At 40.8% G+C, this 62,641-nt stretch overlaps 4 protein-coding genes across 9 annotated transcripts; 2 read left to right on the forward strand and 2 right to left on the reverse strand.

Annotated features, from left to right (window-relative positions):
* Positions 1 to 20,073: 20,073 nt before the first annotated feature.
* On the reverse strand, positions 20,074 to 33,326 carry acp7 (acid phosphatase 7, tartrate resistant (putative)). 3 transcript variants are annotated; one of them, XM_005742757.1, is made up of 15 exons: positions 33,167 to 33,326; positions 32,331 to 32,389; positions 31,986 to 32,123; positions 30,913 to 31,113; positions 30,390 to 30,572; positions 28,611 to 28,636; positions 27,647 to 27,744; positions 23,763 to 23,825; positions 22,922 to 23,036; positions 22,589 to 22,702; positions 21,485 to 21,551; positions 21,069 to 21,136; positions 20,901 to 20,972; positions 20,403 to 20,540; positions 20,074 to 20,309 (listed from the first exon to the last, which is right to left on the reverse strand). In XM_005742757.1, exons 3-15 carry the CDS (start codon positions 32,092 to 32,094, stop codon positions 20,244 to 20,246), a joined length of 1,320 nt encoding a protein of 439 aa, XP_005742814.1. In that variant the 5' UTR covers positions 32,095 to 32,123; positions 32,331 to 32,389; positions 33,167 to 33,326; the 3' UTR covers positions 20,074 to 20,243. The 3 variants fall into 3 exon arrangements, with proteins under 3 accessions (XP_005742814.1, XP_005742815.1, XP_005742816.1); XM_005742758.2 differs by lacking the exon at positions 33,167 to 33,326 and adding an exon at positions 32,574 to 32,667; XM_005742759.1 differs by lacking the exon at positions 31,986 to 32,123.
* Positions 32,445 to 36,149, forward strand: LOC102200412 (KATNB1-like protein 1). 4 transcript variants are annotated; one of them, XM_005742755.2, is made up of 10 exons: positions 32,445 to 32,501; positions 33,807 to 33,919; positions 34,028 to 34,065; positions 34,147 to 34,432; positions 34,519 to 34,634; positions 34,723 to 34,773; positions 34,854 to 34,943; positions 35,036 to 35,140; positions 35,238 to 35,331; positions 35,424 to 36,149. In XM_005742755.2, exons 2-10 carry the CDS (start codon positions 33,812 to 33,814, stop codon positions 35,463 to 35,465), a joined length of 930 nt encoding a protein of 309 aa, XP_005742812.1. In that variant the 5' UTR covers positions 32,445 to 32,501; positions 33,807 to 33,811; the 3' UTR covers positions 35,466 to 36,149. The 4 variants fall into 4 exon arrangements, with proteins under 4 accessions (XP_005742812.1, XP_005742813.1, XP_005742810.1 ...); XM_005742753.2 differs by lacking the exon at positions 32,445 to 32,501 and adding an exon at positions 32,693 to 32,900; XM_005742754.1 differs by lacking the exon at positions 32,445 to 32,501 and adding an exon at positions 32,889 to 32,934.
* Positions 36,150 to 37,075: 926 nt separating this feature from the next.
* On the forward strand, positions 37,076 to 39,657 carry LOC102202225 (fibrinogen-like protein 1-like protein). Its single transcript, XM_005742761.1, has 2 exons — positions 37,076 to 37,238; positions 38,807 to 39,657. Exons 1-2 carry the CDS (start codon positions 37,094 to 37,096, stop codon positions 39,499 to 39,501), a joined length of 840 nt encoding a protein of 279 aa, XP_005742818.1. The 5' UTR covers positions 37,076 to 37,093; the 3' UTR covers positions 39,502 to 39,657.
* On the reverse strand, positions 39,649 to 51,409 carry chrm5a (cholinergic receptor, muscarinic 5a). Its single transcript, XM_005742760.1, has 2 exons — positions 50,854 to 51,409; positions 39,649 to 42,492 (listed from the first exon to the last, which is right to left on the reverse strand). The coding sequence occupies exon 2, from the start codon at positions 42,414 to 42,416 to the stop codon at positions 40,839 to 40,841; it is 1,578 nt and encodes a 525-aa protein (XP_005742817.1). The 5' UTR covers positions 42,417 to 42,492; positions 50,854 to 51,409; the 3' UTR covers positions 39,649 to 40,838.
* Positions 51,410 to 62,641: the final 11,232 nt, after the last annotated feature.

Here is a 62,641-nt window from a genome sequence, read left to right on the forward strand (position 1 = left end):
CGTTTCCTTTTTGGAAAAGTGCACCAGAGTGACTTGTCCAATAAAAATATGAAACGTGTTGTTTCATATTTTTGTAGCTGAAACACACTGGCGAAACAATGCATCTTAACTGGAAACAAAAGCTTTTTAATATCCCAGTGATTCATATCATATTGACCGGCCAGCACTGGACAGAATCCCACACAAAAGGGAACCCAGCAGTGGGAACTTTTAAAGTTCTTTGAGTCAAATAAATGACCAGTTTAAGTGCACTTTGGGGTTCCTGTTGTGGTTTCTGGATTTTGCCTGTGATACCCCAAATCAAATAGCCCATTAAGAGAAACCATTTTCTTTCAATACTGACCCTAATAAAATGCAATAATTCCTAAAAAAAATCCCATAAAAACCCATAGTGTGCCTCGATACAGTTGTAGAACAAGAAGTGCTATGTTTGGTTTCTCCTGCGTAGCAACCGTGTTGTCTGTCAACGCAAACTCCCAAAGGCCACACAATTGCAAGGAATCTGTATTACTCTTTTTGGCTGTGTACTTTTATGGCCAACTTGGAGCAGATGGGTGATAAGAAATGTAGCAGTGTGAAAAAAATAGCACATTCTTGACTCTGGTACTAAATAATAAAACTTGCAATAAAGGATCAGAAATGCAGTTTTGTAATTTGCTTTTTCAGAACAAGCGTCCGCTGGATTTTTTACCATTAATCATCGAATGAGGAATCAGTCAATGCAGACATGTTGTTCCCTATTAGTTTGTATCAGTCGGAGCAAAGAACAGTCAAGCACACGCACACAGAAAAAATTCCCATAATTCGAAGCGTGTGTTTTTTTAAATGACATTATTCCTTTGAAAAACTCTAACTCGTGCCCATTCCGCATCGTAAGATAATCACGTACCAAATAACCCCTTAGTTCGTTACTGGCAGAGGGGAAAAGCTTGATTTGACTCGTTTTGACTCTCAATTATAGACGTTATGTCTTTGCGGGCTGATTATTGGTTTCCTCCTAGTCTGGCGTGTTGATTTGCATGTTAGTTTTGTTTGTCTGCTTTGTTTGGTCACGCAGCCTTTATAAAGCACTGTGGACAATAATAAAAGCCTGGTTTTTATTTGCTGGATTAGCAATAAGCAGATTGCTTGGGTTTGTATATCGATGGTACCAGACAGGCTAGACATTCCAGCAACTGTTGACAAATCCTGCGTGACTCAACGTTTGAGCCTCTCGCATACATGCTTAACACCCCTGCCAACTCTGTTATGTAATTCAAGTTTGCTGTTCCTAAGACTTTTACAGTGGTTGCCCCTCACAGGACACACTTCATGGACAGCAGCAGCCTTATAAGGGCAGGGGTACTGTGTCTCCAAAAAACGTCCCATAGCTTCCCAGGCACAACTGGTATGTACTATGAAAAATAATGACTCCCACTCTCCAGCTGTCTTCTGCCTGTGCCGTCTTGAGTGCTTTTTCTTTCTTTTGCATCTATTTTTTGCTCTCATCTGTGAGGATTAAGTAGTTTCCCTTCGTGAGACAGGAAAGTTGTGAGCCTGAAATTTGTTTATCTAAAGAGCTTCTTTCCAGTGCAGTCACAGATGACATCACAAGACTTTTTTCTTTTTTTGCTTACGAAACGATTGATTGGTAGAGTCATATTAACCGTAGCTACTGGCAATGTGTTACTGGGAATTTCAAAGACATTTTAATGTATTGTCTAAGGATGATTAAGATAGTGCTTCAACAGATCTTGCCCTTGTAGTGGGGAGAGATCTGAAAAATGATGTGTCCGTAACACAGACTCGCTTTATTTATGATGGGAAAACTCTTCATCTTCAAAGACACAAAGACTTCCTAGGGTTTCTGCGGCAAGGATTTGTGCCATTTCAGGTCTGGGAAATAAAACATCTGGGACAAACACCATCAAACTAGAACACACAATCGGATCTTATATCCGTTTGATACTTTAATGATATCAGCACTTGCAGGAGGAGACACTCTTTTCCCGGATTCAAAGGGGGAAAGGCTCTGTATCAAATTTGTGGCGGGCCAGAGTTCATCCTTTTGATTGGGTTCAGCTGCTGTCAGCGGTGTTTACCCACCAGCAGACTTGATTCAAACTTTCCAAACAGAAACAGAGTTACACATGAGAAACCAGGGGAAAGATTGGCGTCAAATTTTTAAAAAATATATCATCGTATCTTTGGCATCAATTCAATAGTGACAGGAAACAGGGGGCGAGACTAGAGCAATGACACACGACTCAGCTAATTTTAGCTATTCTTGTTCATGTGATTGTGCGTAAATGTGCAAACATTCATAGTGATCCAAAAACTGAACTTGTGCAATTTTAATGAGCTTGAAAGTTAATATTTGGTATTTGCACCTTTATTCTTCTCACATCCTGAACTCTCTTAGGAAGGCTTTCTTGTCATTTCTTAAAATTAGTCTTCAGGCTTCTTGAACATGTTTTTCTATCCAGGCATGCTTTTACTGCCTTGTCAGTCTGCTTCTGATCATTGCCATGCTAAAAAAACAAAAAATGAAACTACTATCAATCAGGCACCTTACAGATGGTGTTGGATGCATGGTGGATCAAAGTCTGATGTCTGTGTCATCTGTGTTCATAATTCCATCAATTTTGACAAGATCCCCAACACCACTGGCTCTCTGCACTGATAATATGAGCCAACATTGTCAAATTTGGATTCATCGCTCTATTAGACTTGTTGCCACTGATTGTCAGTCCATTTCTTGTGCAAGTTCGGATAGAGTGGCTTGCAAAAGTATTGGGCCCCCTTGAACTTTTCCACATGATGGCTGAATGATGGCTTGAACAGTGCTCCGAGGGATGTTCAAGGCTTGGGAAATCTTTGCGTAGCCTAAACCTGCTTTGAATTTCTCAGTAACTTTATCCCTGACCTGTCTGCTGTGTTCTTTGGACTTCATGGTGTTGTTGCTCCCAATATTCTCTTAGACAACCTCTGAGGCCGTCACAGAGCAGCTGTATTTGTACTGACATTACACACAGTAATCACTCTATTTAGTCATTAGCTCATCAGGCAACGTCTATGGGCAACTGACTGCACTCAGACCAAAGGGGGCTGAATAATTACGCACACCCACTTTGCAGTTATTTATTTGTAAAAAATTTTTAGAATCATGTCTGATTTTCGTTCCACTTTTCACATGTGCACCACTTTGTGTTGGTCTTGTGGCTGTAATGTGACAAAATGTGGAAAAGTTCAAGGGGGCCCAATACTTTTGCAAGCCACTGTACTAATGCCAACTTATACCTTTCCCTTCCTTGAGTTACGTGCCCTTTTCATGCTTGAATGATTCATAGGTCAGTGTTAAATGGCTTAGCAAACAAAAATAATATTCCCCTGAAAAAGGTCAGCTACAAGGCCTGGGCTGAAAATGAGTGAAAAAGCAGCCAGTGCCCAAAGAAAAACTTTGAGTAGCTGAAGACAACTTTTAGAAATGACAAGAAACTTGGAAGGAAAATATAAAGAAACGAGGAGTGGCTCAAAAACTTTTGCACAGGATAGTAAGTTTCTTAGTTGGTTAATAATAATAGTAATAGTCCTGAAAACTATGAGAGCTTTTGTTTGAGCTGTTTGTATCATCATCATCATCATCATCTGTCAGAACACAGAATTCTTGCTATTGCCAGTCGTCAGACGCAACACAGGCTTGTCCTCATAATCTGTAGAGCGAAACGAGGACAGAGTGAGGGAGGAAAAAGAAACAGGCATTTGGGTCGCCAACATTTAGCCGCAAAGATAAACACATATACACAACAATCGTTTCTCTGTAGTTTCTGCTTTCACTGATCTCATACTAATTGCTGAAATAACCAAGAGATGAACGCTTTTATTTGGACTTTTCATCATATTTTGTTTTCAAACCAGATGATTACATTCCAACATGATTCAAGGGCAACGGTACAGGAACCTCGAATGACACAAACTGATATGGCGGACTTTAAATTGTTCAGTGAAGTGTTGCTTAGGCTGCCGCCCTGCTGAAGCTGGGTTTGTCTGTTCTTTGTCTGGGCGGGAGCTGCTGCTCTCTTCCATTTCCTTCTCTCTCCCTCGCTGAGGTAAAAATGAGTCACTGAGTCAGCAGCTGGTTTCTGTCATCCCTAATATCACTAGCATTTCACAGGAGACCAGCTGCCATCGTTACACTCTGACGACACCACTTCCCTTTGTCCTTTTATGGAAAAACTTGACTGTTGACAAAAGACCTACCAGGTTGATGATCAGATTTTTGTTCCTCGGTAAATCTGCGATTTATACGCTTGTTTAGGCAGAGCCTGTGTGTCTGATTGTAAAGAGTTTCTTTCCCTGCTAGAAGTCAGGTGAAAGTGTAGACCTCAAAGATCGTGCTAATTTTCTATGTGCGACCCCTAACATTTACAGGAGCCAATCAGGTGCAGGTGGATGATATAAGACTCGTGTTAAACAGCCTTAATAACTCTTTAAGGGCCTTCCATAAATTATGGCATCTATGCAGCGGCTCCACCTTCTGTTACAAGTCTCATATTATCCTTCAACTCTTGAGTATATGTGATCTATGACAGAAAAATGCCTGTAAGTATAGGAAACCAGTATTAATCTCATCTGAGGAACCATAGAAACGTGACATGACAATGCTAACATGCTAATTTTAACCGACATCCAGTGCTCACCATCGAAGTTAACATTTGTAAAATAGCATTAAGCACCCAGCAAACTTCACAGCAGTGATTTGAGTCTTGACTAAATGTCAGCAGCTGTGCAAATAGGTGCATGCTACATGTGCTGTACAAGAGTAGTTTTAATCCACTACTATGATAGTGAAGTGAGGGACTGATGCATGACTAAAGCGCTTTTCATTCGCAAAGCAGCTGTGCTGTGTCTTCAAGTGGAGGACGTGAACAACAAGAACCGCTTGTCAGCTTTGTTTTGGCGTATCATTCTAAGAGCTGGAACACTTGTACTTTTTATTATTCTACCACCCTGGACAAAGGTGAATCATAAAAACAAAAAGGAGGTGCCTGTTTTTGCCAGGGCTGTCAACTACGGATGAGTGGATTCCATTATCGAATGTTTAAACCAAGATGTTTAGTTTTCCCATTCCAGTGGCTGAAGGGACAGGCAGGTCTGTGTCTCGCTCCATCTCATCTTCCTTCCCATTTTCCTGTGAAGGGAGGTGCCGTGCTGAGTGCTGCTTATTTGAGGAGTCACTGTGGAATCTGCTGTCCCTTTTATTTTAACCGTGCAGGCATGGCAGCAAAGATGAGACAGACCACTCTGCTTGATGTTTATCCACAAGGCTTTGAGAAAAATATGGCCTGAATTCTTGGAGACAGGCACATATCCCCTTCATCCTCTCACCTGTTTTGTTTTCCAGGTGTGAGACTCACCCAAAGGCCTTTTCTGTACTTGTTGAGCAGTTCATCGCTCCACCCCGTCTGTTCCCAGTTTTTAAGTAAAGGCAGCCCCAGTGCGAAAAAGCAAATGTGTTTTGTCATGTGGCGAAAACAAGATTAAAATCTCTACATTGCTATGAATTGCTGCTTAAAAAAACTAGCTTTACTGATTTTGGCAAGAGGTTGTAGCTTTAGTGCACAATCCATCAACACTGTCCAGCTTAATATTCAGTTGTGTTGTCTGAAGGGAAGAAACTCACTGAACCCAAACACTAAATTTCAGGATGACTGGACACTGCTTAGCTCAACAAATCATTCCTGTCCTCACTAAAAGTAGTGCCCAACAACAGTGTTTCTGGGTGAACCCATACTGAGTCTAATATTGTGAAACCAATAAAATTCCTTTTCTTATCACTCATGACCAGCTGTGGCAGATAGCCGCCCCTCCCTGAGCCTGGTTCTGCTGTCAGGGTCTTCCTGTTAAAAGGGAGATTTTCCTTCCCACTGTCACCAGGTGCTCACAGGAGGGTCATCTAGTTGTTGGGGTCTCTGCTTTATCATTGTAGAGTCTTTACCTTACAACATAAAGCGCCTTGAGACAACTGTTTTTGTGATTTGGCACTATATTAAAAAAACTGAATTCAAGTGAACTCTCTTTCACAAGCAGCCACAGGTAGGTTTTTGATGGCATCCGTGGACTGTGTTTTGCAATAAATGGCTATTTTATCGACATCCTGTCTTGACTTCTGCAGTATTAGTTGCAGAATTTCCATACCAAGCTGTTGCTCATTGAACGCTCTCCTGCTGCTAATGCGTCACGTTAAAACCATTCAATTGTGTGAAACACGCAGTGGCTTGTATTGTTAATCAGAAGGAATCAGGAAACTGTGTATTTGTCATTGAGACCTACCACAATTGTTCTTCTGAAATCTATCTGCAAAACAAAGACAGTTATCATTTTCTGCATTTTTTTAGCTGACAGCTAACATCTGTATGAGTGGGTCTTTGACTCTGCAGGAATAAACACGTTACATAAACAGCCCAGCAGTTACTATTTTCTGTGTTTTTTGCCTGAACAGACAGTGAAGCAAATGATTATTGAGTGTCTTGTTCGGTAAAATATGGCGTGTTTGTTCTGCTTCACTGTAAACAGATACTTCAGTTGCTCTTTGCGCTGCACTTTACACAAAGTAGCTGTTGCTGCGGTAACAACAAGCATCATCAAATCAACAAGAATTGAAATCTAAACAAAGTGTGACTACCATTTTACGAACTATGTTCATGCACTTTCTCAATAAAGTCATCTCCATCCATTAAGAACTTAGTAACAACCAGGAGCTCTCACCCATCTTTGTGCCAAAAGATAAGTGAGAGCAACAAGCCTGATTTATCCACTGTTAAACAAAACCAATTAGGACCTCTAAAGTTAGCACATTTGAGTTCAACTTTCCCTCTAGCCCCTTAAAAGCCATCGCCTCGTACCCCTCTGAAACAAGATTACTTTAGTTGACTAAAACTAAACTAAGAAATAAAACTGGATGTGAATAAATAAATTATTTAACTAAAATAAAAATAAAAACTTGGTCTTGGTAGCTGGGGATTGGTCCGCCAGGACCTACGCTCCTGGCTGCCGCCCGGCTCACAATTCACCGGTCAGGGTGGGCTCAGAGTAGAGCCGCTGCTCCTCCACATCGAAAGGAGCCAGTTGAGGTGGATCGGGTATCTGTCAAGGATGCCTCCTGGGCGAGGTGTTTCGGGCGTGTCCCACCGGGAGGAGACCCAGGACACGCTGGAGAGATTATATCTCTCGGCCTGGCCTGGGAACACCTTGGCGTTCCCCCGGACAAGCTGGAGGAGGTGGCCGTGGAGAGGGAGGTCTGGGCTTCTCTGCTTGGGCTGCTGCCCCCGCGACCCGGCCTCGGATAAAGCGGAAGAAAATGGATGGATGGAAAAATAAAAACTTGGTTTAGTAGACTGGACTGGTGAAAATTTTAGTAGAACTACCCCGATGAGGCATTGATGGACATACTGATAAGACTGTGAGTCAACTGCTTCCTGTTTTTATTGTAACATCTACGCTGATTTTCCTAAATCCTGACTCTGAAATATGCAATCCACACAAAAAGAATTAAAAACAAATTACAAACAAAAAGTCAAAATGAACTAAAAATAAAAAAAACAATTAGAAAATACAAAACTTTATTAACTCCTTTCTGAAGAAATTTTTTTCCATGTGAGCATTTGTGATTTTAACATGAACTTGAAACTTGCACAGAGAGCTGATTCACGTCTGACGAGTCCGATTTTTCTTTCCTTTTAGAGGCACAAGATTCACAAAAAGACAGAGACTCTTATCTTTGTTTAATCCATTCAAAAAGTACACTTTCAGTTACCTGGCAACTGGTACTCAAAGTATAAATAATCACTTTCCCAAAATGTTTGATTTCCCTTAATTACACACAAAAAGAAATGTTGATTAGTTTCCATATGAAAACACAGGGAACACGTCATTCCTTGATTAGAACGTTTTCCGACTAATGCCAGAAATCCTTCACTGCTGTAAACTGATTTACGGTTTGGATCAGATAACGTCTCTGAAGAAACTATGATGAGGGTTACCAACAATTGCCATTTACTCCAGCCTGGGGTTAATGACGGTGTGTAGGCTGAGCCTTGCCATTCTCCGAGTGAATCCCGATTGTTCAGATGTAATTTTTCAGCCATGAACACAAGACCATTGCTTGACTGTGATTTTTGACTGGTCGATTGGGGTTGAGATCCTCATTAAGAACAGGTACTGATAAAGCAACACAGCAAAGCTTACGTGGTCCTTTGCAAATGTTTAAGGGGACTTTTCTGGTTCTTGTGGGCAATGCAGAGAGCGGACGCCCCTCCCTGTGTGTGAGCTGCTCTGTGGTGTTTGGCTCCCGAGCTTACATGACACCATGCGTCTGTGCACTGGCCAGCCTAACTTTCCTTCCCGTTTGACTTTAGTGACTGCTTTTATTACAGTCTTACATTCTACTTTGCAAAGAAAGTGAGAAAGTGGAGAAATGGTTTCAAAGCTCACGCGGAGAGGAACAGGAAAGCTGTTTTACAGACCCTCGGGGCAGAATGTGTCTCATTGGAAAACTCTCAGGGCAAACTCCTTTAGTTCTTAGAATCTGAGGTCATTTTGTTGCAACCTCATTTCCCTCTCGGTCTGGGCCGTCCAGGGGATCGCTTCGCACCCCATTATAAATATGATGCAGTGGCAGGTCCGGAGAGATCGGTAAATACAGGAACCGACAAAGGCTCGACAATCTTGTCTGATCGCAATCAGCCAGTGCTCAATGTGAATTGAGACAAGCAGAAATATGACTTCATGTCAGCTCAAGAAGCATCAACATCTGCAGCTCTGCTTCTCTTTTCCCATCTTCCCACAAAATATCAGAAAGCCCTCGGCCGAAAGCGTATCACCCCGTCATCTGGTCCTCTTTAACGCCTGGCAGAAGAACCACCCACTTGGGCTCAGTCATTGTGTGATACTTTAGCTGGACATGGCAATTTCTGTTTTTCTTTTTCATTTCTGGACCAATTTGAAGGAATTTCACAGTCTTTTTTTTTTCAAAGCTACTTCATGAAAGAGTCGACTCTTTACCTTCCAAAAACAACAACCTGCACGTGTTAATTCTCGCTAGAGCTGACAGTTTTGTGCCTGTATCAAAGTGATTTAAAACTTAAACTATCGATTAAGAATATGTAGAATAACTGTGAGGAAAAAGTGCAACGTGTCATTTTAATGGAAAATTACAAATCGGTCCACGTCCATTGCCACCTGTTTGTCATTTCTGCATTCCTCAGAGTGTAAGTCAACAGACTGTTGCTATGTAGAAATGCTGTATACAATCCCACAGCTGACCCTTGGGGGAGAAGATCCAAATTGGCAGCAGGTCAAATGGCAAGCTCAAGACCGCTCAGGACAGTGGGAGGAAGAGGGGGACGTGAGGGGGCAGGGAAGAGAGGGCTTTGAGTCACGCAGCCCAAAGGAGTGAATCACACCTCTCTGCAGGACTGGCTGACAGACTGATTGACTGATCCGTGTTTGGATCCATCACAGGCGTGGAAATGGCTGCAATCTACGCCGCGACTGGGAAGACGCTCCACATGTGTATACTTGACAGGAGTGTGTGCATGATGGGCCACATGCACTTGCATCAAAAGTCACTTTTGAACATAGACGTGAAATTTAAAAGGGGCATTATGCAAATGAAATATTTCCTATTCATAGAATCCTAATTGTAGTGTTCATCAACGTTTTTCACTCTCAAGATAATTATAAGATCTGTAGCTCTGGGTAGGACGGGACTTTTTGTAATCGCTACATTGGGATCTGAAGAGTGTGTGTTTGTGGAGAGAAAACTTCCAAAAAACAAGCTCTGTCTAAGATGGTTTACATACCACAGATGAGACAGATTATGTGGACACACAGAGCAGAGACAGGAACTACGACATCCAAACACAAGAGGAATATTTCACCCTAATGCTAAAGCTGTACTTGACCTAATGCCAGTTTCAGACTGGGACTGACGAAGCTAAAATTAGACACGGAGGGGATATAAGACGACTGTGTTAGATGAAAAAAGATGAGCTTCTGCCCCTTATTTTCCCATCACTTCCTGTGGGCTTGGGAAAGTCAGACGTACTGTTTGCTGTCTGATGTTGCTCTCAGATTACTGCTTGTCTGAACCATCATGTGCATCCCACGTGAGATTTCTGTTGCTTAAAGGCCAACTGAAGAGACAGCCTGTTTCTTTCTCCACAATAATCAGATGCCCAAAAGTGAATAGAGGCATAATATTAAATGTGTCATATGAAGTCATTCTTGTAAAAGCAGGGTTGTGCTTTTTGACCCTTGAGATAAAACAAAACAGATTTCCACAAGTTTCATCACAGTAACCTTTGTGACCTTCTTCAGAAAGCAAATGCTCTATAACCACAGTAGGAAGGACGGCCAGTATTCCCTCCAAAATATTTTATCTTATTCTCTCATGTGCTGAAATGTGGAGGATAGCCATAGTTATCCTGACTGGGAAGTCTTAAATCAATGGCAGAGGTTTGCTTTTTCATTCTGCACAATCATCCTTCTCTTTCTTCCCTTTATGCAATCATATCGTGGCCTTATAAGCCTCTTAGATGTCATTTCAAAAGTGTTGGTCTTAGTGAACAACAAAAAAAGACTCAAACTGAAAGGAGATTTATTATTTGAGTATAAGGCACAAGCTGTAAAGCTTTTTAGTGACTATAAGAACATTGTTTATGCAGTGTTTGGTTTGGTGTTTGGTTCAGCAAGTTTCACACAAGAATTCCAGTCAGTGTTGGAAAAAACCAGGTCAGGACATTGTTCAAAGCTCAGACTTTCTCACATAAAATTCTCAGTTTGATTCAGGAAAAGGTGCTACTGGAGAGCATACAGGTGAAGCAGAATATGTGATGTTCATTTGTTACCATAAATTCACCTGGACAATTACAGTAAAAGAAAATACACCCTCTGTCTGTTCTAATTTTTTTCCTTCAGTCTCACATGCATTAGAGAGTTATCAGGTCCAACTGAGATGGGCATTTGTCTTCTCATGCAAGAAGCAAATGTTGCATCATTTGTAACTTTTTCAGAAAAAAATCCGCAGTAAGATTTTGTGCATTGCATTTGGTAGCCAGGGAATCTCAGAGGTTAGTATCCTGTCTTCTTTCTAATATTTTCTGACTTTGACGCATCATTTTCTAGAAACCTGATCATCATCATTTAAATGTAGAAGAATATTCCATTTCAAACATAGGCAAGGCAAGTTTATTTGTACAGCACAATTCAACAACAAGGTGATTCAAAGTGCTTCACAGAGACATTAGAAACAAAAATAAATAAAAAGCATGATTTAAAATTGATTAAAGCCAGCAAACAAACTAACTAACTAATTAACAAACAAACAAACAAAACAGTATATAAAAGCAAAACAGATAAAATCAGTAGTTAAATGTAAGTTTTGAAATTTAAGCTTAAAAGTGTGGATTTGGTGCTTTATTCAAATGCAGCTGAGAACAGGTGAGTCTTCAACCTGGATTTAAATAAACTGAGTGTTTCAGCTGATCTGAGGCTTTCTGGGAGTTTGTTCCAGATATAAGGAGCATAAAAGCTGAATGCAGCTTCTCCGTGTCTGGTTCTGACTCTGGAACTGATAAAAGACCGGATCCAGATGACCTGAGGGATCTGGAAGGTTCATACTGGGTCAGGAGGTCACTGATGTATTTTGGTCCTAAACCATTCAGAGCTTTATAGACCAGCATCAGAACTTTAAAGTCTATCCTCTGACGGACAGGCAGCCAGTGTAAAGACCTCAGAGCTGGACTGATGTGGTCCACTGTTTTGGTCTTAGTGAGGACTCGAGCAGCAGAGTTCTGAATGAGCTGTACTTCAACATAGAGGATGAAGTATTCTGTAACATGTTGTGCTAGTTTTATACGGAATAGAAAAAGAAAACATCTACGGTGATGGACATGCTTGGTTGCATAACCAACCGAAGTGAACCCTTCCTAAGAACACAGAGTACAGAGACTCTTCAGAGCTTTTGATATCTGGATTGTCGTCTTTGCTTTGGCCTGGTCTAAGTTAGAGGGATCAAAATGTAGCAGCAGACCAAGTCTCTATCAGATAAAGAGGCCCAAAGACTTGAGAACATTTTACACACTATGCGGTCTCAGCACAGTTAAAGCCCAGGGAATGCTGGGTATGAACATAAGAAACACCCAGAGGGCAGGTCAAAGCCTATGAAGTACATTAAGTTTTTTAAGTTTTTCCAGGAATCCTTTCAAAATTATCCAGCAAGAATAGCAAGGAAGTGGCTTCTTACCAAAGATCAATTCAGCTGGAATAGTGCGAATTCCTTTTATTTTAGAATACAGACAGAACTGTAAGTCTTTTCCCTATGCTGCTTTCTTTGCATATCCACATCAAGCGCTGGTCAGCACGTGTTAGGCATGTGCAGAGAGAGCCTGGAGTTTTAGGGAAACATCAAATCAGCAAAAAGTGCTTTAAAAAAGGTGTGATTACATTAAGAATCCAATCTAAACTCACCACTACCTTACAAAACGACTAACTGGCCTTTAAGTGTGAGCTGTTCTGTGTCCGGATGCCGACGTCTAATTGGGATGACGTTAGTGCTAATGGTAGAACACGATTGAGGTGGCAGGAATAACACAGCAGGCTGCCACGGGGACTGCATATCCTATATTCTGTTGGTTTAGGTTTGGTGGGAGAACAAATATTGAATTCAGCTTTAAAAATGAACCCTGCACGCCTCTTTTCTCTGGAACTTGCATAAAGAGACGGCGACCGCAACGTGCCTTCCTTTCTCTCAGCAGCTGCACAATTCTCATCTGCGGCACACCAGCTTCAATAGACATCTCGTTTGACTGCTGTCAGCATGATCATTAAGTCTCTCGATTTGGGTCTGTTTAAACAAGCTCCTCTGACGTTCAGTGGCCGCACGAAATCATTTCCCAGCCACGGGATGGTTTGCTTCTCTCTACCCGTGGTCACGCATTGGTCCATTTAACGGGTGGTCAAACATACTTACTGTAAGGCAGAATAAACACTTCAAGTCATGTTTGTGTTATCTCCCTTGGCTTGAAAGAGTGCAAAAACTGTATCCACCTGTTTCTGTTATCACCCACGAGGAATGTAATGTGTTGTTAGTGTGTGGCTTAAATTTGGTTTTACGCAGTCACTCTGAAACCGACTCCTCACATATTTACTGGTTTAACAAGCCTAGAATAACAGAGTTGTGGTGCCGCACAGAAAACAAAAGAAAGAATGACATTTTTACCTGATCTTAGTGCTCAACTGAAACATTTTGAGGTCATCAAACCTTTTACTATTCATCATAAATAGGACATAAACCCCTTGTGTGATGTGACGACATTTCACTCAAGCACTCCAAGCAAGACTTGAAGAACTACTAACTTCTTTCCAATACTTATAGAGATATTTTGAGGAGTAAGGGGAAACTTTGACCTACTAGAAGGTTAGTTCAGTTTCACCAAAGTCAACAGGATTACGTTTCATCCATCGCAAAAAGTGCAAAGAATGATTCAGATGGCGTACATTGAGTTCCAAGGTATCCTCACAGGTCTAGACGGAGGACATACCTTTCTGTCTGAGTCCAGTTGTAGCATGTCATCAGACCAAGAGCATCAATGTCCTCTCATGGAAAAACCATCTGCTATGCTGGTCAAATTCTCTGAATGCTTTGTGTTCTGTGATTTGAGACATGTGTGTTTTAGTAGCAGTGTAGTAGCGGCTGGTAAGGAGGAGGGGTTTCTTTTTTTTCTCCAAAATACACCAGAGATCTACATTATGGATTTATTTGATTCTCTGATTCCTTAATAAATGCTAAAACCACCTTGCCTTCGGTGGAGAGGTCTAATATGCTTTAAAAAGCAATGCTGGACATTTCCTCATGATGATTACCTTTACAGTCTGAAATGTGGCTTGGAGGATATAGATGCCACATCTTATTCTCTTTTAGCGTTTGCCCAATGGCGGGCATCACACCATGCGTGCATGCACCCTTTTTGGCCAACGCGTCGGCCAAAGCCAGAGGCCACACAGGGCACAACTTTGTGGCCATCTGAATCTTCTCCAAGTCAGGGGAGGTCTGCCTTGTTGACACATGAAGTCAATCTGAGAAAAGAGCCTGTTATGCCAGACTCACCGAAGGTGGGTAAGGAAAAATGCAAGCTTTGGCTGGTTTGTGAGACGCTGCTGTCTCTGCTGAGTGCTGAAAGATCCATCAGTGTTTGCTTCCCTACCAACGTTCTCAGTACCAACAAAGTTTACTGAGTAATAACCTGTACGAACTCCCAATGGGAAATAAGGTGTTGAAATATTGTCTTACGTCTAGAGTCAGGTTATGCCCTTGTCATAACACTCCTACAAAGCTAAATAATTTCCTTTGGGCACTGCTGGGATTGCTTACCACTGGGTGATTGTTGTGTCCAATAGTAGCAGCAGGCATGTGCTTAAAAAGCCCCAGAGGTCTTGCAGTTTCTACTCTTCTATTTGTTTCCTAATGTGAGGAATATGAAGTATGTCCTGTACATGTGCCTGGCAGCCTGTAAACACTCAAAAAGACCTAAGGCACTGTATGTGACATTTTTAGGGGGATAAGAGTTTAAAAGTGCAAACCCCATTACAACCATTAATCATGTCAGACATTCTCGATTCAAGTAATACTTCAGTAAAAACTGAAGTATTCTTTCAACTTCTTTACTCAAGTGAAAGTGAAGAAGTACAGGCTCTAAAATGTACCCCAAGTATAAGTAAAAATTAGATTTTTGGAGGGCATTTTTACCAACTATCTTTGTGAAAAGCTAACTGAACTTCATGACCTATTAATATGATAATAAAATAATACAAGTGAATACAAACTCTGTTTCAACCTGAATTCTAATTCTAGTTAATTCACACAATTTGAACTCTGTTATGTAGAAGAAAACCAGAAAGGAACAAAGGGAATTTAAAAAAATATAGTGTAGGTAAGTGACTTCTTCCACAGCTAAACAGAAAAATAAGTACAGTCAGGGGTTAAAGTTGGTTTTTATGGGTGAGGAAAGGTGTAGATTTCTATAGTGCGCTCCAATAGATTTGTGTACAGTTGACCTGTGCTGCTGCTGCTGCTGCTCTGAGATTTACTGCTCTGTGCAGATTTACATCAAGATATTAATTTCCTCTTATGTTGTTTTTATTGTTTTACATTACTGTTTTATTTACTGTTACATTGTTCTATATTTCCATCTCCTGTGTTGTAAAGCACTTTGTGATTTTTATCTGTGAAAAGCGCTATATAAATAAATTTTACTTACTTACTATATAAGCAGAGCCATGAACTGATTTCCAAGCCTTAGACAGTATAAGGTTGGCTGTACTATACGGTACTATTACTAACTATGTCTATGGTTGAAGTTTATATCTCTGGACTGGATTACTTCATGGTGGCACGCTGGGTCAAAACCATGGTGCAGTTTTGTTTTGATGTAGCTGTTGAGAACATGAGAAGAGTCCATATTTTAAATGTATTTGCTACCCAGCTGGTTTGCTTATTTAGGTATGGGTACATTGCAAAGACAAAGATCCTCTGTAAATTATTGCAGTACACAAATAATTTTAAAAATGTATTAGACTTTTTAGAATGTCTATTAGCATATTTACCCACATTTCTCATATAACTGCCTTAATAATTATCTGTTGGGAACAAAGCTTTTTTTTTTCTTTGTTGGGCGGTTAAATAGTTTGAAGGTGGTTGCTATTGGCCATTCCTGCTCTAGTTTTTGGCACATGCATTCTGGATATATTTTCAGTTGCCACGTTGCTTAGCTAATCACAATAAAGCAAACACAAGCACTTGTTAGCTGGTTGGTATCACTGCTTTAAAATGTTCCTTTAGCTAAAGCTAAAGGGGAAGCTAACTGTAGGCTCCTGAAACTTACACATTTCCTGTATATAAGAACTCTGGTGCCCACCAAGGAAGTTTTAGCTTTCCCACAATATAAGCTGCATAAATAATATGAAAATACACAATCAGGTAATAAAGGTAACACTGACTATTTTTATTAGTGGTTAGCGCTGTTGCCTCATAGCAAGTAGGTTTGAACTTCCTGCTCAGCTGGGGCTTTAGGTTAATAGGTGATTCTATATTAGTCAAAGACATGCATGTGGTTTCTGTTTGTCTGTGCTGGACCTTTGCTTGGTGTTCCCCATCTTTTGCCCTGTGATGGCTCCAGCCTCCCCTGTGGCCCTGAGTTACATAAGCAGTTAAAAAAAAAACTAATGTGTGCCTGACCTTGTTATATTAATGTCATTCAGACATCTTGTGGTGACAGAGTGCACGCAGTTGGGCTCCAAAAGAGGTTTATCAGTTTGGGGCTTTAAACTTTGCTTTCAGTGTTATTTCGACCCAGCCAACCTGCTCCTCGTGGCTTTAGGAATATTACTTTCATCAAACGCCCAGTCTGAGCTATTTTGGTTGACATTTTTCTTTTGGAGAAAATGTGCTTTGTATTTTCCCTCTTTCACTTTGTGCAAGTAGAAAAACAGAACTGTTTAAGCATGGGTGCTATCTTGTTTAGTCCAGATTTACTGTGGCAATAGACATGGTTCACATCTCCTGTTTCGGTTGATGCCGTGTTGCCAAGCCCTGTAGGTTATTGTGGTGTTTATATTGAGAGTGGAATTATGGTAAGAATGTGCCACGATACCACCAAAGCAACAGCAGGCTGTTCTGGCTGTTGCTTTGGTGGTGGTCTGAGGCTGCTTAATACTGGCACTTTGGTTCTGGAAGAGCATTGAGCCTCTGGATTGATGAAATACCGCCAAGATCCAGCATCTGAAGCTTGAATTCATTACACATGTTCCCACTCTCCCTGTGATCATTTGCCGGGCCTTGATCACCCGTGGGGAGAAATACCACACAGAAGCCCTCCTCTGTCTCCTGAGGAAGCTTGTTGTTGAGAGTGAGAGCTACTAGAGACTCTGAAAATAGATAAATATTATTGGTAAGCCACAGAATTTAGCTGAAGAAAATTTAGAGAGTCTTCTCAAGAGGCTTCACAGCTTTTTTGCTTTATAGAAAGAGACATCGGCTTCCCAATCTCACATGTGGTCCAAGGAGAGTTCATTACTTTCTGGGTTTACTCACCAATAAGCTTGGGGTTGGATAAATAGCTGTTGTGTATCATTAGAATTAGCCTGCTGTGATGGAGTTAAGCATGAAGACAGAGTGGCCCTGCCAGTGTCAGGTTAGTTATCTAACGAGACAGAAGATCCGGTTTTACTCCAGTCATCAACTTGCCATGAACTTCAGCTGAGTTAAAGGGCAAATTCCAGTCAAATGTAACACATACTGTAGCCCTTTGACCTCTTGCACTGGTGTTTACAACACACGTATCTATACGATCAGTGAGCAGCAAGGTATTTTAAACGGTTGTTATCAGTCTCCTTAAGTCTTGTTAAACTAAGCAAATGAACCTGATTTCCATCGTTCTGACAATTTCACCTCTAAAAAAATATTTTGCAATGTGTAAGGCAAGAATGATATCTGTTAACAAACGTCTTTGACCACAACACTAGAAACCTGCTGTGCCTCTTGCTGTAATAAGCCATATTTCAAGCAAAAAACGTGCCGTCTGAAGTCACATATTATTTTCTTCTTGGTCTTTTTTTCCTGGATTGTGATCAAAGAAAAGGAAATCACATGAACTAAATGATGAGGAATGTGTTCGCCACAGGACTTGCTCATTATTTAGGGCAAGAATTTTCCATTCGTCCAGTTTTGCATCATATGTTGCACATAAACAACTGTCTGGAAAACAACAAAGTCTTGCTGGATCATATATATTTGGTTATTTCCATGTGATCTCGAGCTCCAAGCTGGTCTAGACAGCCTGTACTCACTCAGCGCCTCCTCCTCTTCCTGGTTTGGGGTGAGTATGGAATGAGAAGGTCAAAGGTTAGGAACTCCGTAGTGGAGGGCCTACTCCACAGATAAACTTTTACAGCCGTGAAGCTGTGTGTTAGTGGCAGTTAGCAGTGGGTAGACATGCCAAAAAGCATGTGAGCGTGAGGTGTGATCGTTGTTCCCCGTGTGTCTTTTTCCTATGCCAGACACACTGCACTGTGCAGTGTCGACATCAGTGACAAATTCTCGGTTGGCTAGACGCCTGACTTTTGTGTTTCCACAACAACTATCAGCTTCTCACTAATTTGCTTTGACAGATCTTGCGGCCCTGCTCACATTTTGTCTTTTCTTTGATAAGTTCTTCATTTGTCTAAAATAAAATCAGTGCATCCACACGTTGCATTGCATGTGCTTTGGATGAAAGCGTCTTACGAATACAATGACGTATCTTACGTCGTTTGTAGCGTTCATGGATCGCTGCGTTTCTGCATGTAGAGCACGTTGTGTCAACAGAATTGTACAGAGAGATAATAATTGCCTTCTGGCGCTAACAGACAGCTAGACGGCTCAACACACAGATCTATGCAGATGTGCAATGGCTGTCTGCCAGTAGTCATCAGAAGCAGCATGGTGTTATTAGGGACTAATACTGCCACACTGGTAAGCGTCACGGCATGAGAAACATTCTGGAGAGTCTTGTCTCACTCTGTATTAGCCAAAGCCACAAGCATCCCTGAGTTGCATAATAGTGCTTTTGTGCAGGCGTGAGGTTCCATGTGTCTTTCTGTCTGACAGCCACACAGATGTGCTATCAAATAAGGTTCCAATAACCTGACAGGATTAGCCAAGGGAGAATCTGTCCTCTTGATAGCCTGATAGAGAAGAGACCTGATATGTCTAAGTGCATTTGCAGGTTTTTGAAATGAAAAATATTCTTTAAGGGGAATGCAGATTTTTGTCTGCCAGATTCATCCTGTCCGATTCAGGCAGAAATAAAGGGACCTACATCTACTTTCTAAAGGAAAGTTCAACTAACAACTGAAGCTTACTGCAGTGGATGAATTACAGTGAGAAAATCCAAATATAATCAAACATAAGACATTTTTTTATTCCAATGTTCATAGAAAATCAGAACACCTTTCAGTAAATTACAGTCACATTATATACAGCAAATTTACAGTAGAGTATCAGACTACCGTATTTTTCAGACCATAAAGCACACCGGATTTTGCGCATTAAGCAAAACAAACCAGTCAGATAAGTCAAACCTTACTGAACTCATTCTTCTTGCTTCCTCCACTTCTGTACCATTGATTCATTAATGTTGAATTCTCTTGCAGCTGCTCTATTCCCGTGTTGTTGCAGTATATGAATGACTAACCTGGTATTGTGGATGGATTATCTCAGTTCTCCTGACTGAAGTTTGGTCCGTTTACAGCATCCTGCCATGCGATTGCATTTGTCTCTAACCATTAGGAACCCTCACATTAACTTTCGAGTGGAAAAAGGTTAGCGTTCATCCTCCAGCTTCACTGTGTTTGTTATGCTAACATAGCTGTGTCGCTAGCGATCACGTAGCACATCATTATATACCAGCTAGCCCAGCTTCAGTAACCCTACAAACGTCACTGCTGTTTAGTTTTCTGTCTTCATTTATGTTGGAAGTGATAACAGAGCTGTACGTTTAAATTTTCTCAGAAATCTCTCAGTCAGAACATGCTATATCATGTTTAGGTGGAAACTAGCGAGCTAACTTCCTGCTAACTTCTAACTGTTAAATTTAATAGATTCTGTTTTCATGGATGCCTGGAAGTTAAACTTAATTGATACACCTGGTAAAGCAGCAACGCTGATCATTTTATTAAAGATGAAAGAATTTAGACAGTTTTCAACTCTCAGTGATGCCGCAGTGTTCATTTGACTTTGGGACCTGAAGAAGACGGAGTTTTGGACCCAGATTACTCCACAAGGCTCCTGACTATGGTAGCCGTAATGCTCCGACAATCCATCAAGCGTTGCGGCTTCGTAGCTTACCAAAATCGTACTAAAACGTTTTTTGACAGATTTTTGAGCACCGTGTACCATATAAAATCGGTTCAAAGTCAGTAAGCACAACCAGAATTCATACATAAGGCGCACCGGATTATGAGGTGCACTGTCAATTTTTGAGAAATATAAAGGATTTTAAGTGTGCCTTATAGTCCAAAAAGTACGGTAGGTGTTTTTAAAATTGCACAAGGCTCAGTGAAATCAAATGAGCAGGAATAAGTTTTATGATCACTGCATAATTGGTTTGGAGGCAAAAAGTACTTGTTTTGGGCTCAAAGTGCATTTGCTTTAAGAAAGACAGTCTTCATACCCAGGCAGAGAAGCCGTGTTTTTCTTTCACCACCCATATGCTGTCAATCACCTTCCCATTCTGGAACACACAGAAAAGTCTTTGTCATCATCCGAGCAATATTCCTTGGTCGTAAAATGAATCGCACTCACACATTCTTCCTCGTGTGCTCACCTGGTCATCAGACACCTGCTCCAAGTACAGGTGGGTTCCATTGACCACCTGCATACGGCTGTAGCCGTAGTCTCTGCTGCGGAAAGCACTCCACTCTTTGGGGTTTGGATTGAACTTGTCAGTCTTCTCTCTGCAGCCCTGCAGAAGATTAACCAGGAATTACACCGAGCCTTTAAGATAGGAGCCACATGCCTTCCTCAGACTCTGACATTTACAACTGCGGCTGTGCCTCGGTGTGAGTCTGTCTGCATTTTAATATCCCAATGACTAATCCCTCTGTGGTTGGATGACAAAGTGTACTCTGCACTGTTCACCACCACATCAGAAAAGAGTTAACCAGACCAACAGATGGTACTAAACTCATGTAGCAGACCAGCTGCTGCACAGACAGAGCTGTTTACCATACATAACGGCATTTCTGTTGATTTCACTGTCACTTTGTGCACTGACCTGCACACAAAAATGTTAACAGTGACACAGTGACGTGAAACTACTCACAGCAGAGCCTGTGATAATGTGGACTGGAGCTTTGGGGTTCACGTAAGGCTGTTCTCTGCTGCCATTGAATACCTTCAAGGAGCAAAGCACAATAAGTTTGGAAGACTAGTTTACAACAGGGGAAAGCAAGGATGAAGGATGGGGTGAAGTAAGAATGCACCAGCTGACCTTATCACCATACACAGGCCACAGCCTCTCATACGTGTGCTCATGTGCCCACAACTCCACATCCACTCCTGTGGGGGGGAAAAAAAAACCTTTCATAGATGAGAAGCATACACAAACAGCTCAGTGGTGCAACTGAAAGTTCCTCAGAACCTGTGCCTATTTAATTTGCAGATTTCTCAACAAACAACCAAACCTTACGATCAGAGAAACAAAACCTGACAGCGATTCATCACAAATTAAATAATTAAAACCGAGCGAAAAGTCTGAGAAACGTAATACAGGAAAAACATTTTGAAAACAGGCTGTTAGCATTTCAGCCAGACAGAAGGCCTGGTGTTTGGTTTGCTCTGCTGTTAGGACATTAGTCTAAGTGTGCAAATTTGCAATATTAAACACCCACAGACTAGGTAGCATACCATAACGGTAAAATAGATCCTCAAGACCTGGAGCCGGTGGTTTTGTGTCATTCCTTCCCAGACGGACCTGAGACATAGGTGAGAGAGGTATAATGACAATATGAATTGGCATTAACATCCAAACCACTACCTGCTGGGTGAAACACTATCTGGCAGGCATCCATTACCTGTGCCTGCCTCACTCTCAACAATGCCAAGTGTTGAGAGAAGCAAGCCCCGGTGGAAACTATTTGCTCCAAATTACAGTGATTATGCCAGCACGCCGTGCTGCTTATGGGTTCTGTGGACTGGCCAGTCTGCAACATGCTTGTCTTGTCTCCTAGCAGGGGCAATTTAAGTGTAAAGCAAGGCTGTGAAAATAAATCCTGCAAATAACAATATGTGATAAAAATAAAATGTTTAACAACACAAACATGCTGCTGTTTACATAACCGGGAACACAGCTCCCAATTAACAGCAGCTTCTTTAAAGCCAAGGCTCACGGTATTTTAAGGTAATGACAACATGACGTTTGCAGTAGTAAAATTACATCACACCTATAGAGTGAATTACCGATATGGTAATACAGAATAATACTAGTAAAGAGTCTGGAATTTAACACCACAACACCACTCTCATACCCCACAAGGCACTGGTATGGGTGGCACTATCACCCTTTACTAAGCTAGACATTCAGCCTGTCTGTACATGTTTTCGATCATTTTTCTATAAAATTTTAGACATAGTCAAAGGTTTAAATAATGAGCCCAGCTTATGTGAACCAAAGCTCAGCCTTCAGATTAATCTGAATGTTTAATATTGTCATATGAGGAACACAAGTCGGGCTTGCCCAACTTCTGTTTTGTTCAATCTTGTATTTGCAAAGGACAGCCAATCAGGAAAATCTTCAAAGGGGGAGCGAAGGAGTTAAAACATCTTCTTTCACACACCGTATTATCTGTGGGGATTGTAAATCATCCAAAGCTACTCTAGTCCAACAATAAAAACATCAGCCTGGGAGTTACATTAATAAGTGCCCTACACAATGAATTGTGAAAAATTATTATATAATATAAACCATTTCTCACTGTAGCAATGTAAACAAATTAACAGACTCTTACATACATAGGACTCAAACTTAGTACAGTCATCCTGGTCATCATCAGAGCAGTACATGGGCCGGTGCCCCATGGTTATGATCCAAGGACGCACTGCTCTGTTCTCGGGCTTGTTGGCCTCCTAGATGAAACAAAAGTGGAGCCACACATGTGTCACATTAAAACAGGGAAACAAATTCAGCAACATGCTCTTACTTTCACTGAAATGAGAATTCTGAATATTATAATGATATAAAATGACCTTGGTCTTAAAATGAGAAAAAAAGAGGTCAAAGCAAGTGTGGGAACAAAAGAAAGGACTTAGCCACAGTGGACAGATGGAATTGTTGTGGTCATTAACCTCCAGGTCTTTCTCCAGCCAGTCGTACTGCTTGAAGAGGAGGTCCTGGCCAAAGTCAAGATAGAAGTAAACCTCGGTGGAAATGGAGATTATGTGCGCTGAGCCCAGGTTCCAGCTGCAGAGACATTGTTAAAATAATACACGGCACTGACCCAGGAGAGGAAGCGTGTTAAAAGTCATCTGATAAGCAAGAGCAGGTCTCACTTTAAACCGCAAAGTGTGAAAAATACTCCAGACGACGTTGCGTCACTCACATATCGTTATAAAATAGACTAAACTGCTCTTTAAAAGGCCGCACTGTACTGTGAGTGCTTACATGTCCGTGCTGTAGGGTTAATGGAAGAGTGCCACTGTACATGTGTGCTTAATGTTATGAACAGTTTCCAGTTGCAGACAGTTGCCTGGATGGAGTTTCTCTTTGCCTCCTAACTGTGCACATGAGTGGAAGGCTCTCAGCCAGCAGCCCTGCCCAGAGAGTGGGCAGCTGGCCTGTGGTGTAGCAATGTACTGTATTATCTTACTGTCTGACAGAAGGAGGCCTGTGGTGGGCGATGAGTCACACCTGTCAGATGTATAGCTCCTTTGTGTAGTCTCAGTGTGTGAGATAGGAGAAGTAAGCTATACTAAGAGAGCTCTATACTCCTCTGCTGACTCATTAATGCTTACTGAAATACAGCAGGACGTTTGACACACTTAACATGACACTTCAAATGGGCCCGCTGTTGGAAAACAATGAATTACTCATCACGAGTGCTGTGTGCAGGGCTTGCAATGACATGCTTTTGTATTCGTTCACCTGCTTCGGTGCATTAATTGATTGCTGTTAAAGCAGCTCCCTTACCTGTACCACAGGCTCTCGGTCTGGCCTGGCATGCTGAAGCGATTCCTGTAGTTGGAGAAGTTGCTGTGAACAAACAATATAGCGAGAAATGCAATGAGATGGACTGATCGTGCACTCTACATTCCTTGAATAAATGAGAAGCAGCACTTAGCACCTCAAACTGCTGCTTTCTCGTAGTTTGAGATGATTATACCAGCGCCTGGAAAAACTGCAATCCATTCAGAATAGATTTAAGATAATTCCAAGCTTTCTCTGAAATACAATAAACCAGCTGTTCGTGGAAAAAAAGCCCCTGCATTTGGTGCAGTTCTTTTGATTTATGTGCTTTTTCATTTGTCATCTAAACCTGGCAGAAGACTTGGAGTTATACCTCATTGGATGAAAACAACCATCAACCTCTAAGACCTCCTGGAAGGTCCTAGATATTTAAAGGAACTATAAACACTGTTACATGCAAGCTATCAGAGGATCCCTCTCTAAATTAAAGGCTGGGCAGAAACGCAAAGTAGCCTCTGTGACATCAACCTATAGCTTAGTGATGGAATAGTCTGAAGCTTAAAATCATGGTCAGCAAGTGGAGCCAGATAATCAAACTCTGGTCAACATGAGGGAGCTTGGGTGGAGCCGGACATGGGATAAGCGAGTAGGAGCCACCATGACCGAGAGTGCCACAGCTGTCAATCAAGAACATGTCTCTAAATATACCTCTCTTAAAACCATGACATCGTTTTAAAAGAAGACTGTCATTTTACATCCAGCAGTCATCAGAGGAATCCAGTTTTGAGGTAGTCCTGCAGTGGTTTCACCACCGAGTCATGGCGGTTTTTATTGATCTAGATATAGCCGGACACTTAAAGTGATCAGTCCATCGCTGCTCATTGCACTACATGAAACAGACACATACTAATTGGAAACTCGAGAGATGCTAAAACACTATCAAACCAGCATCTCCAAATTTTACAACGCAAAAGAGTAAAAATAAAAAAAAATTCATGGGAAGCTCTCCCAGACTCCAATCACTCTTTTCACAGTTTTTAATTTAGAAGGCAGCAGCCAGTCTTCTCAACAGGCCATTAACTAAGCAAGGTGATGGGAACAATTATTTTCTTATCTCACGTAGGGGAGGTGGGAAAAAGAGGCAATTTCCTCGGCAGCAGCCAGAGTAGGGTAGCAGATCCCTGAATTGACAAGTTTAATGTAGGGCTAGGGGTAATGTTGAGTTAGGGGTAACTTGAGAGCAGCAGGGTCAGAGGTTAAAGGCCAGGATTCAGGACCCAAAAGGAGGATCACAGAGCTCTTAACTAATGCTGAATAAGTCTTAAAGTAATGTCACCTGTAGTTTGGGTGGGCACCGAGGTCAGGTTTAAATGGTCAGCATGATAACCCAGCAAAGGTCAGTGTGTGAGCCGCTTGTTTCAACATCATTTCATGTGCACAATGGCAGGCTGATCCTACAGATGGCACCTTTAAAATGTTAAAAATAGCTATAGGTACGAACTTTATTTCAAAGTTATTATATGAAGGACATTTTTTCATCTTTTAGTATAGATAATACAAAAAATCTTTACTTAAGTCATTCACCCTAACGTAAAAGCATAAGGATGAGCTCTTTATCCCAAACAAATCTGCTGTGATTGAAATTTCACAGCCAAATGTGATCACTGTGGTGAATAAGGAAGAGTCCTAATATAAGTTCATACTCCCATCTTGTGGCTAAAAAGGGTATGAGCAGGCATTTTAAGGATCTGGGAACACAGAAAAAGGTTTTTTGTTCTGTTTTGTTTAGTTTTGAATCACTGGATTTTTAGACATACAGGAAATGTATTCACTGGCTGAAACTAAATCAAAAACAAGCTATCAAGTCTGTAGTTCAGCAGTGGAAATGTAATTTAGCACAGACATGACAAGCGTTCATTTGTGTCATTGATCTGTATGGGAGTTCAGCAAATAATGTGAGTCATTCTAAGTCAGATTGTCATCTTTCCAGCTAAATGTGTGGGTTTTTTAAATGGACATTGAGATAGAAATCTGGATGTCAAATTCAGAACAACCCGTCTGCTTCAACTGGCCCAGTAAGATTTTCCCTGCTCGTCAACTCTTTCCTTTCATCATCTGATGGGCTAAATCCAGGCAGTATGACAACTTAAAGGATCCAGTTGTAATATTCATGGAGCATATCATTGTTTCAGATGATGACCGTTAGTCTGCTGAAGCACGTGCTCATCTTGGTGAACAAAGACAGCCTTGACTGGGGCCTTAGCATCTTCCGTGGACCGGCTGTTCTCATGCAGCTGGAATGCTGACTGAAAACCTTTGTGGTCGGCTCCGTTTTAATCGCCTTTAACTCATTAGGTTTTGAGGTTGGAAAGCGAGAGTAACAGAGAAGTACAGTGAGACGGAGCACAACAGAAAGTGAGGAAGAAAAGCAGGGCCCAGCTGCTGGGTATACTTGGATTCTGAACGACACCACAGAACGAAACACATATTTAGGTATAGAAGAAGAGGGGGCGGGGGGGGAGCTGCATTATGTAATGCACCGAGCTGGTTTTTGATATCAGGTTCTTATGTCGGGATGCAGCGCCAAGAAAAAGAGACTACTGTTAGCAGCTCCTTAATAAAGAGGCAGACAGTAGTCCTATTACACATGGCAAAGCCAAGAGAGTGAGAACGGTCCCCGTATAGAAGCGGCAAGTAAATATTATGGTGCAGGATCAGACACCACTGAAAGTTTCTAACTCCAGCAGATGTTGTTGGAATTCAGGGATCAATTCGCTGCTGATCCTCATGATAAAAACCATATGAATGTCTATAGAAGTCTGACTTTAACTATAACTAAGAAATGTGTAATTTAATGTACTGAAACAGTTAAGTGACATATTGTAATAATGTGGTTTTTATTTTATAAGGGAGAATTGTCGAGTTGTAATTATGAAGCTAATGGGGGGCAACCCACTGAATAATATCTATGCATACATGATTGCATGTAGAGTCGCACTGTAAGCTGGGTTTTTTTATCATCAATTAATCTGCAGATTATTTTATTACATATGGCTCTTTTGCTCTAAAACATTCACTGACTATTTACTGCACAGTTTCTTTAACCCAAGCTGACTCCTTCAGACTGCTTGGTATCTCCAAAACAGCACAAAAGCCTTTATTATATGTGATTTACTAAAGTGTTATAGATAAAATCAGGGAAAGCTGTAAAACCTGACATCTAAGAAGCTAGAAGAAGCAATGTTTCAGGGTTTTGTTTGAAAAATTATGAAATAGTTTACTTTAATTTAAGATTTTACCATTTAACTAAGGCTTTGTCTTGTGTTTTCATCCAGATAAGTTCCCACACTCAGATGCAAAGAGCACATTTGGTAACCGTGAGTGAAAATACTGACAGTTCCCACCACCGCAGGCCATCTCTGGAAACTCAAAAACAGATATTAAGCTGATGATTCCCAGTCAGACTAATGTTAGTTTTGGACAGTGTTGACTTGTTTAGAACTTGGTGGCTCCTAATGCTGCTCCAGACTTCGGAGACAAAAATAGCTCCCATCTGTTCAAACGGTACAGTAAAGACTTTTCAGGACTAACCGAGTGTGCTCTCTATTTTGCAGAAGAAAAAGTGCAGCTGATGGGGCTAGCCTTGAGATATAGCATGCACTGCTGTTTTTCTGTCCAAAACCCATTAATTACACTCCTGGCTCTGTGAGCAGAATGTGGTGCAAATATAAAGAAAAAGAAAAACAGAGCTGAAGGCAGACAGCAGACAAACAGACGCTGTGTGAGAAAGAACGTGTTTTTGTAATGAACGTGTGCCTGACTTCCACCTATGGATGCATCGTATGAATGAGAGAGACAGCAGAGAGATTCAGTTGAATTTCACCTACTATGTAGCTTCATGGTTGCCGGGACAGGTCATGTAGGGCACGTAGGCAGCTATGGACTCGATCTGCCTCATGAACTCGTCCCCAATCCTGGCATTATCCTGGAATCACACAGTGTCATTGAGCCATTAAACATGATGTCAAAGAACTTCCTGTTAAGACAGTGTTCATTTTTGCACATTCAGTCCATTTTCCAGAATGCTTCAGGAACGTAGCACAGGCTACCAAATAAACCTCAATGGAACTTGAAGAGTTCGTCTTAAATATCCCAATACTGTCTGCGGTGCTTTCAAAGCACACCGCGGTTCATTTCTCCTCTGATGGCTTTTACCTGCCACAGCCATTAACGACCTTTCAGGCTAAATTCTCTCTCTGTTTTTCTATTTATAATATCAGCGAAGCCGCAGGTGGTGCCTGCACATTCCAGCTGAGAACACAGCTCAGATGAATTATGGTTATTAATTTTTGCAGCAGCCTGATGATTGCATTTTACATTCTCTCCCTATTAAAAAACAGCATTAATAACGCGCAAAGTTATTTAAGGGAAATGATATTAGCATCCGAGACAAGGTTATGTCCTCTAATATGAAAGGTGACAGCTGTGAGGATTTCATATGAGCCAATATGTTATTGGGACTTAAGATCTGTGGTTTTGAGTAGCACCACTTTTATTCATGAAATACTTGGGCGACACAATCCGTACTCTCATCTTTCACTGCGGGCTTAAGGCGTTTCACAGCAATGCTAATGTCCCAACCACAGCTGAAAGCTCTCACATGCCCTGAGGACAAACAGTGGTGTGCAGTAGAGAAAGGTAAAGTGGCTTATCTCTTCTGTCTTATTGGAATCAGGGATATATCAGAGTGATTTTAAGAGTATAAGAACTTTGCTGTCAGTGACCTTAATTGAAACTAGGTGCAGGTTTGATCACATTTCACAAGACTGGAAAGATAGAAGGGTAAATTACCTCATGCATGTCATAGGCAAAGTCTCCTGTAAAACAAGCACATAAAATCTATAGATTAGAATCTTTTACATGATTTTTACTCTTTGCCAGCATAATGTAAAAACAAGATGTGCAGATTAAGTTTCCCCAAGCAGTACCATCTAATCAGCTTCACTAGATTTATATTGTCAGAATTTATTTCAAGAGAGCTGAACTCTTACGTAGTTTTGGCATTTTGCTGTTTCGTTTCTAGTGTTAGATATAAAGAAGCTGAACATAATGAAGCTAAAACCACAACGCAGCTAGAAACTGGGAGACAACTAGTCTGACTGTGCCTATCATCAAAACCCCAAAATGTATAAATGACAGTTTATAGTTTCACGGGGGATTACATCATCTTGCTTTTCCTTGCTTTCTGTTATTATGGGAAACTAAATCAAACAGTTTCTCTCCATCTTCTTATTCCCGGCACAGACACGATCGCTGCACCAGTCTTTACAAGAACTGCTTCGACAGTTTGGTGATTTAGATGTTGAACAACAGCAAACATGTCCAGCGATGACAGAATTATTGTAAAAGTATAAATAAACCATTTTAAGCCATCAGTCATCACACTTGAAAAATGTAAACTGGTATTTGAAGCAGAGATGTACATAAATCTGCTGATCTCTAACTTTGTGTAACTGCTTGTGATAAAGCGCCATTTGTCAACAGCTGCTCTCTTTCACTTTAAACTTCAGATGATCCTTAGATATCCTGACTCTTTTTAACTCAAGAACAAGAAATGTCAACTTAAAGGCCAATATGGTTACACTTTACTGTTTTTTATTGAAGGAACTAGATTTCAAGGATTGGTTGATTATTATTTGATGATTTTCATGCATTTTCCTTTTTTCTTTCGTGATTTTTTTTTCACAAAAATTGATATTTGTGTTTTTGTTTCTGAGCCATTAGCTTGCTCTGAATTAGGAGGATGGTTTTTTGATTGAACCAGTTTAATGTAACATTTTCTCAGGTTGGTGGTGCATGACATGAGCGTTCTTGTTCGTGAATTATTTAACAAAATATTGATATTTGATGTCACTGTACCAAATAGAATATCTAGCGAAATATTGCAAAATGTGAGGTAAAGGTTTTTTTCCCCACTTTTAATATTACCAATATTACACAAACACAAAATCTATGAATGACATTTGACTGGTACAAAATAACTAAATGCAGTGCTTCACCCATTATTCATACATTATGACTTCACAGCATTAAGATCACTCAGATGTCTATATTTAAGAACTAATATATTATTAACCCCCTCAGCAAGTTGTGTTGCAAATTGTGCTGCTGTGCCTTCTTGAACCAGCGGGAGAGGTAGTTCACTTAGTGTTTACATTGAGGAGAAATAAAAATGTAAGAAACATTATTTCCTATTTTTAAAAATGGAGAGATTATAAAAGCTGGCGATCCAGTGAATCAAAACTAGGTTCTTTGGCACAACAAAAACCTACACTCTGCAGTTTAATCAGTGAAGTGATGAATAGCAGGCTAGTGACCAGAATCCATCCCATAATGCTCAAAGCAAATAAGTGCAAATGATGACTATGTGTTATTATGGTAATTACAGTAATTACCACAATGATATATTGCCTCCTCATTAGATATCTCTGTCGGATGTCAGCTGGCTTAATTGATTTGATTTATGTTAATACAAGCTGTGGATGACTAATGCCTTAAGCTGCGGTTTATATAACTTAATGCCTCTTTTACAATGATGAATGATAAAATATCTAGAAGGGTAGAAGTTACCTATGTGTAAGATGACATCGTACGTTCCGAGCTGAGTTTCCTTTTGCAGTCGAGCCAGAGACTGGGGGTTCTCATTGCCGAGGTCACCATACAAAGCAAACCTGGGACTGGACGTAGTGCTGTCATTAAGAGCAGTGAAGAAGAACACGTCGCTCCAGCCTTCTTCACTGCCACAGTGGTAGACTGGAAAAAAATGTAGGAAAAAAGTTTCACAGTTAAGTGATCCATGAGATGGTGTGAGAGCCAAAAGCTAAATGGAGAATAGATTTGTTTGTATAGAGTGCTCTTCTACTCTACATGAGTACTTAAAGTAAAGCTTTATATAACATCCCTCATTCATCCATACGTACAAGCATTTTTTCTACCTAAGTGCTTTCTATCTAACCTTCACACACCAAGGTGGGTTTCAGTATTTTAGGCATACTCACTGGAGCAGCTAGGGATCAAACCACCAACCATCTAATTAATAAAGGACCTACAGATACAGCCACCCTAATGTCAGCTATATAAAAACTCCACCCACCATACGAAGCTGCCGGCTTGAGGCCTCTGAGTGTGACCCTGTGAATGAACATCTTCCTCTTTTCCGTTCCCGAGTCAACAAACAGAGTCGCGTGTCCTATGGCGCTCATCTCAAAGAGCCGAGCCCCCAGAAGGCTATACTCCACCTTGCTCTCTGTGTCATTGAAGGTTGTCCAGGTCACTACCATAGTGCCTGGCATTCCTGAAGAAGAAAAGTCCATTTATTTGAAATGTGATGCAGATTTGTCTGACAGGAACATTGGATACACTTACTGGTGCATTTATTAAAGCCAAAAGATGCTGATGTGAAAAAGCTGACTTTACAAGAGTGGAACTTTTGATCTTGCTGCTGGCAAGATGAAGCATTATAAAGGCAGACTTGAGTTGGCCAGGTACTTGCATAAAGACATCAGTTCAATAATGAGTACCACATGTTTCACCTTCATAAGAAAAGAACAAAAGGGTTTTTATGCTGCATTAGATACAGGTTTGGAAGTTTAGGTAATTAAACGGTGTCCTCAACCTACATGACAAAAAATACAGTCAGGGAATATTTCTGTGAACCTGCCTGAAAAAAAGTCAGATGTAGTCAGTTAACAGAATATTGAGCAATTTGTACAAAACATCTGTAAATCTGCAAGTGACCTGGATACTTGTGTGTATTTCAAAGGGGAAAAATATGTCTGTGAAGGTTCTCAGTCATCCAGGTCATCGTAGTCAAAGGAGCTTGCAAAGAAAAGCGTCTGGACTTCTTTAAGTTGCTTGAAGACGTTTCATCCGAGAAGCTTCTTCTAAGGTCAAATGGTGGAGAGTCCCAGATTTAAACCTAGTAGGAGTTTCCCCCCAAAGAGGGACAAAAGGACCCCTGAGGATCCTCTAATCGCCTGAGCCAAGGTGTGAAACTGGGTGTGGGTCTCCACCATTTGACCTTAGAACTGAAGAAGCTTCTCGGATGAGAGGTGAAACGTCTTCAAGCAACTTAAAGAAGTCCAGACGCTTTTCTTTGCAAGCTCCTTTGACCAAGGGGAAAAACTGTATCCCACATGTGTCAGGTGGAAAAGGTCAAACACTTACCTCCATAGGAGAGGTGCACCTGTTCTGGCTGGGTCCAAATAGGAGGAACACTGAGCACCAGCAGGGGTGCAGCAAATAGCAAAGCACAGGCAGCGTGAACAGGCGACATTTTAATGCTGGACCTCAGGGAACAAACGTCTGATTAAAGAAGCCACACACACACACACACACACTCACTTGAATCACATGATCTCCGACTTCTCATAACAAAAATCACATGACTCTAAAGGCACTAGTATAAAAAAATGTGGAAATATTGACGATATTTAAAGCCTTCCAGTAAATGACATGACCTCAGGGGAGGTTTACACATGCTGAGTAGTTAGGATAAACAAAGTCACATACTGTGTTTTGGTCTCTGTTGAGTATGTCCAAATCAGTTAACCTCCATTCAGCCCATGAAACTGCAGAACCAAAACAGCAGAGTCAGCAACAAGTTTAGAAATAGATGATGTGACAATAAAAGCATGTGATGTTGCTTTTCATTGTGCAGTACTGCAGTGAAAGACAGAAGAGGTAAGCACACATGCTATGGCTTGCCTCAGATCAATTAAATGCAAAGGCAAGCAGCTGCTATGCTGGACTTACCAGAACAAAGACACTATCAGTGTCACAGCCCATGAAGACAAAATCGTGCTTTTTAATTGAGTCAAAATCTACTATACCAGCTGATCTGATCTATCAGTTACATTAACTGTCAGTTAGGCTGATCATTGACGATTCTCTTAGCTGTGTGTTTTGGTTGTGAAACGTGCACCAACACTGTGTCAATAGCCGATAGAGGGTGCACAGTCCAACAGCTGAATGATGAATAGGCTGCTTTATTCTCCAATGATGGGCGGTACCGCCGGCTAGTTGCGTAAAAAGAATCAAAGTGTTTAACTGTCATATCTCTGTTTGGAGAAGCAGCGCAAAGTGAGTACATCATATTTACTGTGAACGCTTACAGGTTTGTTTATTTATTTCACTTTAAATGCTCTGACGCATTTATTTTCACATGTATTTCCTCGACCGCTGGTTGGAACACAATTAAAAAGCTTCTTTCTTTTTGTCTGGTTAGCTGTTAGCTACCTGACTGTTAGCTACCTGGCTTAATTACTTGTTAGCGATAATTCAAAGCTAATACTTTGCATTAAGTGCAATAGGAAACAAAGAAATTCATGCCTCTGTACAACACTTACAGTTAAGCTAAAGGCAGTGAATGATCGTCTCCAAAAGCGCAAACGACTTCTGTTCTGAATAAATTACATATATTCAGAAAAATAAAAACTTCAAAGAGTTACAGCTAAGCTAAACTCAACCAGCTGTTTTGGCTGGAGAGCGCTTCCTGACCACGTCATGTGCAGAACGATAACAATGGCCGAGTGGATTGTGGGAGATGTTGTTTTTCAGCGTGTCGCGTTATAAACAGAATATTAGATGAATAATTAATGATTGATTTACTGGCAAAAATGTATTATTACTATCTTACTTTGTTTACAGTGGTAAACGGTGTATTTGGACATGTGTAGCCCGTATGTTGTGGGGACAAGATAATGTTTACACTGTCCACAATGTGTAGCCATTTATGGCCAGAAACACAAGATTCATACACTGTTAACCTCTAAAATCCTGTGATATGCATTTTTTAATCGCCTTAAAAGTTTTTATCTTGTCTTACAAAAATGGTAAAAGTTAGGAAATGAGCAAAAATTATATAAATAATACATTAAGTTGATCTTAGATGATTTTCAGGCAAAGGCTCTATAGTTCAGTGAAGTATGTATGTATTTTGTCGTGTTTATAAATTTGTTAACTCATTCATATATCCTTTCTTTTTAGATATAATGGACCCCAACACTGAAGATGCAGAGAGCCAAAATGTTGAGGATCGCTTGCATCATGATGCAGCACAGTACAAAGTGAGCTATCCTAAAGGGAGAAACACAAAACAGGTGAGCTGGGTTGGTCATTATGTTGCACAAATCTATTTCTGGTTCCTGGTGCTTTTTATGCCTCTAGCTGTGTTTGTGCATCGCCATGTTTTGTCTTTTTAAATTCAGGCGGATGATGCTGCAAATGAAGAGTGCAACAAAAAGAGGTATTTCCTGCCTGTTTTGCATTTTTTTTACAGCCATTTGTTTTTGATTAAAAGCTATATTTGGAATTTTACCCCATCCAGATACCCGGTTAGCCGCTCTGGGAACAACCCAGGCAGAGTGAAGCGGGTAGTGTCATGTAAAAGGAAGACTCATCATCTGACTGTGGCTCGAAGAAAGCAGCTTGGGTCTGGGAGAACTTGTGATGCTCCAAACAAGGAAAATGAAACAAAAGTCTTGCAGGGCACACAGCAGGATATTTTCAGTATGGACCCCTGGGATTTCCCATTTCATGTCAATAATATCAATAACAACCAAGGAACTGATAGAACTGGTTGTGAAGAGGCTGACTACTGTGTACTGACTGAGGTCAGTAAGACGTTTGCATTGTTTTATGAATTACTTTTCTTGCAAACACGCAGCTGAAACTACTTAAAGCTGACTATGTTTTCCAGCTCACGAGGGATCACAACACGCTGACTGACGTGCTTTTTGGAAGAAATCTAAGACTCAAAGTGGCTTTAACGTTGTGGCAGAGAAATGTTGGAGAGCTGCTGACATACTTTCTGAGGTGTGCGCCGTGCGGCTGCTTTCAAACATGCGCCAATGCTTGTTTGCTAGTATTTCCAAAGTTTGATTACATCATATTTTTTGTACAGTATCCAAGATACTGGTGTGTTTGTTGACTTTCTCCCCCTCATAAGCAAATGGTGAGCACTGAGTTTTGCAAATATCCTAGTAACACTGAGATTATAGTGTTACTACAATAATTTTTATATTTTCCCTGCAGCATTGATGAGGATTCTTCAAAGATAACCATCGGCTGTTGTGTCGACCTCTTTCCTTTAGTTAGCAAAGTCCTCAGCAGTCAATATGAAGAGTGAGTAATCCTGCTGAATAAAACACTTTACACATGTACAATAACATTGTGTTTAGCAGCAGGATAATTATTTTTTGTATTTTCTTTTATAGGCATCTTACTGTTGGCCTAAAGTGGGTAAATTCAGTTTTAAAAAACTGGTGGGAGGATCTAAAAGATAGTGGCTTCAGTGGCTCAACAAACTCTCTGCTGGATGAGTAAGTTTAATATATTTATTTTTAATTTAAAAAAAAAAAAAGCACAATCTTTTGACATTAATTTGCCAGAGTTGTATGATTTATTCCTTTGTTGCAGAAACTTTCAAGTTTTTAATCAGCAGTTATGGGAATTGTGGCAGCAGGAACCCTTTTTGAAGTCTGTTCCAGGACCTGCAGGAGACATGGCAAAGGTAAACATGCAGAATTTAACACTGTTAGTCACATGTGTATATATGTGTGTGTTTATGTTTTTGCATTTTATGTACATCTTTTTGCCCTTTAGGTCATCGATTCCTTCCTGTCTAAACTCACATGTCAGCAGTGAAGATCCTGAACGCATCGTTCTCCGTTAACAGTTCAATTCAATTTTATTCGCCTCAGGGCGCATGAACAGTCTCCTTAGTTTTGAAAGTGTTATTCATAGTAGCTGCTGACGTTTGCACTGACTGGCTCTTAGTGTGGGCTGGATGTATTTGCAGAGCAGCTTAAGCAACTAAAGAATTGAGCAATGTCTACAACAGCAATGGTGTGACAAGGCCGATAATTTCTCTCTTAAGTAGCAAAGTAGTATTTTGTAAATAATTATCCACTTAAACGCAGATATTGTGATGACTGTAAGATTTTTGTCCTTTTAACTGCTTCATTAATGATTAACACTTTTTTGTCATTTGTGATTGATATTATAATGATATGTTACAAAAACACTAAAAAGGGATGCCACTAATATTTCTGTTTTATGGCTGCAAAAACAACAATTGCATCTTCTGTAAAACTGTATATGACTGTCTTTACCTTAAGTTGAACTACTCTTGAACTAAACTGTCAGATTACAAGCAACACTCTTTGAAAAAGGTCAACTAAAGAACCAGATGTTTCTGGCTCTTTAGTGTTTATGCTTCTGAAATGGGTAAAATTTGAAGGCAAAAACAATCAGCAGAATTCACATGGGGAGGAAAGACTGATGGATGTTACATGACATAAAGAAATAAAAGAGATCAGAATTTAAAAAGAGGTCATTTAATCAATTCTATGTGTAAAATGCAATGAACATGCTTCAGTTCTGTGCAGCGTGCTAACTCAAAAATGAAACCGTACTCTGTGTACTACTCTAATACCTCTGGATATATACAAGTCCTATGGGGCAGTTTTTTTTTCTCATACATATCCCAGTGTCCAACAAATAACAAGGGTCTAAACTACTAATGATACAGGAGGTTACAGAATCACCAACGTTAAGTACTGTAGCAGAACACAACGCTTGTTAGATATAAATCAAGATAATCGGCTTGTGTTGAAGCAGAGGGCAAACACCAGTTGAGATCAGGGGCTTTCACACTCCAATTAACCCACAAAAACACTCAATAGGAGGAGGAGTGAAATGAGCAAAGGCTGAACCTTTAGAGTTCAGTCTCAGCTGGACTTTAAACCTCATTCACAGTTGAAGTGATTTAAGTAAGGCAGAGACATGTGTTCAAATGTAGGTTTTATCTCACTTTGCACAGATAAGTCGAGGACTGGTGTCTATCATTTTAAGGTGAACCTGAGGATAAAGTCCAACTCTAGCTAGGCACGGGCACTGCAATTCAGTCTCTCAATCCGAACTCAGCTGTCGGCCATTGTGTTTGTGTTTCTGCTGCTTGTCATTCGATCAGAGGAGACAAATACAGAGTGGGAGACGGTTCTGGTACAGACAACACATTTCTACACTGTGTTTCAGGACACAGGTGGCTCTACTTAATGTAAGCGCTTTGATTTTATATTTCTTCAGCACAGTTTTGTATTAGGAGGTGGCCGGGGAGAGGGAGGTCTGGGGTTGTCTGCTTAGGCTGCTGCCCCTGAGACCCGGCCTGGATACGCGGAGGAAAATAGATGGATGGATAGAGTTTTGTATTTGTTACATCAGCTCATATCACTAAAAAAATGCTGTTGGTTTGATCACAGAAAAAGTAAAGGATGAAGTATTTGAGATGCCTGTCGCCAGCAGTGGTTTTGCTGCTGCTTAGTGTGACTGGACTTGACATGGAGCATCTCCAAGCTGAAAACCTAAATCTCCTTTCACCAGATGAGCATAAATTGGTCCTGAACCGTGGAATGAGAGGTATTTATTTATGCAGGCTTTCACTTCCTGTTTGACTTTTCTTTCCTGTCTGTTTCAGTTGTGGATTTGGACAAAAGCTGAACATGATTTGGGAGAATTTTCAAAACACTAGTCTGGAAAATCATTTGATTTTTTTTAAACGCTGAATACATTCATATCTGTGATTATCTGTGAAGATTACTCTTGTGGATGTGAGTTTAATTCCAACCTCTAGATCCAAATCGCTTATTGACTCACTGATGATAAGCATTAGGTCCTCTGAGGTTATTTGTGCATTGTTAAAAGGCAATCTATTAGAAAACTTTTAGAAAAGCAATGTTTTATTGTGCTTACCTGGGAAACATTGAGAAATTATTTTGTACAGAAACATATTTTTTGAATGTGATCAGACAGACGGTCCTTTCACATTCAGAAATGTTGGACAGAATTGTTACCCTGTCCATGTAAAGCAGATCAGCAGACTTTATTCCAAGAGTGTGATTTGTAAGTAAAGGCCTCTCTCACATTGGTTAATATTAATGTTCTTAAGAAAATTATCAGGAGAACAGTGAACAAGAGCAGTGTGCATTGCAAGTGCTGCAAGCAGAAAGCCACAGCTCTCTCAAAACAACATTTCTGCCTGTCTACAGCTTTCTGTTCACGTAAGGTTGTTGGTAATATTAGAAAGATTATCTTTGAAGAAAAGAAACATGACATCATAAAAATGTTTTCCAAGGCACAATTGAAGGAGTATGATGGTTTGGACATGTTGTAGTCCATCTGGGCCATGTGTAAATTTATTTAAAGCTATTTATTGCTGCACAACAGCTGCACAATAAACCAGATTCCAAAAGTAGAAGATCTGATATTTTGTCCCTCAAATAAATAAAATGATCATTTTCATAAAGTACTGGATTTTTTATAGACTTTTAGCACTTGTGTTTAAATCTAATCATGCCTTGGGTGGAAAGTAATACAAGGTAAGCAAATTTTCAGACATCACTACAATTCCTGACCTGCATTGTTTGTACCAGACCGCAACTATTCACTGAACACCTGAGGGGTCCTTAAATTAGACATAACCAAATTGTGCATGGATTGGGTTTAAAGAAGTTGTTTGGCAATTTGAAAAACAGTTGGGGGGCGGTTCTGTTTCTCTAAGCTAGACGCTAATGTTAGCAAGCTAGTTAGCTTGGTGTAAAAACTGGGAAAAGCAAACAAAGCTTCCGCGTCTCCTTTTGAAGACTTCAAAACGAATGTGCAGCTGAAAAGCTCACCTACTAGCAGCTTGTAATTTGTTGAAGTTATTTAAATTTCACATTTCAATCACGATAATATTACAGAATTTAGAAAGCTACTCCACTGAGTCGAGGATCAGTACATAAACTTTGTGAAATAACTGTCATTTTCACACGTTAAACCTTTTTGTACTAAATGAAGACAAAACAAATATGTGGTAATTATCAAAAAAGCTAGTAATGGAGTAATAGACTCGATGTGTGATGTATATGATAAACCTGCCTAATTCTTAGCTATAAAGTAATTCTGATTGCCCTGATTGATATGACTGATGTTTAATTGCTCAACAGTGCTGCCCAGAGACTGCTATGAAATGCTGATGGCCTCTTCAGGCCGGGCCAGAGATGGAGTGTACCTGATCCAACCAGGGGACTCCCCCATTGTGGCCTACTGTGCCATGCAGGAGGGAGGCTGGACCGTGGTGCAGCACATTACTGTGAATAGCAGTGTGAATTTTGATTGCACTTGGGCTGAATATAAGAAAGGCTTTGGTTTTATCACTGGAGATCATTGGCTTGGGAATGACTACCTTCATCAGCTTACCCGTGGGCCTGCACGCTATAAACTAGGAATAAAACTTGTGGACCAAGATGCCGTCACAAAGATGGGAGAGTATGATCCATTCCTGGTGGAGGATGAAGCATCAGCTTATAGACTGAGACTGGGGTTGTTTGAGGGAACGACCGTAGACGCTCTGACGCTGGATACAGAGAACTATCTCCATGACAACCAGAAATTCACCACTAAAGACAGAGACAATGATAACTACTTCCAGAACTGTGCCAAACTGGAGTTTCAAGGGGTGCCGGGAGGAGGCTGGTGGTACGACGCCTGCGCCGGCGCCAATCTGAATCGCAGAAATGTCATCTACTGGCAAAAAGACTGCAACAAGGAGCGGCTGTGCAAGTATGCATGGATGATGGTGAGACCTTCTGACACAGTGAAACTGATTCAGAGTGGAGACTGCAAGAAGGATGAGCTATAAGGACGTCATTCCCAGGATTTGTGCCAGATTTGAGTTTTTGTCATTAAACACAACAATGGGTGATATCAGGGATTTTCTTGTAGTGACTACTGGACCTTCTATTGACCATATTTTATTCAAAAATGCATGGACATGATCACAAAATACTGAAAAGAAACAAAAACGCATCACAAACTTGAAATACAGTAAAAAGTCGCAGTACAGATTTAGCTCTAGCTTTGTTTCCATCACACACCAAGTCAGTATACTTGAAGCAAAGCATGTTTTTTAGTTGTGTTTTTTTCTTTCTGAAAATTGCAAGTGCAGACTCCTGGTTTATCACAGTTACCAAGAAGTGTTTCATGGCATTATAGCTTATGACAGATAAAAAAAAAAAATAGCCTGTGCAAGGCATCTTCCATTCAGTGGGTACACAAAGGAGCAGCGCACCAACATATTTTCCACAGTACATTACAAGTTTGCCAGAAATACAGTGATATTGATTTAGCCACAGTAAAACATACTGTAGTTCAATGCTTAATGAAAACAAAAATATCCTGAGAATAAAATGTAATAAAGAGAATTCATAAACAGTGTGAGCTGTTAAATCCTCCACAAAACTTCCAATGTAAACACTGATATTATTAACAAGTTAGTTATTCCCAATCGGTAAACTCAAGTGATCCATTAATGCCTTTTACGCATGATTCCTATAACCGTATTTTGCACTGGGATTTCGCACGACATGAAAATCATAGCAAGTGATGACAAAACAATAAAGCTGACTCTCTACACATTTATTCATTGGACAAATTACAGTGGCACACATTAAAAGGCTTTCATGAACATCAAGTAAGTGTCTTGACTTAACGAGCAAGAGTCCGACATCACGATGAAGCATATTAGCCCTTTTAAATAAAAACAACGACAGCCATTTGGAAATACACCTCATCAGTACAAGCACAATACTTTAAGAATTAAAGAGCTCTGTGTGTCTTGTGACATTTTGGGTATGAGTGCATCAGCTTGACTTTTTTAGACTGGAGCAACTTCACGATGGTCTCCATATATCAAAGTGTGCTGCTGTGTAAATCAATGGCGTAAATGTGCTTCAACTTGGAGAAAAATACTGGTTTGCTTTGTATATTTTTGACCCTACATACAGTGTACAAAATATATAATATTCTTCCAGCAGCAATTACCATACACTATAGCAAACCTACTGATTAATGAGCAGCACTATAAGATGTACTAGGCTCTGGATATCTTTTGATATCACCTAATACGTATGCACAAGTTCATAAAGCCAAAGTTATTGGTGCAAACATGTGATTTACAGCCACTGTCTCACAACTTCTTCATGTCATTTTAGAGCTGACCACAGGGTTTTGTCCATACCAGTATAGTTTCTCTTCAATCCTTTTCTTTTTCCACTGGCAGAGTAACAGCATGCGGAAGGTCTTTTGGAAGGTCTTGTTGCAAAGGGCGTAGCACATGGGATTGACGGTGCTGTTGACGTAGCACAGCCAGTAGCCCAGGTGCCAGAGGGAGACGGGGATGCATTGAGAGCAGAAGGTAGAAATCAGCACCATGATGTTATAAGGAGTCCATGTTAAGATGAAGGCCAGCAGGATGGCGCTGAGAGTTTGAGCTGCCTTTCTTTCCTTGATCAGCACCATCCTTTTTCTCTTGGTGATCTGGCTCTTCAGCGTTGTGTCTATGGGCTTGGACATGGTGGAGGTGGACGGAACGCTCATGGACTCGGCCGAGGAGAATGTTGGCGACGTGATTTTCGTGTCTCCGTTTCTGCTTTGGTGCTCCGTGTGACTTTCCTTGGTCACTGGTTTAAACTTGTAGGACACACACTTGCTGCTCTTCTGGGAGTTGCTTTTGGGTGGCGTCTGAAAGAAACTCTCTTCATCGTAGCTGCTGAGCTGCTCGCTCTCGCTGCATACGCCACTCTTGGTGGCTTTGCAAGCCTGGTTCCCGAAGGAGGTCTGGAAGCCTCCTGGAGACACTGGCCTGTCCTCGTCCTCAGAGGAGGCGTAGCTGTTAAAGGTGGTCAGCTGACCAGCTTTGGACCACTCATCGCTGGTGGTGGCCGCTGATTTGACCGCGTTGCTCCTGGTTGAGGAGGACCACGAGGCCTGGTTCCTGTCTTGTGATGCTGAACTTAGTTTACAGCTAAAACAAGATCTGATGATGGTTTTCTGAGGCTGAGCCACCCCAGACTCTGTAGAACAGTTAATCCCTTGAAGCTCTGCAAGATCTTTGGTCCTCTTTTCTGTCTCCTTGTAGATTCTGCAGTAGAGGATTGTCATGACAGATACAGGGACGTAAAAGGCTGCAATAGCTGTCCCAAAAGTAATTACAGGCTCAGAGAAAAACTGGATTTGGCATTGCCTCTCGGGTACAGTCCTCTTTCCAACAAAGTACTGCCAGCAGAGAATAGGCGGGGCCCACAGAACAAGTGACACTAGCCACGCTAAACCTATCATGATCCCAGCTCGTTTAGGAGTCCGTTTGGCCCTGTAAGTTAGAGGCCTGGTGATGGAGAAATATCTGTCAAAACTGATCACCAGCAGGTTCATGACTGAGGCATTGCTAGCTACGTAGTCCAATGCCAACCACAAGTCACAGGCGAGGTTTCCCAAGGCCCAGTAACCCATCAGTATGTAAGAGGTGTATAGATTCATGGAGAAAACACCTATGATGAGATCTGCAGCTGCCAGACTCAGCAGGTAGTAATTGTTCACTGTCTTCAGCTGGCTGTTGACTTTAAAGGAGACCATTACTAGAACATTCCCCACAATGGTAATGAGGCTGACTATAGCCGAGACAGTTGCAATGGTGATCACCTCCCAGAGACTGTGGGTGACCAGGTGGATATCCATCGTGCTGGTATTTACTGTGGAGTTCATGTTTTCTCCTTCCATGGCCTTCTCCTGGTTATTGGCATCCAAGTATCGCAGGAGTTTTTATTACCAGGTTTGTCATTTCCACTAAGCCCTCCTGAAAAAAAGAAGAAAAGAAGCATTACTCTGTATGTCTGCCACTAGATGGCAGCAGTTGAGTGTACATGAACTAGTCAAACCTGGACTTAAATTCATGTTGGGGTGTTAATACTGAGGCTGATATGTTTGTGTCTGTGACAAAATGCAAAAAAGGACAAATGATTTTATCTTGTGTTAAAACTGAAATTCTGAAACAGACAAGTGATGATGGGGATTGTAGTTTTGTAGTTTTAGAGTGAATATTTTAGTAATCATCCTTCTCTGACAGATATTCACTGCATTTTGAGATTCTTGTTGAGAAACGAATTGTTCGCTCACATACAAATATGTTCTATTTGTAATAACAAGTTTCTTTTACATGTGTAAATAAAACAGTATTTTAAATATCCCTACTCGAAGCGCCTAATATATTTGCATAAGTAAATAAGTACATTTATTTATAAAGCAATATCAATTTATATCCAACAGAATGGAGCAGACCTATCAAGTGATGATCTATTATTTTTGTGTACTTACTATGTTACACATTTGCTGCTTGTGATTGGCCCGAGCCTACAAACAATTGTCAGATGCTTGGAAAGGTTGTTGGCGCTACTAGTCACATGCATTGTGTGTAGTCGACATGATTGTCAATTTAACATGTTTTTGGAGGGAGCGTTAATCTGCTGGAAGATGTTTAATTTATACATATATTATATATCATTTCACAGATCCAGTATAAGTAGTAATTGCCTGCATACACTTGAGACTTGCTGTCAGCTTATTTGCATGTATCAGTCTGTTGTCATTTTTAGGATGGACCGCATTTAATTAACAAGTAGGCAAACCTGATGTTTGATCATTAGCTTGGTTTCTCCTGCTAAGGCATTTTCTTGGATGTAGGGGGGGAAAGTAGCATATGAACGCAGGGACAGTAAGTGACCACTACAGCTATTAATTCACAACTGATCACAGTGAAAAATCGCACATGCACATGGAAGCTCACAACATACAGGGTTCCTCCCTCTCAGGTTAGACCAGGTGAAAATGTTCTTCTGTGCTGGAAACTACAGTTAACAGCGAGTGTGAGGCTATCCACCCAAAGCCCGTAGGAAATGGCTATGGCTTGATGCCTCGTCTATCATGGAGTACAAACACATCTGTGCCGTCTTCCGCTGACTTTGATCAGTTTGAAATCTACTGAAGCAAGATTAAATCCTGTGAAACTGAATATATTTGCATATACAACTGATAAGGATTCATACCCATTCATGTAGACTATTTGTTTATATATAAATGCTACTTGGCTGTGAGGCACTAGTTTTTCTCTTGTTTCCACGAGTTAATAGGCTGTCGTTCCCTCTATCTTTCTAGAGCGGTCAGTCTTCCCTCAGGAAATGCTGCAGCCAACTGGGCACCACGGCACTGGTATTTTCATCCCTGCCACTTGGTCTGCTTAAAATTAGGAAATCGCCATGTTACAGCCCAGCATCTGTGTCCTGTGTACGACCTTCCAAACTCTAAAACTTTATGTTCAAATTCACACTTATTCTGTTCGACTGAAAATAATACAGCTACGGCATATGGTGAATCTACCATCGGGGAGGTGCAGATGCTCTGAGACTCTCAGTGCAGAGCAACAATGAACTCAGTGCAGATAACCTCCATGTGGGTAGCAGCAAATGCAGCCTCAGGCTGTCAGCCAGAGTACTGGCACACATGTAGGTACAGACAGCTTTACATATTACCCTCTCAGCCAGCCTGTTCCAAAACACAGGCACAGCTAGGACAGCAGTCAGTGTTGTGGAACTGGGTTTCAGACACGTATACAAGCATTTATGTTTTAGCTGACTAAGCCTGGACTAAAAGACTACTTTCATTTACTAAGTAAATAACCAAATGTAGATATCTAACAGTATCCCAAAAAATTGTTTAAATCTTTGAATCTAAAGTCGTTGAACCCCAGTTTACTTAAAATGACTTTGTCAGAGTTATTTTGAGATTATTTTGTGATCCTTCTAAAAAAAACATTTTTTTAAACATTCCATGTTTCAGCCTAATCTGGAAAATGCTGCTGGAGCCTGAGCTCGGGTAAAAGGAAACTTTCTCTTAACGTCACGCTCAGGTGGATAACTCCTCCAGAAAGAGATGTATCGCTGTCCGCAATGTAATTCTCTGGATATAATCACAACCTCACTTGAGAAATAACGTTCTTATTCACAGGCATTTCTTGGACAGTGCCAGGTAAGCAGGAGTGCCAGTGGTAGCCTGAGGCCCGCACAAATAACATTACAGTGACGGTGCGACAGTTGGAGTCCTCCGGCAGGACTTCAAATGTCCCTCATCTTGTTATAGAATAGCATTTCATATCACATTACTCGAATCCCTGCATCATTACCCTGCTTTGAATAAACTATTTACAAATTTCAAATATGGGCGGCATGCTGTGGTTGGCGCTGTCGCCTCAGAGCAAGAGGGTTCAAACCCACCGGCCAGCTGGGGCCCTTGTGTGTGGAGACTACATGCTCTCCCTGAGCTTGAGTGGGTTCTCTTCTAGTACTCTGGTTTCCTCCCGAAGTCCAAAGACATTACCCACTCCCATAACAAGCCTCAAGCTGAGAGAGTTTTTGCCATCACCATCTTAGTGTTTTTAATCTTGATGTGATGAGTGACCAGTGACTCCTGTGAAACTGAGGATTAACGACTTCAGTCCACAAATCTTAATAATTCACATTTCTGACTCTTGTAATCAAAATCAACCTAAAGTTCTAGTGATTTCAACCTATGACTAGTAATTTAATCCATAAAGTCAACATGAAATTATTTATTGAGATTATAGAGCAAGGTGCCTCCTGGACTTCAATATAACCAGAAGTCTTTGGAAACCAGAGTGTCCCCTGTGGGCCATTTAAAATAATGTAGGTTAATGGAATTTCTTTGTTGGCTTCCTTTTTTAGACCTTTTATAGCATCAATCAACTATCAGTAGCCAATATACTAAGACTGGAGACACTAACATGCTAAAATAAGACACTGAATTGACTTTGCAGCTAGTGTGATCCCATCAAAAGATGGATCAATTTGTCAATGTTCATTACACAAAAAATGACAACTAATGTCAGCCTCAGTAAACATCTTCCAGATAACATCATGTTAGTGTCAATGTAGCACGACAAAAGTAACATGTTGAATAGCATCACTGTCATTTGGAGTCCATATTCACTCCCTGTTGGTTTCTTTTTATGGTCTGCTAAACACAAAGTAATTCTGCTGCTTAAACTTCCAACACGTTCACAAGCTAGGTATTAACTAAGCTCCATTCATAGACTGTAAAAACAGCACATATGTTGCCACCTTGATGCCATGCGTCATTTTGTAAAGTCCTGTTAAGTCTTTAAGTGCTTCCAATGTTGGCATCTTGGAGTTTTGAAGCCAGGTGTCAAACAGTCAGAGCTTTCCAATCACAAGGCAGGCCTGACCTAAAGTATACACTGTTTCATCATCTATTTTACTGTAAATGGGAGTGCTTTGGGAAAATCAGTATTACAACTTGTCACGACACAAAAAGCTGGCAACTGAGACCACGAACTAATCAGACTTCTATATTCAGTCATGGTATCGGGCACCGACCCTTAATTCTAAGGGTTCACATATCAGGATATGATAAAAAATTATCTGGTTCTGAGCTGGTCTTAAAATTAGGCAAATATAACCTCAGATAAACAACAACATATGACATATTATACCATGTAATTATTTATTCAACAAAGACTAAAACGAAAAATGAAAAACGAACTATATCCCATGATTAAATAGCTTGTTGAATCACTTTTAGCCACAATAACTTGGAGTTTTTGTGTTCTGTGTGACTGTAACAGTCTCTCACATCATTGTGGAGGAATTTTGGCCATCTGTTCTATACAGTGATGCTTCATTTCATTGAGGCATTTTTTTATGCACAGTTCTCTGAAGGTCCTTGCTTAACTTTAGACTGTCTGGACTTTGACCATTGCAATATCTTGATTCTTTTGTTTTTCAGCCATTCTATTGGAGATTTGCTGGTTGTAGGTGGTCTCTCCTGACTCATTTTTGGCACGCTTTGGATGGCCTCTCACTTGTCTCTAAAATACTTTGGTATACACAGGTGTTCATAGTTAACTGCAAGGTACCCAGGTCCAGTCCCTGCAAAACAACACCAAATCATCACCCCTCAAACCCTCCACCACTCGGACACTATGAGCTGATATGCTGTGTTTCATGTTCACCAAATGTGGCACTTTGCATTATGGCCAAACATCTCCACTGTTGGGGTCTTTGAGCCACATCACTTTGGGGTGGCAGTTATTCAGGAGGCAGAGCAGGTCCCCCAGAAATCAGACGTTTGGTCGTTCACTCCCTGACTGCTCCAGTCTGTAGGCAAAATATCCTTGAGCAAAATATTAACCCTAAGTTAGATGCATCCATAAGAGTGTGAATGTTAGAAAACACTTAAGCATAGAAAAAGGTGCCAGAAGTCTTAGTTTGTTCAGAAACAACTTTGCAAGTCATGCTAACTCATGCTGACATGTTCTTTTTAGAGAAAAGAGGCTTTCTTTTGGCAAACCTTGTAAACAAGCCGTACTTCTTCAGACTTTTTCTAGTTGTACTGTCAGGAACTTTAACATTTAACATGCTAACTGAAGCCTGTAGGGTGTGAGATGTAGCCTTTGGGAGGTTTTTTGCAATTTCTCTGAGCATTGCACAGTCTGACCTTGGCGTGTGCTGTGACGTCCACTCGTGGAAAGTTGGCAACTGTCTTGATTGTTTTTCACTTGTGAATAATCTTTCTCTCTGTAGAATGACAGACTTCCAGTTGGTTCTAAATGACCTTATATTTATATCCAGACTGATGTTGTTGCTGACGTCTTTCCTTCTTGCAAATTCTGTTAACACATCTGACCAGCAAACTGCCGAAATCTCTTCTTTTATAGAGGTGCTCACAATTTCTGATGATCAGTTAATCGAGTGTATTTAATAAGCAGTACCTGGCTGCTACTTACCCTCTTAACTCCTATGGAAACAGTAAGGCTGTACTGAGTTTTTCATAAGGTCTCTGTGCATTTTAGCTAAATTTCCTCTAAAAGGGTTAATCTAAGGTTGTATTTACCCAATTTTCATCTGCCAAGGGCCAGATGATTTTTATTATGTCCTGATCCGTGAAACCTTATGAGAGAAAGAGGGCGCACTTTCACCATGACTAACTGGAAGTCGTTTTGGGTACTTTTAGCTTCTTGCAGAAGAATGCGGGTTTAAGACGCTTCTCTCATGGCTTACTTTTTAATCCTGCAAACAATATCCAATCTATGGTCACATCTTCTATTTTGTTTCCCATTTCTTCCTGAAACAGCCGTGTGTTTTTGCCACAAATGATGGTAAGTGAGAGTATAAATGTTACATTTACTAGTGGACACCCTAACGGTTGGTTGAAGCTATAAAGCTGAGCAGCGCTGCCCATAGCTAATAAATCTTTATTAATCACTATGAGAGGCACACACTCTTTCCACATAGTCATCTGATACATTTTTTTATTACAATGGTCATAGGCTATTTAATGTGGCCTGGAAAATATTACCCTCCCTAAACATAACAGCTTTGGCAGCCTTGCGTGAACATGTTTGCTGGCGTAGCCCAGATAAGTCAGGTACACTCTCAAAACGCACAGGCGTGGACTATTTCTTAGCTGTCTTTGGTTTTTCTGTTAGTTTTTCCAATTTTGTGATGCAAGCAATCTGATTACCCTTTTTCAGAAAAGAATGAATTAATGATGATAGGTGCACAGAGATATTTCTGACTCACTGATGACTGATGTGTTCTAGGCTTACAGGCACACACACAAAGAATAGACTTGTTCTGCTGCTTGACCTCAAGTGGTAGAACAAGTCAAGCCCGCTAATAGCTTCTAAATCGAAGCAGGAAGCATTTTAATGGTACACTCAGAACTCAGACTGTGGAGTAAACATGGCCTCTGCCTCACTATAAATAGTGAATATCGTCTGTTGTGTCCTGTTTTTGGAGCTTTTTATGGATGAAGCTTGTTATCAAATGTGACGTACACTGGGGAGTAGGCAAGCTTTGTGACCCCGTGACACAGGGGAGGTTTGAAAAATGTTTGATTTGAACTTACAAAAAGCTTTTAAATTATGGTTTTAAACAAGAGGAGAAAAGAGGGCATCAGCTCCAAACAGTGGTGCAAAGAAATCGTGTTGCTCTTGCCAAGGAAACTGAGTCTCCCTTATTAATTATACATACTAAGGCTATCAGACCATTCTCTCAAATATTGTGTTGGTATGCATAAGTAATGGTCATTGATCCAGTGATTAACAGTGTGAGTCCACACAGGTAGCACAAATCTGGTCGAAGGCTGGCTTCCTGCAGGTCCTCTGGCACCTCGCCATCAGGGCTCCTGTGCAGCAGCCTCATACACTGCCCCCACCGAGCCTCCTAGTCACAGGTAACCTTTCTTTACATTGTCCTTTGGTGGAAACACAAATGCACAGCACAGCGAAAAGCACAAACTCAAATAGCACGTGTGTGGCATTAGTAAAAGGGAAAGGACATGAGAGTGATCATCAGAAGGAAGAGAAAGCAACACAGAGACAAGTCAAGGGAAAGCAAACAGAGGCAACCATACTGTAGGGCATGCATCTGCATGATGGGCGATGTGCAAATCAGCCCAGAGCTGATGGCTTGCAGTCAGCTCACTGGACTATTGCTAAGAGCTCTCGATTCTGGAAGAGGAGGGTGGCTCTACGATATTGCTTGAATCACGTTTGTGCCACTGACGGGGAAAGAACAAATAAAAATATTCACATTAAGAACTGCTGCCAAGCACAGATATTTAAGCATTAGCGGTAAAAGGATGATTGTGTAGGATAAAATCAGCTAAAGGAAAAGATCAAAATACGAGTTTTGCTGCTTAACAGTTTTGTTTTTCAAACCAGCACAAGTTAAATTACAGCTTTCCTCCCGTGAGAAATGAGGACCACGATCGTAAGGCGAATATTGTGATGTGCATAGATTTGGCAGCTACTGGAGGGAATAAAACAATAACAGTGAGTACTGTTTTATGAGTGACTACAACATTTCATTAAGACCCCATCATTTGGATAATGATCTGGCTCATTTGAATTCTTGTGTGAAGAGTTTGCTAAATATCGTTTGTGCCTCTGGGTTTTCTGATGTTTGTTCCCAACTCGCCCCATTTCCTCTGCGCTGATATTACTTTTGTCTGCACAACAAAAGATATTGGAAGAACCAAGCAGCTGAGGGAGGAACACATGTGAGACTGCACACCATTACATGGATGATGGCAGGTTTCTTTATGGTACATCTGAGCATGAAAACTCCCAAGTTGAAAACGTGAAATGTTTCACCATAAAATCCTAATTTTACTAATACAAGAGTGGACGTTTCTGGTGGTAAAACAGACTACTCGTCCATAACATTGCCATTACTGTTCCATGGTAACTGCTTCCAGGATTTTTCTCAAGAGCACGAGCACCTCTCAACGTTTGTTGTAACACCTCACAAGGTCTGTGGGGACAGGAAGCACTCGTTAAAATCACGCTTCGCTGCTTAATCCTTCTCTGTTTTGTCATTTCCAGTTAATCAGAGAGGGGAAGGGAAGAAAAGAGCTTTAGCTTTTGAAGGAAAAGATCGATTGGCTTTGTGGAAGTGAATCAAAATGCCTTTTTTTCTTTCTTTGCTTGTTTAATTCAACTAAAGAAGATGAATTAAACATTTTAGAAGTGTGCAGAAGAAAATCAAATATATGCGCTATTATCAGATGTTTTAAGACGAGGCTAAAGACGGTGATTGGAGGGCTGGAGAGGAGATGGTGTGGGGTAGAAATATGATTGTGCAATAAAACAGCACAACTACAGACAGATTAAGCGTCTACATAAAAATGTGTGTAGGTTATCAAAGCATTCAGGAATCTAAAATTAAAACTCCAAAGCAATTAAGGAGAAAATAATTAAGATATGTGAAGAGTCAAGGCTTTATTGACTTAGCAATAATTAGGAGCAGCAACTTTTATAAAACAACTGACATATGGCTAATAGATGCACATATAGTGTAGTGTATGGTGCTTTTCTGGACAGCATGTCTGCCTGAAGAATAAATGTACACATCTTTTTGGGAGCTCTGCTGCATTCATTAAGGTAAAAGGCTACATTAAAAAAACATGCCGAGACCTCTCAGACATGCACTTGTGCACACATGATGCTATTTCCTCTTGAATCCAGGTCATGCCTTTGTGCATTAATCAGAAAGGGCATGATTCTCAGGAGACTGTGAAACAAACCACTGATGTAAAGGGGGGAAAAAAGAGGAATACTCACAGTTGACTTTCATCAGATCTCACAGTCTTCTGTTTAAGGGAAGACCGTGTCTCCTGGTGAGAGCAAAGTTCATTTTTAATCCCTTTGTTTTGCTTGGGAAGCCTTTCTCCTCAAGTATGGTGCTGAGGAACAGGCTCACAACACAGTTGGAGAGAGGATTGTGGTGGATGAGAAATCCTGCTGACTTGACCCTTGCGTGCCGGAGGGGTCTTGGGGAAAAGTGTGAACGCAGAGGCTCAGGAGAAAGCTGACGGAGAGTGGGAGGAGGAGGGTGGGTACCGGAAGATTTCAGTCATCCCTGCTCAAGAGGCGCAGCGTACAGCATCACATTATTCTCAGCTGTCCAAAGCGGTCTGGTCTGTCCAGATGAGACAAGTATCCTTAAAGTTGCAAGGGATCCTTCCTCTGGCATTAATAAATTAAATAAGAATCTAAGCCAGAGCCAAAGAATAAAAGCAGGAGAGAAGTTTCCCTGCTTGTCTGAGCTGAGTGGAAACGGTGCTGCCTCTCAGTCAAGTTGAAGCAGAATGTCACTGAGAGCCAGTCTGATGCCTGAGCCAAGTCACTGCCATTGCCACACTGCTGCTGCTGCTGCTGCTGTTGGAACTACACAGACACAGATGTAGCTGACGCTAGCAAACTGGGAGGAGAAATTCCCATAGGGCTGGATGGTTCATCACGTTTCGGGACAGTGAGCATGCAGCTTAGCCCACAAAGTGTGAGAAGAAGAAAAGAAAAGGGGGGGAGGAGGTTGCCGGGTGGATTGAAGGGGTCCGTTTTGGAAGGTGTGGGTGTGGGAGGGAGAGCACGAGAGGGAGTGCGTGTGTGGAGGTGGCGGCGAGGGTGGTGTTTAGTCAGACCAATTGAACCAAACGTTGTTACTGTGTGGCTACATGTGTCACACGAACCATTAATTACCTCCAATGGCATGTCCTTTGTCTGTGTTTTACAGAAGTGCAATAAGAGACAGTGACCCTGGTTATCGCTGCTCTCTCACTGTTTGAACAGCACTGAGGCTGAAGCAGTGTGGCTATCAGCAAACTCATCTGCAGAACATAAAACACCACTGCTGCCTTTGTGCTCACTTGGGAGAGTACTGCCATGGCTGGGCCAGATAAGCAGACTACTAAAGTGACAGATGTTTTTTTGGGGGGGTTTTCACCAGCACCCTTGTGTGTGAGATTGTGTCTATGCGTGTGTGGCTATTAGGGAATTATTTGCTTGGGATTAGCAAACTGTGGTGGATGGGTGTACAGTCGAGATGCTTTAATCCGGATAAAGGGTGCCTATCAGTCCCATGAGCTCCAATCAGATCACCAGAGAGATACACCAATAAAATCAAGTTGCTGCCAATGTGTTACTTTGAACAGTAGAAAATAGCACATTTTTTCCTTATCTAGTTCATCTGTAATCTGCATATTGATTAGCTTGCAGGAGAAAATTGACTCACCTTGCGAGTCAGCACCCTGCTTGGAAACATGCAGATGAGGACAAAATTATTATTAGAAATGTAAAGTTTCTGTCAAAAATTTCCTTTACTTTTTTTAATATCTATCGATCTATCGATCTATAGATCGATAGATCGATAGATAGATAGATCGATAGATCGATAGATCGATAGATAGATAGATAGATAGATAGATAGATAGATAGATAGAAACTTCAGCAATGGTTCCAGTCATTACTTGAGCTGGGACTCCACTTCTGCAGAAGCATTTTAAAGACAAGTTGAACAAAGAGTGACTGAAAGCACATCCTTTGGTCATGAGATGAAACTAGAGCTGTTTCCCACAGTGAGACATGGCGGTGGGTGTATCATGCTGTGGGATGCTTCAGTGAGTTTGGTACAGGGAATCTCGTAAAGCTGGAAGGGAAAAGAATTAGTGAAGATGTTAAAAGAAGAACTTCAAGCAGTCAGCAGCAAAACTGGGCGTTGTTCATCGTTTTGTCTTTCAACACAACTATGACCTAAAACATACGTCGCTGAGGATGAAGAATAAGCTTCAGGAAACCAAAGTGAACACTGGTCTTATTGACGGTAGCGAAGCAAATCTGTGGGGTGACCGAGGAGGAACAGCCTGAGATTGCTCAGGAGACATTTATTGAAACTACAATAAATGACTGCAAGCTGTTGTCCAGCTAAAAGGAGAAAAAACTGACTTTTTGCATTTTGACCCTGTGAAATTTTTGTTTCTGTTTGCAGACTACTGTAACATAATGTCAGTATTCAAAATAAAAACTGTGTTAAAAAATTCCTTGCTTTGTTTAACAGGACTTGGGAAATGCTTTTTTTTTTTTAAATGAAATTTTCACGGCTAATAATCCATGGCTGCTGGAAGACTACACGTTTGGAGCGAGAGTCGCAAGTTCCATTCCCACCCTGTGTCCAGTAAGGGTCCTGGCTAGACCCCCACCATGCTAAAACCAAGCCCTGAAATGGCGTGGATACGTCTGCAGCCTGTCCACAGTTTGGACACAAGCATTTCACTACATGTTGTACTCTGCATGACTGTGTGTGTGGCAAATAAAGATTGTACTTGTTGTTGAATTCTGTCATAATCTGTACATGTAGCTGATTCATACATGATCGATTAAAAAAAGAAAAGAAGGAAAATGATTTCACTTTCACGCGCTGTTTTTTTTCTCCTTCTTCTTCTTTTTTTTCTTCTTTAACATTTCAAGCTTCTTAAATCTTATTAACTGTAACAAAATAGTTGGCACAGCAGGCACGTAACAGAAAGCTCGGGAACAAGCAGTCTGAATACATCGGCTCATACTGATTTATTTACAAACTGGAATAATACACGTAATACAAACTGAGTGAATCTTTGATTTTCACCATGTCTGTATATCAGCTAATAGAAAGTCCCTCACAGGAAACAAAATCCATAATCAGGAATATGGAAGTAATAAATAAAGCAAAGGCGAAAACTGAAAATTAATTACCCAGCTATGAAATGATTAGACTTCTGTGTTGCAGAGAATAGGGCCGCTCTTCCCCCTGTGGAGCAAAACAGGCTGGCGAGTGGATAATATACAGATGACACTCACTCCTGCACTTCATATTGACATTTATTATAATGCAGCTCTCACACTGAGATGATTTTACTCCCGGATCAGAGCTAGATGCGAGTGGCGTGACTGATGTGCTTTGTGAAAATCCCACCACGTCCCTTCTAAAAAAGCACGGCATACACCCACCCCACCCACCGCTACACCTTCCGCCCTGCTTGACAGTCTAATCTAATGTGATTTCCAGGCAGCAGGCCAAAGGACAGACACCTTGCTCATCATTACCACAGAATCGCTGACCTGCACAAAGTTTACAGTGCAGCCATCATTTTTACGTGACAAATCCACACACTGACATGCACACAGAAAAGTGCAAATTTGCATACATGTGCATCATTGCCTTACCGGTGGTTAGAAATGTCTAACTTTTGAATTATATCCACTTTAAAATGTGACCTTTTGCCTTTAAAGCTAAAATATGATGACTTTCCAGCGCACCTCAGCGAGCTGCAGTGGATATCTTTTTGATTTGGACTCGCCTCAACCCTCTCAGCAAAATCACATTCCTTCCTATTGATATCTCATGAAAGCAGATGTCAGGAAAGCAGGGAAACCTCGCTAGCATCCAGGCATCATCCTCACCGTTCGTCTGCATCCTAAAGGCACAACCGTTTTTCCACAGGTCATGGTCTGGTCCCTGCCTGCCTGCGAGAGAGACAAGATGGGGGAGGACATCAACGCAGCGAGAGATGGATTGCATCTGTCCACAGTCCACGGGGGCTTGCTTATCTCCTGACCCAATTGTGCACCCATATGCTGGCAAAAAAGATCAGCCTCTACTTTGTGCAGCTCTAATATCTCTTCCGTCTCTTTTTCTATCTCTCTGTCTATCCTGTGTTTTAGGAGTTAAGGACTGATCCATTACTGCCCTCATCCCCTCTTTTTTTATTATTATTATTTTTTAGCCAAATCACATTAGCTTCTATCAATATAAACAAAAAAGACGCAGCGATTAATAGCTCACTTTGGAGACCTCTTTAATCTAGCTGATCTCTGACATGCGTGGCCCTCCACTCTGGCTGAAAGAATCGACTCCTCTGATGTCCCGGCTTAGATGTGCAACAAATGTTTATATGCTTGTCAGGCCTTTCTTTTCTCCCTACATCCCCAAGCAACAACTCCTTTTTGACAAAATGATTTGCCAATAACTTGCACTGTTTGAGCGGATTTACAGGTCGCCCTGCTGCGGCACTCTCCTTTATCCCCTAGTAAAAAAGCGAAAAGAGAAGAAAAAGGCTGTCCTTTTTGGTGCTCTTAAGATGATAAGATACACAGAGCTTTGAATTTTCCAAGCGAATGACTGCACACATACAACGTTTAAAGACATATTAGAAATTTTCCACCATTTCATCAGAGCTCTGGATCATTTCATGTTAAAACTAGGCTCTAAATGAAGTGTCTGTCAAGGGCTTGGCTTTCCTCAATCAGCCGGAGCTGGGTGGCACATGAGCTCTCCCTCATTCCAATGCAACTTTAATGTTGCCTTGACAGAGGAGATTAGGTGGTAGGCAGCTCTGATTGAGCTCTTCTTGCAGACCTGTGGTTTCTACTCCTTTAAGGACATCCAACACCGACTCTTCAGACACTCCTGCGTCAACAACAATGACCTTGTCTGGATGAGACCGGGTCCAACCTGAGCAGGTGTGAGTGTTTGTCATGCAAAGAGAAAGCCAACCGGATAAAGGTTTATCCCGCAGCCCCACAAAGTACAGGATAATTATATTATAATTATATTAATTAAGAAGCCAAATATATACCGCACACTTTCGCTTCGAAGCAGCATTAATTGAGGCTCACTGGAATGCTCATAACACACAGATAGCATTTGCATTTTTATGTTTATGTTACATGTAAACAACTTATTTTTTTGTTTATTTATTTTGCAAAAGCATGCATGACTAATAGCAGTAGTTAATGGCTTTTTACTGTCAAGCGACAGTGCACTACCATTAGAATATAGCATTTCAAATGTGAGGCTGTCTGTAACACCATACAAGTGAGCAGTCAAACAGAGCCGTCCTGTCAAACTTTCTCCACTAAAATTACAGTTACTCGCATTTTTTTCATAGCACCAAAGCACAACTTTAGACTCAGATGTTACGACATTGTTATCACTGAACACTAGCACAATATGTGTAAGTTTAGCGTGCTTCTTAAACCTTTTCTCACACATCTCCTGCACACGTGAACGCTTGTAGAAATTATCCTAAGAGTCAGAATGTGCAAATTTCCAAGGCGTCTCCCTTGCGCCCATGTGTTGGTGTGCAGGTAAGTGCACGTACTACACGATGTGAATCTCCTGTTTCACCACAACCCAAAAGTATTCTGTTGGACTGAGATCTGGTGACTCATTGATGTGTTCAAGAAAGCAGTTTGAAATGATCTGAGCTTTGTGACATGATGGGTACACTGCGGTCATGCGGACATGGTCAGCCACAATGCTCAGTGTTTAAATGATACGCAGCTGGTACAAAAGGGGCAAAAACTGTACAGAGAAAATATCCTCAGCACCACCAGCCTGAAATGTTGATACGAGGAGGGACGGATACAAGTTTTCATGTTGTTTACACCAAATTCTGACCCTACCGTCCGAATGCTGCAGAAGAAATTGAAACTCATCGCCTTTCTTCACCACTGTGATGCTCGTTTTACTTGTGCAGTATCTGAATCCCGTCTTCATGCCTTTATGCACTGAGATGCTGCCATGTGAATGGCTGAACACATGCATGCTTTGCGGTGCGTGTATATAGATAGTGGCTTTATTGAATTCTTTCCTACGTCTGTCTGTCACTATATGCAACTAAAGCATGAAGGTGGAGCTTACCAAACTTTGTACCTGCGACACAAATTGATATCTTGTTTATTTGAGCCATAGAAAAATAATAATAACATATTATATAGTTATAAACATTACACTTTGTGTTGTCATATGATGATGGATTATTTCTTGATAAGGCACAATGACTCCCTGTAGCTTTGTTGCCTTACTAATTATTAATTAGTGATGTGAGTTTTTGTGACAGTGAAGCATTTTTCATGTTGGCTGTAAAATGTATTTCTTATTGCACAGTACTGTCCATCACCAGAATAAATATGCTAAACTTTGCACTTGGCATTTGTTTCGAAATAGCTGAAATGAACTTCAAAGTGTAAACAGTACGTGGATGACTGCACAGAATGTATTCGTATGGCGTAAAATATCTGGATTTGAACTAAAGTTAGGAGCGAATGTGCCTGACAAACACACAGCCCTACAAAATGAAAAGGAGAATAACAAGTAAGCACAGCTGGATTCGACTTTTTCCCCCCTTTTCACACCGCTGGCTCACTGACTCGACATTGTCCTTGTTTGTGCAGGTGTGTGAATTATGTATGTGCTCATGTGCATACTGAAGCAGATGCTGCTGGGCACATACTGTGTACAAGATGTCCAGACTCGCTATCAGTCACGGTCCGTTTAAATTATGGGCCAAAAATGGGTGTCAAGGCTTCAAATATGCTAGGTCGATGTCACAGAGACTCGTCTGAGAAGAAAAAGTTAAACACCTTTTCAACACAGTTAGCCTCGGTCTAACCCCAAAGTAAAAAACAAGAGAACGTGAAAAAAAAAGAATGAAAAACGATAAATATCAGATGTGTTTTGCTCTGCCTCTGCTTGCCTCCCTTGGCGCTGCCCTGCTCTCATGTGGGGTTGGCCTTGCAGGGCTGTCTGTGTCTTTTTAATTACTGTAATTCAGGGCCGCCCGCTGAATGCCTCCATCTGCCTCTATCCGAGGTAAGAGATGTAAAAATCCCGAAAAAGGGAAAGCACATCATAACAGCAGCAAAATAGAACCATCACGCCAGTAACTATCCTCTATGGATGAGGAGATATCCAGAACAAAGCACTACTGCAATAAATCTTCTTTCTTAAGCTGATACTTGGAGTCTTTTTATTCTTCAGGGAGTCTTTATACTCACAGTTCATCAGTACTATCACCCCTGGTGAGATGAGTTCTTGCATTCAGCCACAGAGCATCCTTCTAATGTGCTTTCCATGCAACGTTAACCATAACAGAAGCCCTGAATTCTTATGCAGTGTCCTGAGGTATAGTATAGTTCAGGGAAACACGCCTTGTTGGACGATTACACTATGTGTGAATGTGGAAACTCAGAAGCCAGAGGTTCTGATGAGAAATGAAGGCTTTCTACTGCAAGGGAAAGTTTGCATGCGAGCTTTTCACTCTGCTTGGTCACTGATGGAAAAAGAATTACATAGAGGTTAAAAACAGAGTAGATATTTACTGTAACATAAGAAATCTATATCTGTTCAATAATGGTCACTATCTTCTTGAACTGATCTTACATTTTCTCACATTCGTAGAAACTAGTCTGTGTGGCTGTCTCGCACCTTCTAAATTTTATCTCTTATCTAATTTCAAGTATCTCTTCGTTTTGTGGTTTATGTGACTTGGCCATCGCAACAACTCAATTTCCCTTGGGTTTAATAAAATCCTCTATCTGTCTGTATCTACTAAAGAAGTCATTTGACATTTCAGAAAAATATTCTTATTTGCTTTCTTGACAGGAGGGACTTAAAATGTGTTGTAGCTATAGCCATCAGTTCATTTAGCTTAACTTAACATAAAGCTCTGAAAGTAGGAGGGAACCTGTTAAAACTCAGTCGAGCAAGTCGTCTGTCACTCTCATATCAGTCTGTGATTGAATGGGGTCAATTTGGCAATTACATGTAATCTGTTTCTGATAATAAGGAATAACTATGATAAGCTGTTGAAAACCACATATCTGTTTCTGTCTACACAGATAGAAATTCACACAGAAAATCTATTTAAGAAAAACGCTGCAAAAAACACTTCCCTTGTGTTTTTTCCTATTTCCGTTGTCGTGTTTCCTATTTACATTGTGTTTTGTGCGCTTTTGCAGTGTTTTTCTTATTGCTGGTGTTTTCTTAAGTTGCAGTCCATTTGGCCTCTCAGGGCCACCGTACATTTAACTATTTGCACTAAGTCTTCCTGTTCTGTAAGAATATAATATAGGAGTCACTGAGAGAGAGGCAGTCTGATAAATTAGACAGCAATTATTTGCAGACCTCCAAAATCTCGGAGAATGAACGCAGTCAGCCTGTCAGACTGCAACTGTTTGTAGACACGGTTGCTTTCTGTCTTGAATGTACAACAGTCATAAGCTCTGGGGAACTATTTAGTCCACAGCTTGAAAAAAAAACACCAATCCAATACAATCACCATAACTCACCAAGTTTTTTGTTGTTGTTGTAGATGTAAGGACTGAGGTTGCTGCACTAATTTAACCTCCTAGGACCTGTCGTCCACATATGTGGACCTCACATTTTGGGTTATTTAGACTAAAATACTCAATTTTGCTCTACAAGGGCCTGATATCCACTTACGAGGACATTATACTACCACTGTTCTTTCAAAATTTTAAACGAATATCCTCATATGTGGCTCTCATTTTTCTTAGAAACAAAATAAGGCTAAAAAAAACCTGGTAATTCTTTTTTGTTACATTCATCAGGTCCCAATGTGACCAAATATCAAAGAGAAATTAAAAATGCATGCCGTGGAAGAGTTCAGGTCTTAGGAAGTCATGTGACTGAGCCATAAGCTTGATCTGATTGAGGAGGTAGCTCTGTTGAGTTAAGTTTGTTCAGTGCTGGATGATTGTTTGGTTGAGCCGATTAACATTATCTGAGGGTGGTGTTGCATGAGATGAGCTCTCTTGTTCAGAGTACTTTAATTTATTTAATACAATACTGATATTTGGTATCCATGGCGATACAATATCGCAACACAAAATATTGTGATATAAAATAATCCTGTATCGATATTTTCCTCGTATTGTTGAGATAATTGATGCTATACAAATATACACACAGTACTTGCCAGCAGGATCCTTCACACCATGAGGGGCTATACTGGTGTCCTGCCGCCTTTCTTATGACCGTCTTTAATTATTTATGACAAGGACAAATGAAGAGGAAGTGAAGCGTGATGTGAAATTTGTTCTCTCTGTTTTTTATCTACACAGGGTTTTATGTAAACTATAGACCTCTATTACTTCTTTTTTTTTTTAACCACAGCAGATATAGAGGATATTCAAGGATGCTGGTGTTCACATTTTGGACAGAGAAGCCAGATGATTTGGAAGAGGAGTAAAAGAAGCATCTATGTCCACTGTGAACGACCATCTTTGAACTGCCTGCCATCTATAATCCAGTTTTGAGATCCCTTCCCAGACGCCTTAACACCCACTCACATCCTGGGCCATTTGACCTCAGGAAATCACATGATAGGGTGTGGCTAGGTTTACGATGGGTTCAATTGACTGATTGTGACCCCCACCCGTTTTCACATCTTGGCTTCTGTGATTAGTTATAGGATCAATAGAGGGACTCTCCACCACTTGCTCTTAGAACTAAAGAAGCTTCTCGGCTGAGAGGTGAAACGTCTTCAAGGAAACTTAAAGACGCTTTTCTTTCTAAGCTCCCTAGACTATGATGACCTGGATGAACCTTCACAGATAGCAGATATAAACCCTTTTTCTTAGACGTAGTCTGTATGTAAAAGATGGAAATTATTTGCAGGTCTGAAAAGTGAAGCCACCGCAATGGTGCCTCAAAACTGCACTCTCTCTAGTGGCCAACAACGGGTCCCACCTCATGGTGAAACAACAAAGTCTGAATGTATGGAAATCTATGGTGATAACCCTATGTTTCACTTGATCTATGACCTCAGTCATCACTTTCCATGCATTCAGTCTGCCGATGCAAAGATGCAGGAACATCTCTGCTCACATCCAGATTGCATCTTCTAACCTAATTGCAAACACAAGATTCGAGATTCAAGCTTGTTCAAACCAATTTTGTGCCACTGCAATATCAGCGTGCTTGCTACAAAGCCAAGCTGCGTTCAAAACAAACAAAAATGGCCTGCCAGCATCTTTTGATTAAAATATATAAATTATTGCTTCAAAGATGGAACATATCCAAGCTCTGAAGGAAGAGGGCACACATCACATCAAAGTCCATCCACTTTCGCTACTTGTTACTAAATCAAAGACCTCTGTTCAACAAAGAGAAGGCTTTCCACGCAACAATCTTTGCTCTCTCATAGATAAAACATGTGCGTGTGTCCTAAAAGACACTATTAGCTCATGCTACCAAAAACAGCACGGCCCACTTTAGAATGTGGGTTTGAATAAATGACACAGCGTCTTCTGCCTACAGCACTGAGAGCGCCAGCTGACCTGCAAGCGTAGTTCAGACACTTAAAATGACTCTTGTTCCACAGTAAAATCTGCTTATATAACCTACGGATACATTAGCACTGGGGTTGACTTTGGTTATGCTTGCGTGTGACTTTTCTGAATGCTGGTGTTGCTGTTAACCTGTGCTTATTCTTGTCTTGACACCTCTGTTCTGACATAAAAGAGAAATGCTCAGAGGGCTGTCTCTTACCTGTTCACCAGTGCTGACAGACTGCTGTGCCAGCTGCATTAACAATGATGAGTCAGATGAAGGGCAGGCAGGAAGTGCATGACAAACAGATGTCTCGCTAACGCCTGAGTTAGAATGCCCGATAAAGTTTCAAGTTAAAAGACAGCTGGGAAGATTTTCTTTCTTCCTCATGATGACATCCGTAACTAGAAGACTAGATGCATGCAGGTGATGGCGTCTTGCATTTCTTTGCTGGTATCCTCATGTGAACGCGAGACTGCTCTTTTTATATATTTTACTTTTCATGACTTTCATAGTTTATGACACATCTTTGAGCTGTCCCCCTCATCTGAGCCCACCCCCCACCTACTGGCAAATCACTGGGACTGTTCTATTCACATAACAAATCATCGCTGACACGTGTGTCCACACCACTCGCTGTCACACACAAACTGGAAAACCTAAACATGTTATATTCAGAATGAATTTCTACAGTTTGTTTAAATGTGGAACAATTCAGAATTCTTTCATATTACTGGCAGCTGGTTAATGTGACTTAGCATGACATCAGCAAGCAAAGGCAGATCTATATACTGTATTCAATGGTAATATCTACCCTGTTGCTATTATCATTATTATTATTAATCTCTGTCTCTCTCTCTCACACATCATTTATTTATCCTGTCTTTTTTCCCTTATACCCACCTAGTCCGGGCAGATGCCCCGCCCCTCCTGGAGCCTGGTTTTGCTGGAGGTTTCTTCCTGTTAAAAAGGGGGGTTTTCGTTCCCACTGTTGCCAAAGTACTTGCTCATAGGGGGTCATATGATTGTTGGGATTTTCCCTGTTTTCTTTGTAAAGAGTCTTTACTTTACAATATAAGGCACCTTGATGCAACTGCTGTGTGATTTGGCACTATATAAATACAACTGAATTGAAGTTAATATACTGTATCTGGTCTGTTTAATGCCCAAAGAACACGTGAATTATAAAAAACAATGAGGTGGGTGATGGAATAATCATATTAGGGTAAAAAAAAAGTGACTTCACTGAATTTTTTCATGTTCTGCAAACCGATTGCAAGTAGTTGCTGTGACTGAAATATATATATATCTTGATATCTTGATACTGGGTTGCGACATTTGAGGTTTAAAGAGAATTAAAAAGTGAAAGTGCTCACTGCTTGTGTTAGCTGTATCCTTTTTTCCATCTTAAGACTCCAAAGCTGTCCCTTTCATTCCTTTTTGTTTTTTTGTTTTGTT

This window comes from Pundamilia nyererei, unplaced genomic scaffold (assembly GCF_000239375.1).
Source record: "Pundamilia nyererei isolate P.nyererei 1_Seehausen unplaced genomic scaffold, PunNye1.0 scaffold00123, whole genome shotgun sequence".
Classification (NCBI taxonomy): domain Eukaryota; kingdom Metazoa; phylum Chordata; class Actinopteri; order Cichliformes; family Cichlidae; genus Pundamilia; species Pundamilia nyererei.

Excerpts from the sequence above, each read along its gene's own strand:
- chrm5a (XM_005742760.1), bottom strand. The coding sequence starts at position 42,416 with ATGGAAGGAGAAAACATGAACTCCACAGTAAATACCAGCACGATGGAT.
- acp7 (XM_005742757.1), bottom strand. The coding sequence starts at position 32,094 with ATGTCGCCTGTTCACGCTGCCTGTGCTTTGCTATTTGCTGCACCCCTG. Across the intron at positions 27,745-28,610 it reads TTGCCTATGACATGCATGAG|GATAATGCCAGGATTGGGGA; the intron begins GTAATTTACCCT and ends GTGTGATTCCAG. Across the intron at positions 21,137-21,484 it reads GGATCTATTTTACCGTTATG|GAGTGGATGTGGAGTTGTGG; the intron begins GTATGCTACCTA and ends TCCCCCCCACAG.
- LOC102202225 (XM_005742761.1), top strand. The coding sequence starts at position 37,094 with ATGAAGTATTTGAGATGCCTGTCGCCAGCAGTGGTTTTGCTGCTGCTT. Across the intron at positions 37,239-38,806 it reads CCTGAACCGTGGAATGAGAG|TGCTGCCCAGAGACTGCTAT; the intron begins GTATTTATTTAT and ends ATTGCTCAACAG.
- LOC102200412 (XM_005742755.2), top strand. The coding sequence starts at position 33,812 with ATGGACCCCAACACTGAAGATGCAGAGAGCCAAAATGTTGAGGATCGC. Across the intron at positions 34,066-34,146 it reads GAAGAGTGCAACAAAAAGAG|ATACCCGGTTAGCCGCTCTG; the intron begins GTATTTCCTGCC and ends TACCCCATCCAG. Across the intron at positions 34,944-35,035 it reads CTCAGCAGTCAATATGAAGA|GCATCTTACTGTTGGCCTAA; the intron begins GTGAGTAATCCT and ends TTTCTTTTATAG.